We start from the raw sequence: 72089 nt of genomic DNA, 5'->3' as shown, positions 1-72089 counted from the left end.
TGATGGACCTGACAACCTCCAAGCTACAAGGACTCGCTTCAGACTCATCTTCATGTACATGCATTTAATGGCCAAAACTCTCTTTAGCTGTAATGGGTCTTAACCCTTTAAGACCTACCATAGAACCAAGTCTGCCAGAGCTTATCTTTATATTTTTACAGGCTGCAGTACCATTTTTGGGAGTATTCCAAGTTGCTATACATCAATACAACCATTATGGCCCAAATTTTAATAATATGTATGCATTAAGTGCATAGTAACTACTGTACATAAATTGCAAAAAAGTGCAATAAACTACAAAACAATTGAAAATCGTTTTTGTTTTTACATATATCTCTAGTTAGAGAAATATAAGAGGTTTCCCTCAAATCTGTAAATACAAAAATGTTGCATAAAATAGTTTCCCACCACAGGAAATTTATTATGAGTGTCTTCATAGTTTTATTTTTGAGATACACCAATTTTTATATACTGCAGGACAAACGAAAATCAATATTAAAATGCAAATTTGCAAAAAAAAACTGCATGTGCATTAAAACAAACTATTTCCAGCAGTGCAATATGAGTTCTAAGCATCCCAGAAACTATTCAGAAAAGCATAAAGTCAAACATGACTTTTAAAAACACCAGTATAGGCTTAGAAGGCCATGAAGGTAAAAAAAAACCCCAAAAAAACCCCCAAAAAACCCTACATTTTCCGTGAAAATGATGTCACTTCCTGTTTCGGGCAGGTAATGGCGGACATGTGATAGCTCGCGCTGACGTCTATTCCAACCTAGGAAGCGTGCCCGCTCCGACCAGTCTTAAATAGGGATGGGTACCGGTATCCGGTGCCATTATGGCACCAGTTATGACATAAATGGTAGTAACCAGACCGAAAAGCAGTGCACATTTCGGTGCTTTTTTTCTCCTGAGATATCATACGCTTTGGATTCTAGCCAATCACTTTACCTTTCCAAGGATAGTAGGCGAGCCCAGGTACGTATGTTCTTTTAAAGCAGAGCTACAGATTAAAAATGCCCAAGGCGAAGCGGACAATCTGGCTGTACTGCCTGCAACAAGTGCTTTAAGGTGATACTGTGCAAAGGAGGCAACTCCTCGAATCTGATGAAACACCTGAAACCACCACTTGCTGCGAGACCTCACACCAAGCACATCTACTGCGGGTGTGGTGCCTGTCATCGGTCCCGGAGTTAGCAACATCCCCCAAGAACCCGAGGAGTACAGTCCTGGCCCCTAGCCCTGCCAGTGCAGCAGAAATGATGACGGATGATGATGGCAGCAGCAGCCGTTCTTCTCTGGGTCAGTAGCTTAATGTTGTTAGTGTGTAATTTACGTTGAGTAGGCTAACCACATTATTACATTAATGCACGTAAGGTAAACTAGCAAACACTGTCATAGTTACATGCAGCTGTCTTCTTGTTTGATGGCAGATACTCCCTTCACCCTGGCCAAAAAGGCTAAAATGACCAAAGAAAAAGTGGAAAACAGCATGAGAGGTTTTTGGACAATATTTTTCATTGTTTAATCACTGCTTCCAGCCAAGAGTGATACCATAAATCCCCTATAGCTGCAGAAAAGGCTAACATTGTTATCTTTTCACAAAAAAAAAAAAAAGAAAAAAAAAACCCACACAGCTGAACAGGAGAGGTTTTTGGACAAATTGTGTTTTCTCCATTCTTTAAGCACCGGTTCGAGCACCATTTAAGCACCGGCACCATTTCAAAAGTACCGGTTTGGTACTGGTATCAGATAAAACCTAAACGATACCCATCCCTAGTCTTAAAGGGTTAAACTAGGGCAGTTAAGGTTGGCCTTCACTCCAACCCCCAATGAACATATTGTTTACCTCGATGGCTTGCCTTCTTCCAATAGTGCATCTTGGTGTCAGGTGGACCCCAGGCACATCAGAGAGCTTCTGCCGCCCATGACTCTGTCACTGGTTCGCCACTGCTCCTTCCTTTGACATATACTGACCCCTACAGACCAGGAACACCCCACAGTATGTGTTTGTGTGCGACTGGTGTCATTGTATTAACTTTAAGCAAGGCATGCACCTCACCGCTTTATTTAATCGCAATCTTAATATGATCCAATTAGCTTCTCTCTGCTAAAGCAACATCAGTGATAAAGTCATTCAGAATCAGTCAGCAAGAAGTGAAACAGAAAAGCACTGAAATGTTTGTTTAGCTTTATCTGGTGGTAATTACGTTACTAGCCAAGTCAAAAATGATATTAACAGCAGTATAGCAGAAGTTAGTTAGATAAACTACTAAGAAAAAACATCAGCCTTGTTTATTTATAATTTTCTTTCTTTATATGTTACTTCTAAGGTTTTACTTTGTTCCTGACTATTTCTAGTTTGTTTGTTTACTTTGTTAAGTCACTTAAACTCAGACCTTTGCATCATTCATTAAAAAGTCTAATTCATGGGACAAACCAGCAATGCACCTGTTTTAAACAAGGCACTTAATTACTAGCTGCCTGTGGTGTGATGGACAGTGTCTGAAAGTTCATCCTTAAGAAGTAGGAAAAAAAGAATCAGCAAAGACTTGACAGATGCATTGGAGCTATCAGTTGATCAATCTGCACCCAAATTACAAAAACACTGTACAACGTGGACTCACGTGCTGGACTCCGGGGATTGATGCACACAAGAGAATGTCCGGTGAATGTATATACAAAAGTTGCGCGGCAGTGCTATCTACAAAAAGTGAGAGGGGCAGGGCTCCGGGGGAAATCCAGGTGAACACTCTTGTCTCTCTCCAAACAATCCAAGCACGAATCCCCTCGAACACGCGTCACTCAGGGAACACCAGGGAAAACAGTCCAGAGGGTCTGCACACAAAGAAACGCTCGTTAGATTCCAAATACGCAACTACATGGAAAAACACTTGCTAGATGCTTGACTTTCACTGACGCGATTCTCACAACGATCCAGCGAAGAACAGCCATTGCTTCCTGGCTTAAATGCCATCCACACTGATGAGGCACAGGTGTTTCCTCCTCCGAGGGCGTGGGCCAAGGGCGTGAACCCATAATGAGTGAGAGAGGGCGAGAGAGAGAGCGAGAGAGAGCGAACTAGAGAGATAGAGAGAAACAGCTGATCAGCGACCAGCTGAACCTCCAGGCCGTGACAATTACATTTTTTTTGTCCAAATCCTCATCAGTGTGCCCAGAGGAGGTCATGAAAGAGAAAGAACAGTGAGTGTGTACAGCCATCTGTGAAACGCGATTGAGGCTGTGTCATGGTTTGGTAGTGTTGGAGATCCTGTTAAAACCGCTGAAATTATGAGAACAGAAGAAAAACACCGTGAGAATTTGATCCATCATGCAGTTTGTCAGAACAGTACAAACTCCATTTTATTTTCATTTATGTTTGCACATGTTTTATCGTCTTTACTTTACAGTATAAAGTGTCTTGAGGTGACAGTTGTTGGGATTTGGTGCTATATAAATAAAGCTCCATTAAATTTAATCACTCCACCATCATAGCAACTTCATAGCAAAAGATTCAAGGGATGTCGAAGTCTCCTCAACACTGCAAAGATATTCTCAAAACGGAAAAAGTTTAAGAAAACATGTGTGTTTGATGATTAGTGGCTGATCCTTGTTCCTTGTTTAATAATATGAAACTGCTGTATTAAAACGCCTTCTGACGCTCCACCTCCTTGTCTCTCATTAAAGCTTTAATGATTATAATCTATTAGGAGGAATGGCTCACACCGAGCTCTCTACCATTAGGGCTCTTAACCAACTAAATGTCTTGAATATTTTATATGCTGATATATCATCTTTAGTATTACGGTATTTCATATTAAACTGTTCATGTTTTATATCCCTGCAAATGAATTAAAAGTACCAGTGTTGATGGCTTTATGCAGATTCACCTCATGAGTGTCACAGAAGCATGCAGGGAGGGGACACAGAGGGAAATGCCATGTAGCAGACTGCAAGGCAATCTCTGTCCTACAAGAACATGAAATCTCAGGCCCCGGAGTGTGTGAAGTCTAATATGTGATTGGACGCCTCAGAGTGTTAATGTAACCTTGTACAGGGTGATAGTCGGCTGATGATTTGGCTCGTGTTGGAGGCCAGGCTCGGTGTGGCGCAGGCGCAGTGTTGCTTCAGCCCTGCAGGGGCATGAGCGGGAAGCTCGTATTAAGATGGTGCTTTTGGCTGCTGACCAGTTCCCCTTCACACAGACACACAAGCACACTCACTCACAAGGCGCCATAGGTGGCTCTTAATCATATTATCCCTGCGAATGAGGTGAGCAGCATGACGTCTTAAGTACACTTTGGCAAGGTGGGTCATAATTATACGCACAGCACATTAAGCCACACATACATAGACACACTTTTACGCAGCAACACACATAAATGTGTGGCTATTAATGCAGCAACACACACCTACACACACACACACTGTTGACTTTGATAAAGAGTAACATTCAAGGTCTCAGTTTGGAGGAGTTTTTGGGTTTTTTTTCAGTGAATGATGAAAAAAATATCAATGTTTTGCAGCATCTTCACATAAAGCTACCCCAAAATAAAGCTTTTTTTTAGATCAACTGTTACTTTTCTTTCAAAATGTAAATGTTTACCTGAACATCAGTGAAATACATTTCTGTTCATAATTTCCGCTCTGCTAATATAAATAGTTATCTCACTTGGCTCACGTGCTGGCAGGACTCACTGCATACCCAACAGACTGATCAGTAATCTAAGCCAGCGGTCCTCAACCTTTTTGCGCCCTGGACCGGTTTATAGTCAGACAATATTTTCGTCCCACTCCTTTTTCAGGCAATTTTTGTTTTTTGTTTTGTGCATTTTATGTTCAATATAGGTATTTGTTGTGCCTGAAAATGAACAAATAAATGAATGAATGAAATGAAATGAACTGGCAGGTGTCACTGATAAATACAACAAAATAAAATGATTCGACCAAGACAAAAACTGTGGTATTTTGTAAATATAATAATTCATTGTGTAATCGTGTAACTTTATTAGCAGCGTCCTCCTGAAATGCGCCAACAACATTGAGAGTAACATCCTCCTCTCTCCCACTAAATGCTCTTTGGTCGCTATGGTAACACGTAAACATTTATTTCAAAATAAGACACACAACTACAAAACAAATATAAAAGTACAAGAAAAAATATAACTCACCATAACGCTCAATCAGTGAGAGCCCTGTGCTTGTTTCTCTGCAACGAGACGGTCCCACCTGGGTATAATGGGGGACAATGACACCCGAAGTGTGTTGCTTATGTTCAGTCTGCTCCTCAATTTTGTTTTCATCGCTGTTACTGCAGAAAACTCCGCTTCACACAGATATGATGTCGGAAATGGCAACAGGGTTTTTAGTGCTGTTGTGGCAATCTCGGGGTATTCTGCCATGACTTTTATCCAGAATACCGGCAAAGCTGATGTCTCGAACATACTTTTAAGGCCGCCGTCATTTGTGATTTCCAACAGCTGATCTTCTTCTTGCAAAGACAAGCTGGACTCACCCGGTTTATTGACAAATGGGACGCGGATCCATTCCTTGTCAGTTCGTGGGTCTTTTGTGATTGGGGAGTAGCGCTCGAACTCTTTTAAAAGCAATGACAGGTGATCGTGCACTAGCTGGGAGAATGATTGCTCAGGCTGAGTCTCTTCCAAAAATCCAGCCAATGTTTGAAACATGTCAAATATGCCTCTGTTTACGTGTCATCTCCACAAGTCCAGTTTGGCTTTAAATGCAACTACCTTATCTGCCAACTTGAAGATAGTTGTCATTTTCCCCTGAAGGGACAGATTGAGTTCATTTAGTAGGCCAAACGTCGCATAACTAAGCGAGTTTTGCGACCCACTTCTTGTCACTGAAATGTACTGCCAGCGGTGACTTCTATTCTGAGAAAAATCTCTGCTCTCGTAATTCAAAAACTCTGGCCAGTGATCTCCCTTGGGTTAACCACCTTATTTCTGTGTGCAAGAGAAGGCGCCTGTGCTCCGCGTTCATCTCCTCACAAAGTTGCTCGAACAGGCATGAGTTGAGGGCGTGTGCTTTGATGTGGTTAATAACTCCAACAACATCATTCAATATGCTGTTAAGTTCTGGTGGCACTTTTCGGCTAGCCAGCATTTCTCTGAATGACACAGTGTGTAGATTCACATTCAGGTGCAACTTCCTTAATCCGAGTAGTCAAACCAGACAGCCGTCCGGTCATGGCAGCAGCTCCGTCTGTGCATATGCCGACACAGAAAGACCATTTAAGTTTTCCTGATACATAATCATCCAGTGACCTGAATAGTTCTGCAGCTATGGTTTTGGTTGTCAACGATAGTGCACACAACATATCCTCATGCACATCCTCCTGATAAAGGTATAGCACATAAACAAGTAGTATTGCCTTATTGTCCACATCTGTAGACTCGTCATCTACAAAGCGTACCACGGTGATGTATTAATTCTCTCCAACAACTGTGTCTCAATGTCCTCTGGTATTTCCTAAATGCGACGAGTAACGGTGCTAGCCGATAGAGACACCTGTGCTATCTTTTCACCCCCCGAAAAGTTCACAGCAAATGTCTTTAGCATGGCAGAAAGGGTCAATTCTTTTTAGCCTTAGCAATACGGTTAGCCACCAAGTATGATGCTCTCAGTGCACTTGCATTTGTGGTTGTGGAGGCCCTCAGTAATTGCTTCGGTCCCTGTTGTTGTTTTCTTTCAAAATACTCCAAAGGTTTGTTTTTAAATGTCGGGTGCTTGGTCTCCAAGTGACGAAGCAGTTTTGAAGGCTTCATTGCCTCATTGGAGAGCCGGTGGCCGCATATTATGCAGAGCGGGCTTGGTGCGTGGGAATCACCTGTTGCAATAAATCCATATTTCAAGTAGGTCTTTTGGTATTGTCTGTTAAATGCAGCTTTCTTTTTCTTAGTGGTTGTCATAGACTCTTCTTCTGTCTCCTCACTGGGCCTTTTTCCCTTTGCAAAGAAACCCTCCAAAGACATCTGTTTTTTACTCATTTTGCTAGCTTGTGGGTTTAATATTAGCTAATGTGTCTTGACATGCGTCAAGAGTCAGTCATAGACGGAAGTAACTGAGAGAATTCAGTCTTTTTCAAAATAAAACACTGCTCAGAGTCGGATAATAAATAAAACAGAAATAATGTAAGTTATTTATTTTTTCTGTGTGGTATGAGCCTCAACTCTCGCGGCCTGGTACCAAACAACTCACGACCCGGTACCGGTCCGCGGCCCGGGGGTTGGGGACCGCTGATCTAAGCTACTCAACCAAAATGTGGAGGACATGGAAACACCATGTTCATCTACAGCAAATCATCTGAGGAAAGGTTTATGTAGATCCATCCATGCATTCATTATTTAAGAATTAAATAATTGTGTTGTTTGAATGCCGTATTCTATTTAACGGAAAAAATTGACGGTTTTTTTTTTTGAGTTTTTTATTTTTAGTAAAAAGCAGCTTTATTTATAGGTATCACATGACATTGCCACTTCCTTTTTTAAAGAAAATGCATGGCAGCCATGTTGACCATGTGCTGAACACAAGTACCTCAGTGTTGTGGCATCATACAAGCAATCCCACAACTTAGTTCATTTTACAGAAAGCATAGATCAATAAGTATTTCACTTAGAAGTTAACTCATGACTGAACAAGCTAAGTGCAAACTTCTGATTCATTTGAGATACAGACAGGAGTGCAGATGCTGTTTGTTTCTGCATTTTTTATTTTCAATAATTGAAATTTGAATCTCTGAAGACTATTTTATGTTTCCGTGACGATTAAATCTTACTGCAACTCTTTGGTGTTCTCATGCAGGTCCAATGAAGACACCGAGGAAAACAAGCCCTGCATGAAATGACAACTAGTGTTATTCACGTAACATTTTGTGGAACCTCAACGAAAAGGCAAAACCGAGACTCACGATCTCACTAATAATGTTAAGATTTACAACCAACACCGAAGCAGTCTGAACCTCACACTGTAGTAGAGGCACCTCTGTCAGTTAGGCGTAGCTTATTCCGCAAATGTGTTTAAATGTGTTTCAGAGTCTAATGAAGAAAATACCAGTTTAATCATCAACACTGTAAAGTAGGCTGTACGGGGACAACACCAAGGTTTACATGTAGAATATTTTGGCTGTTTGTTTGGGGTTTTTTGCAGCAGAATCCAAAACAAGCACATACTCTACTTTAACTTTACTCTAAATGTATCTTCTGCCAGTGAATTACACTTTATTGAAAGAAATACTTCAGTGCTTCTCTTGAAAACTCGCAGAAATATTCCTGGATAGGTGGAGAAGAGCAGCAGGGATTCGATCATCTCTTTTTGCAGAAACTCAATAGTCAGTTCAGCTGCTTTTCTCCCTGTTTATTCCCCAGTCCCCCGTCCACACGGTCAGATCAATATGCCATTTATTGGTGGTAAAGCTGAGTATTGCCTTGGGCTGGTTAGTTTTCCTCTGTGTGTGTGTGTGTGTGTGTGTGTGTGTGTGTGTGTGTGTGTGTGTGTGTGTGTGTGTGTGTGTGTGTGTGTGTGTGTGTGCTGGTATGTCATAGCACAGACACAGGCAGGTACTGTGAATGAATGTGTTAGCAGTGTGATGTCCTGCGCTCCTAAATAATGGGGGTGTGCTGTGAGCTTGTAGCCTGATCCAGACGCATTTTAACTCTTTTTATGTTTGTTATCATTTAGTTTGACAGAAGTTTTATTTTTGGACCAGTCTTAGAAGTGTTCTACTGAAAAGGTCAAATTAGTTAAATCATTACATTTTTGTTTTACAAGATAAATGAGTCAAAATGGAAAAAGTACAACTCTAACAGCTACTTATTAAATAATTTCCCCCAGGGATCAATAAAGTATTCTGATTCTGATTCTGATTCTGATTATTGACCCACTTGTAAATGAGTTTGCTATTGCTGTGTAGTTATTGCTTAGCAAGCTATTCATCAGCCAAAGCTGATTTATTAGATCAGCTGATTTATTAGATCTCTATTAATTGGTTTGAATTACCAACTAACCATTCCACTGTTCAACTTCAGGAAATCCAAAGGAAAACATCACAACAGGGGCTTTTTTTGTCATACAAACACTCACGGAACCCCTTCACTTTCTGGCAACACCAGTTTACCTGCCTGTTCATGTAGGCACAAGTACAACCCAATGACTGTTTTCTATAGTCATAGGTACAACCATTTTGACATGGAGCAACATTTCAGTGTAATGAAGATCTCATTAATCCATCAAACCGAGATAATAATAAAATGAGGAAAATACTAAAAAATGCAACAAGTCAGAAATGTTCACACTGATGGATGCAGTCCCAATTATTATTATTGTTTTAATTCCAGAGTTTCTGTGTTGTGAACAGAAGTCACTAAAAGGTTACCATCATAAAGTATTACCATTGTCACTGTGCCCCAAGCTGATTCAGAATTTCTAATTCTGATTCATTTTCTGGTGTTCAGAAACAAACAGTGGACTAACATTTTTGTCAGGCTCTTGTAAGACCGACACTTTACATGCAAAACAGATGGATTCATGATAAACGATGTTTACCCCTTAGTCCTAAAAGGTTGATGTGACCCTGCCGGGCTGGTGTGTGGGCGGGCGGCATGGACACTTGGGTTTGTGAATACGACAGCTTGAGAATGAGGCAACATCAAAAATGATAATCTCAGACAAGTCCAATTTTCAGTGACCTTGACCTCAAGGTCATTTTCAGAATTGTGATAATTCAAGGAGGAAGTCAGCTAGGATTTTCACATTTAAACCATCTAAGCATCTACTAAGAGGTTGAGAGCCAACAGTATTTTTTCATCAAATATTAGATGTTTTTCCCTGTTGGTAATTTGTTCCTTAGTCATATAGCATTTGGCTGTATTCTGCTTTTTCAGGCAAGAAATACACTTTAGTTCTCAGCTGTTGCCAGTTTTTCCTCACTGTGCCTCCTCATCTTTCTTCTTTATGATTTCAGATATCAGACAGGTGTTATTTATTTATTTATTTATTTAGGACAGTGCATGTTAATGAACATAAGTGTAAAAAAAAAAAAAAGACATGAATGTAAACATGCCAGATTATAGCCAAAGGCTAATTTCCATCTGTTGTCCTTAAACATAAAAAAATAGACATAATAATTCATCATTCATTCATAATAAAAACTCCATCACCAAACTTACACATACACACCATTCTGTTCCCAAATAAAACATTAAAACTATACAACTCATACATGATCACACACTTGATTTGTCCATAACCAGTTTTTAACCTTTGCCTTAATCAAATTGAATGTCGAGCATTCTCTAATGGGTTGAGGAAGACTGTTCCACAGATGGCCACCCTTAACAGAGAGGACGTTCTGCCCAAATGCTGTCCGTCTGTGGGGTATAAACAAGTCTCCTCGGATTGTAGCTCGAGTGGTCCTGTCTGAGCTTTCTTTATGCCTAATGAACTGCTTTAGTGGTGGTGGAGCAAGGGAGTGTAAGACTTTATATATTAAACACACTCTTTTAAGTTTCACTAAGTTATTGAAGTTCAGTAATTTATATTTTTTTAACACATGACAGTGGTGGTGGGAAGTCGGTTTTTTGTCAAGTAGTTTTAAACTTCTTTTATAAATGTTTTCAATAGTTTTAAGTGTTGTTGGACAAGCAAGTGACCAGGACGTCAAACAATAGTCCATATGAGAGATGATCATTGAGTAAAAATAAGTTTTTGCAACATTCATATTTAAATTATTATGTATATGATTAAAATTTCGATTATTAAATTTATTCTAGCTCCTTCCATCTTGAGACACTTGTTTTCAACTTTTCCTTTTATACGTATGATGAAACAGAAACCAGCTAAAAATACAAATGTGGCTCTCTCTGATGCTGTTCCTACCAGGCAGCCACACTCTATCAAGCTGTTTGTTGTGACTGTATTATGGAAGGAACCCATCTCAGTTCAACATTCAGTTGGGCTGTGCGGCATGTGCCATGGCGACCCGCCGGGTGTTGCGTGATTGATCGCACCGTTGCGAGGAGGATTACTATGCCGTGATGCAGAGGCAAATTAATCATTCTGACACTGTGGCTGACATGTAATTTCTTCTCTGCACGTTAGCAGGGTGAAACCTCCGGCAGGTGGAAAGCTCAAATATGAGCAATGTTTACCCCGTGGAGGTGGAGTTGTATTCAGGCTTTACTTATTTACATGCAGTATTAACATTTAAATTAACTTATTTGTAAAAGAGCTGAGTGTTTTCAGGAGTATGCTCTCGTGTTTCACATCTGTAAGAAGCTGGATATGAGAAGCACCTGATATTTAGAAACCTCCTTCTCTGGCTTTAACATTGCTGTGAAGAATAAAAATAAAGTATCACCTGATGCCCCCCAAAAAACAGCAAGTTGTCTACATTATGGTGACATGACAAGACATGGTGGAATAACTAATATTTATAAGAAGCACCAACAAAAGAAGTGGAAATACTATCAAGCTGTTTAGTTCAGTGCAGGTGTGGAATTGAATGATGTGCTTTAAAACTCACATGTAATCTAGTGGATGTAAAGCGGTTAAGGTTACATTTGCATCCATCTATTTTCATGGATTTTTCGCCTTTTTAAGGGACCATTCATTCCAGTCCCTGGTAACATCCATGGGTTAAGGTGGGCTGGAATGATCCGTAACAATTTTTATTCTGTACTTAATCCAGCAGAAACCATTTTGTGGTATCAAAGCATTCCTCTTCTCCTATGCCAACAACACTGGGTGTGACTGTGCCTCAGGAGGTAGAGCATCTACTAATTGGTAGGTTGGTGGTTCGATCCCCAACTGCTCCAGTCTGCGTGCCAAAGCATCCCTGCTCCCAATGCAGAGTGTGAATATTATATCCAAACTCTTAGATTTAGAAAAAGGTGCCTGTGTGAATGAGACATGTTGTATAAAGCTCTTTGAATGCTCTATAAGCAACAACCCATTTACCACCATGCGTCAGAGTAATTGTGTAAATGACATATGATGGATGGGAAATCTGCTATAGGAGAATGGAAAGTGCCATAAACAATCAATCAGTAATGTCCTTCACTTCTAGGAGTCCATATCAGCATTTCAACTGAAAGTTGATACCCTCCAAACATACCCACTGCACATCACCAACAGTTATTTTACATGTAAAGGCTACAAGTGGTCAGTCGAAAAAACAATAGAGTCCCAGAAAAAATACAGACACGTGAATAGAGATTCCTTTTACTGCTGTTGACAATAATTAAAGGTTTTAAATCCAGTATTTACAGCACTTCACTTGTTCCATATTTATCATGTTACAGTCATATTCCAAATTAGATAAAAATCATTTTCACCTCAAAATTTTACACACACAATACCCCATAACGACAAAGTGAAAAAAGTTTGCTTGAAATAAAAAACTACAGGGTGGGCCATTTATATGGATACACCGTAATAACATGGGAACAGTTGGTGATATTAAAGTCCTGTTTGTGGCACATTAGTATATGTGAGGGGGCAAACTCCTCAAGATGGGTGGTGACCATGGTGGCCATTTAGAAGTCGGTCATCTTGGATACAACTTTTGTTTTTTCAATAGGTAGAGGGCCATGTGACACATCAAACTTATTGGTAATGTCACAAGAAAAATAATGGTGTGCTTGGTTTCAACGTAACTTTATTCTTATATTAGTTATTTACAAGTTTCTGACCACTCATAACATGTGTTCAATGTGCTGCCCATTGTGTTGGATTGTCAATGCAACCCTCTTCTCCCACTCTTCACACACTGATAGCAACACCGCAGGAGAAATGCCAGCACAGGCATCCAGTATCCGTAGTTTCAGGTGCTGCACATCTCGTATCTTCACACCATAGACAATTGCCTTCAGATGACCCCAAAGATAAAAACTCAGGGAACGTGCCAGCTTCAGTGCATAAAGAGGGAAACACATCATCATGTAGCAATTTCAAATATCCAGTGGCCTTGAGGTCCTGTTCCAATTTTTGTTTTGCCCATTCTGCAAATTCTGTGCGCCGATCTGGGTCATCCTCGTTGAGATGCTGCAGCAGCTGGAGTTTGTAAGGGTGCCATTTGTGAGTAGCTAATATAGGGATAGGGATGTTTGACTAATGCCACTCTCCAGTGACATGCGGCGAGTGCTACGCTGTGGGCTCTTGCTGAATGAAGCTAGGACAGCCACTGATGTTTCTTCATTAGTGACAGTTTTCTTGCGTCCACATTTTGGCAAATCCAACACTGGACCAGTTTCAGGAAACTTAGCAAGCAGTTTGCTAACTGTAGCATGGGAGATGGGTGGTCTCGTAGGGTGTCTTGCATTGAAATCTGCTGCAATGACCCGGTTACTGCGTTCACCAGATATCAACACAATTACGATCCGCTCCTCACGTGTTAACCTCTTCGACATGTCAATGGTTGTGAACAAAGAGAAAGTTGTAAATAACTAATGAAAGAATAAAGTTATCTTGAAACCAAGCACACTATTGTTTTTCTTGTGACATTACCAATAAGTTTGATGTGTCACATGGCCCTCTTCCTATTGAAAAAACAAAAGTTGTATCCAAGATGGCCGACTTCTAATTGGCCACCATGGTCACCACCCATCTTGAGGAGTTTGCCCCCTGACATATACTAATGTGCCACAAACAGGACTTTAATATCACCAACCATTCCCATTTTATCACGGTGTATCCATATAAATGGCCCACCCTGTATATCAAGCACATAAGTATTTACAGCCTTTACCACGAAACTCAAAATTGAGGTCGGATACATCCTGTTTCAACCAATTAGCTGTCAGATATTTCTACAACCTGATCGGAGTCCACCTGTGGTAATTTCAGTTGATTAGACATGATTTGGAAAGGCACACAGCTGTCTATATAAAGTCCCAGAGTTGACAATTTATATCAGAGCACAAACCGAGCCATGAAGTCCAGGAATTGTCTGTAGATCTCCGGGACAGGATTGTACCACAGATCTGAGGAAGGGTACAGAAACATTTCTGCAGTATTGAAGGTCCCAGCGAGCACAGTGACCTCCAACATTGATTGGGGTAGAAGGACCTCAGTCAGGGAGGTGACCAATAAGCTAATCATCACTCTGACCGAGCCCCAGTGTTGCTCTGCGCAGAGAGGAGAACCTTCTAGAAAGTTCTGCACAACTCTACCAACCAAACCTTATGACATAGTCACCAGATATAAGCCCCTCCTCAGTAAAAGGCAGATGACAGCCTGCCTGGAGTTTGTCAAAAGGCAGTGGAAGGACTTTCAGACCACGAGAACTCTGGACTGGGCAAAGGTTCATCTTTCAACAGGAGAATGACCCTAAGCAAACACCCAGGACAGCAAAGGAGTGGCTTTGGGACCACTCTGTGAATATCCTTGAGTGGCCCAGCCAGAGGCCAGGCCTGAACCCGAATGAACATCTCTGCAAAGAGCTGAAAATGGCTGTGCACAGATGCTCTCCATCCAACTGGATGGAGCATTGAGAGCATCTGGAAGGAAGAACGGGAGAAACTGTCCATAAATAGTAGGGGTGCAATGATACTCAAAATTCACGGTTCGGTTCGGTTTGATACTTTGGTGTCACGGTTCGATATTTTTTCGATACAAAAAAAATGTTCATGCCTTTTTAATTTGTCATTTATTAAAATTATAAATATATATTTTAACTCAAAAGTACAGTTTTTAAATTTAACCCTAACCCTTGTGCGTGTTTTTTATTTTGACAGCGAATGGGCACCTGCGGACCACTTATGTGCACCCTTGGTTATTTAGCTCGTCATATTGCAGCCACAGAAATTATTTTGTCCATGAAACCATAAAGCTGCACTTTCATTTTGCCTTATAGTCTGATTTGTCATAACTTTTCCGTTTTGTGGTAAGCTTTTCTTTGGCTGTCACTCCTTCACCCTGACCTGTCTTATTTGGCTCAGCAGAACTAAAATATATATCCTGCTGCTTTTACACACTCACTCACATAAGCTCAGCGATTCTCTGCGCGATCAACCTCTCACATGTTTAAGCTTGCTGCGGGAGATTTCACTCGTCATGTTTGCATAGTAAGCTAACGATTAATAAGACAATGTCAGAGGAATTGGTGCACAAATTATCATCACTCACCAATCAGTACTGTCGCTCTCTATACACAGTTCGCGCGATTGCAAAGTGAAAGCAAAAAAACAAGCGCAAATTCAAACGCGATTTCAATATGTCACATATTGACAGTGGCTCACCGATGCCAATGACATAATTACCCAGCTACATTTCCGAAAGAATGCAAAAGCATTGACATATATTTTTCCTTCCTACAATAGCCGGACGGGCAGGGCAGAGATAGATTTTGGTAGCCCGACTGGAAAAATCGCTAGCCCCAGGACGTCGGGCTAGTGATTTTGCGAGCCCTGTATCTGATTGAGGAATCACTCATCTTTGGAAAAGAGAATTTATTACAGAGAAATGGCTCTTTCCAAAATAAAAGCTATACTATCCGCTTCTTCTGGGCTACATTCTCAGCAGCATATTAAACATATCAGGTCCCCATAAGGAGACTCATGTGCTAACGGCTGTCTAAATGACTCGGGTAAAGTTTGTAGCATGCATGCTTGTTGTTTTTGTCTTTGCACTAGGATGATGTCGGCGTAAATGTGCAGTCATATTCGTTGTGTTCCCACTAGTGCTTTCAGGTTAACCTCGTTAAAATGACCTTAACGCCACAACATGGCAAATCTCCGTTAACGAGCTACCCCTGATAGCCCCGTGCATGGGGCTAGACGGCCAACACGTTAACGAGCTAATTGCGCTAACACACTAGCTCCCACCCATGTAATTGAGCATTGCGTGGCACATCCAACATACTGTTTTACTTTAGTCCATGACGCGCTTACCTTCAGGGTCATACGTCACATGAAAACCAAAATAATTCCAAGCGCCAGATCTGAATGAGGGTGGGGGAGGTTCAATTTGCCATGTTGCAAGGAGAGCTTAACTTCTGTCTCGCCAGCTTGCCCTGCGCTCTTCCTTCTGACTATGCTGTCTGTGTGGAGCGCTCAGTGGATCTGTGCTCGACAGTGCAGCCTAGGCGGAGTAGTCGAACGCAGACCTGAAGGAAAGTTGATAAAATAAATTACAAATGTTGTATTGTTCGATACATATGCGTACCGAACCGAAAGCACTGTATCGAACGGTTCAATATCGATACGAATATCGTTGGACCCTAATAAATAGATGTGCCAAGCTTGTTGTATCATACTCAGGCTGGAGGCTGCTGTTGCTGCCAAAGGTGCTTCAACAAAGTAATGAGCAAAGGCTGTGAATACAACCTTCTTCCATTAATGGATGATGGCGGCCACTGCTGCAGAAGTGTTTCTGTATCTGTGCCTCGATACAGTTCTATCTGTAACATGACAAAATGTCGAACAAGTGAAGGGCTGTGAATGCTTCCCAGATGCACTGTACTAGGTAAGGGTTTGGGACACAGCACTTTTTAAAGTAGAACTTCTGTTTGACTTTACTATAGTAGAGTTTCAGATGACTCCCAAAGTCATTTAAGAAACCAGTAGTAACTTTCTAAAATCCTTTGGTCTAGCTGTGTCACATTGTCCCTGGCAGTCAGCTACAGCATGATAAAATGTCCCTTTCTTTCAGCAGCCTGTCACAGAGTTCCTGATACAGAATAACAAGGCCAAAGGCCACATTCAGACAGATCAAAACCTATTTTGTTTCTTGTCTGTTAGATGGAAGACAGTTTGGTTGGTACTGTGTCTTGGTGTGGCCGGTCTGTTCTCGAGTTCAAAAAAACATTGTCTTTATTTTTCTGAAATTTGTTGCCTTCGGTAATGCTTGTGTGTGTGGGGTTTTTTTTGTGTGTGTATTCATGTGGATGAGGGCAGTACAGGAAGGCTTGATCCTGTGACACAACAGTAAGTCAAAGAGAACAGCGTGCTTCAGGACCCTGAACTCAGCTGAAACCTTCAGGTGAAAAGATACATGAGTTTTTACCTTTGTAGCTTCCACTTAACCTAATGAGTCTGAAGACTACAAACAAAGCAGTGATTTCACTCATCAGACAACAACAAGGGGTCAAATAGATCAGGATGAGCATCACACTGGGTTTAGACACCTAACCAACCATCAGCACTCGAGGAATCAGTGTAATCAAATTACCAATCTGGCGATAATTGCTGTCTCAGTCTTAAATGAGAGCATCAGCAGCATGCTATAAAAAAACATGAAACCTTTTAATGATTTCAATTTTATTTCATTTTGTGTTTTTTATTTTTATTTTAATTTACTTATCAATGGAATAAAAGAAAACTGCTATAATGCTTTGTTCAATCTAACTAAACTTTCTTCTGCCTTACTAACCCTTTCTGAGTTGAAATACAAAAAAAATGCATTAGTCAGCTTTACTGATTCCATTTTTATGATCATGGAAATCTTGGAAGATACATCAACCCCCTCAAAACCAATTTTGTGAGCCAAATGAGAAATAGGTGGCAAAATAGACCGCAGCAAAAACTTGTTCTCTTTACTGTCAACGCGACAGCATCAGAGTGAGAATCCCACGTCTGAAATGTGCTTACGAAATGAGAGTACAATAGGAATAAGAAATCTCTCACAAAGGAGAATGGCAGCTCCATCTCTAGTCTACCTGATGGCTACCTGGACCCCTGTGTCTCTTCCTTAGGCTTCCTCTCACATTCAAAGAAATGCATGCAAGAGCTGCTTTCCTTCTATTCTGCTCTTGTTTGTGTGCTGATACGCACTACAGTGTGCATGCAGAAATAAACAAAGACAAATTACAAAAAATGTGTGTGTGCTTCGATTTGTGTGACTTTTTTGTTTAATTTTGTGTGACTTCAAAATCCAACACTTCCCATCTAAAATGAGAAGCCACAGTTGAAAAATGAATTACACATCTTCAGTGTTTCACTCCGGTGTGATATCGACCCACATGATGACTTTACCCAATAAGCCACATGCAAACAGAACTATCAGACCACATTAAAGAGAACCTTTGAACAGGGTAGAAAAGGGCTGACAGTAACAGCCTGAACACAGCAGTCAGGAAGAAGCGGGTGGAACACTGGATACAGGTCTTAATTCAGACAGACTCAGGCCGATTAGGTTTATTAGGTGGAGGTAGAGGTTCAGATTTATTCAGAAATTTAACTCTCAGTTAAAAACAATATTGGATTTTGGTATTAAGAACTATTCAGCGAATAGCTAAGGTACTCTACTTTCTTGCCACAGTGGGAAGCTACACGTATCTGACTTGATTTTATGCCCAGCGTCCTTCATGAAACATTAATATTTTATTACATTAGTTTTAAATACAGTCATAATCATTCAATTCAATTCAATTTTATTTATACAACGCCAAATCACAAGAACAATCACTTCAAGGCGCTTTATATTGTAAGGTAGACCTACAATAATACATAAAGAGAAAAACCAAACAAACACATGACCCCCTATAAGCAAGCACTTTGGCGACAGTGGGAAGGAAAAACTCAGTTTTAACAGGAAGTAACCTATGGCAGAACCAGGAGCAGGTAGAGGCTGCCATCTGCTGCGACCAGTTTGGCTGAGAGAAGGAAGACAGGATAAAAGACATGATACAAAAGCATTCACAGTAATGGGCATGCATATTTATTTATATTATATATGTGGAGGATGCTTTTGTTTTGGACAAGATGGCACCTGTGTGTTTGGCAAGCTGTCTATCGCTCTCTTTTATTTGTTTTATTTTATTGTTCTTAGCTAACTTTATGCAACGTGTCAGCCCAACATTGTCTTATGATTGCCAGACATTACTGGAAATAGGTTTATCGACGCAGATCTTAGATCGGATTGGAAACAAGAACCAAGGCTTTCTGCCTCCCTGAAGTAACACCACCGCACTGGCGCTCCTTACCACGGCCACTGGATTCGCGGAAGCGATGCAGGAGATGGGGTAACCGTAGTGGCCACCTCGTCAAGCTGAGGATTTGGATTTCTTATTTTCTCCATTTGTCGATCTTATCTGCGACTCTTGGTGCCAATGCGTGCCTTGGACCCGGTGGACCCCTGGCTGCTTCCTGTTGTTGGAACTTTCGAGAGGAGTCCTGCAAAATCCCCTTCTTTTCAGCATCTGCGTTGGCGCGGAGTGGAGCAGACTAACCTTCGACTGGTGGATCTGGATGCCGCTGCTTCGGAAGTTTCCGACCCATTTCGCCTCAGGTTATGTTTAATTAATGGCCGATCTGTGGCAAATAAGACCTTCATTTTGAAAGAATTTTTCACTTCCCATGTGCTGGATTTTCTTTTTCTGACTGAAACTTGGATTCCAAACAGTGAGTTAAGTGCCTTCACTGAGCTATTGCAGGCTGGCTGTGACTTTTTTAATGTTTCGAGAGTCTCTGGTTGTGCCACCAGCATCCCCTGCCAGCGAGCGGTCGGTACGGTGAGAGCCTGTCCCGGTGCAACACCACCATGCGCCCCGGGCCCGGCATGCGAAGACACCACTTCTGTTAGCCGTTCCACAACCTCCGCCGGCCCTTGCCAGTGACTGCAGAGTTTGGGGGACACTCCTCTCTTGCGAACCGGGCAGTACACCCAAACCTTGTTGCCAGGCATGAAAACCCCCCCTCGGCACTTGGTGTTGTAGGTTCTTTTCTGTCGTACTCCGGCGCTGGCCTGGGCCTGGCGGATGTAGTCATGAACCACCTGCAGCCGCTCTCTCAGCCTCCTGTAGTAGTCCATCTCTGGCCCACCATCAATCTCCGGCTCGGGGGGGGACCCGAACACCAGATCCACAGGCGTCCGGAGCTCCCAAACATCAGAGCGGCAGGTGTTGTGACCAGGAGATATTTTATTTTGTATTCTTATGATCACAGTTATAATCAGAAGTATCAATCATTAATCATTTACCATTGTTGAACCAGTTGACAGAATAATCTTTGAACCATATCTATGTTAACATTAATCTACACAGATTATCAGTACTCTAATCAGTCTATTGTTGTTCTGTACTATTCATGTTATTTGCTTAAAGCGGTTTCACAGTTCTGTAATCACTCAGAAGCCTGTGGGGCCTGCTGGACCCTGCCTTGGTTCTATGTTCAGTTCTGCACGTACACAGGCCTTGAAAGTACATGCACGCTCTTATACAACACATAAATGTGTACACACACCCTTAGTAAGAATAGGAGGGTCATCTGAGGACAGTTTTCTGATAGATATACTTTCACAATAGACACGAATAGATATACACACCACACACTGGTTTTCTCTGAGTGCTGGGCTGAGTGGAAACATCTGGAGGCCTTATAAGGAGAACTTGTGGAGTGAGGGGAACTTCCTGAGTTCTGAGAACTGACTGATACTTATCATGTGACTTGACGTCATCATTGTAATAAAAGCTTTGTGAGATGCTTGCTCGGGGGAGATCGGCTCTAAAAGGCTTGTGATGCTCATCTTCCCCATATGTACATATGTATAATAAAAATCACTATTCTGACATCTACTGAGACCATGCAGTCGTTTGTCTCTTCCTCAAATTCGAACCCTGACAATCTGGTGCCGAAACACCGGTTTGAGGAGGGATATTTTAAGGAGCCTGGCTGACGGTCTAGTGGTGTCAGACGGACGGCCAGGAGCTACACTGAGTGATGGGCCCCGAAATATGAGAGGTAAGCACCGCCTGTTGACGGATCTCCAAAGGTGCCGAATTGGAAATGGAGCGCTAAATTAAAGGTTCACTCAGTGGGGCTTCTGTTCTGTCCGGGGTGATCTTGAGTAATTAGTTTTAAAATAGGGCATAGTAGTCTGAGTAAATTTATTGCTGTTCATTTTGGGGGTGAATTTTGAGTTAAGAAGTTATGTGTTTGAGTTAATACGGTTTAAGGTGTGTGGAAACAAATAAATACGGTTTAAGAGGTTAAATGTGGGTTGACTGGGAATGCCAGCCAGTCAATCGGTAGTGTAGGGATAATTTGGTTTTGATTGGGTAGCAAAAACGCGGTTTTGGGTCTCAGGTAATTAAACTGGAGGGCAGGGTACCCACAGTGAGGCTTCTAAAATAAGTAAATTTGATTAGGACTGGGGCGCGGCCCCTAGGAATGCAGTTGTTCAGCGTTTTGGCAGACGCCACATGCAACGGACGCGTTGTTATGTTTAAGCTCGGTTTTGGCCTACCGGGGGAATGTTGGGACGCCCTTAATGGCCAGGCATTCTAGGAGTGAGTGTCTTATACTGCATTAATTGGCAGGTAGAGTCGCGGACCGGCTGCCTCCTATTTAAACGTCAGGAGCTTGTGAACTTTAAGTAAAGCCAAAAGCGTGATCTGGGATATTTCACGCCGCTGGTGGAGATCCGGGTGTCCGGGCGGGGAAGCAGTTTTAAAGTACTAGAACTTAGTAATGAGGCCGTTTTCAAGGCGGCGTACTTGAAACGGGTAATTGATCAGCAAGAGCGAGGCTCTGGGCTGAAAGATGCTTTTAAATTAGTCAAAAATTTAGCAACACCAGCAGAGAAATAGAGAAGTGAGATAAAGTTGTTCTGGCATATGGTGTTTTCTTAGGAATTCGAGCGCTATCGGGAGGGCGTTCCCGAGGCGTGTATTGACCAGCAAGGCGAGGCCTGGGCTATAGGTGCTTTTAAATTAGTCAAAAAGTTAGGTGTAACCTCTTCTGGTATGACGTCTATGCGGGCCCGTGTGTATATAGATTATAAATTACCGGTGTGTGTAAATAAGTTGTATAAATCTGTTAGATCTGAAACTCCTGCTAAAAAACTTCCTCTCTACAACTCTTTTCTCTTCTCTCCCTCTTTCTCTCAGTTGGGATTCTGTGTGTGTATGTGTGCTGGAGAAATAAAAAAAGGAAAGGGGTCTCTCTCTCTGTCTCTGTGAGAGAAAAAAGGTGGGGGCAGAGTGAGCCCGCGGGGCCGAGCGGGTCCGCGGGAGCGAGCGTGTATGCTGTATGAGGAAGAAGGGAGTGGGAAGGAGCGAGTGAAAAGAGTAACCGAGTATTTGGTGAATTTTTATTATTTCAGAGGCTCTGGGTAAGAGTTTTGACTGTAGCTGTGAGAGTTGTGAAAAGAGCAGGTTTTTCTTTTGTTGTAGACTGTGAGTAATTGGTGTTTTTCTGCCTATTGTGCTGCGTGGAAGACACCGAAGTGTAGAAATGTTTGTGGTTTATCTTTGTTTGACCTTTTATATAGAGTTGGTTGATTTAGGGTGATTTCTCCCGTTTAAGGGAGGAGTTGCATTGTGGTTATGTTAAAGCTTTGCTGTAGGGGTATGTGTGTGATTTTGTGCTGGCTTCGCATGTTTGATTGGATGCATAGAAGTTTGTCAGTGAGAAATTGTTATGGTGGGGTTTAAAGTTAGTAAAGAGTCAAACAACGCCCACTGTTTTAAAAAGGCCCAAAACGTCATGAAAGACACCTCACATCCTGGCCACTCCCTGTTCGAACTGTTGCCCTAAGACAGACGGTACAGGGCAATCAGAGCAAGGACTAATAGACTCAAACACAGCTGTTACCCAACTGCAATAACACATCTGAATACTACAAAATGTCCACCATGCCACTCTTGTGTTAATCTATGCACGGTCTGGAGCATGACTGTGGGAATACTTAGTATGTTAAGTATTCTATCTATTTTATTTATTGAATTTTATTGTTTTGTTTATTTTTTTGATATTGCTAGGGATGATGCAATGATCGGGGACCATTCTTAATTTCGTTGGTCTCATGACAATGACAATAAAGTTTTTGATTTTGATTCTGATTCTGAAATCCACCCTCCTCAAGAGTTCAATGATTTAGGCAGTTATGTTTATACAAATACTAAATGTATGTTTAGTGTCTTCATACAGGTGTTTTTTCTTAACCTGGAAACCTGAGTACGGCAGCAGAAGACAGGCCAAGCTTTGGCTAAAATTCACGGCTGGACACCAGAGTTGTCCTCACCCCTCCCGGAAAAACAAAAAAGAGAGAATGTAGTTTGAGGCAGGTTTTTCTCGCTGAACTGCTCTGGGTGCTGTGTCCCTGAATCTCACCAGTGTTAACCTCTGGCGGAAGACATGGAGAAAAGGAAAAGATGTTCCTGGTAAATCACTGAAACAAATAAAACCACACACAACCAGAGAAAGGTATGAGAAGTGTGTGGAACAGACACATGTGCGTGTTAGAGAAATGCCTCGTTTGAGAAAAAGTTAAATTAACCCATATACAGACGCACCCATACATGCAATGAAGAAACAGCTTACATACATGTGCACGTACATGCAAGGTTAGAGTAGCGACACTTAACATACACCTGTTTTTGAATGATATAGTTTATACACTACTGACAAATAAACTCTTTGGGTTGCAGGACAACAACGTAACGTCAAAAGACAAAGACACTGGTCTGAGGATTAAGTGAGGACACGACAAATTTAGTGGTTAAAAGGGTCGACTTGGGACATGTTTTTGTTGATTGTTTAAGACAAATGACTACTGAATGGTAGAAAATTCCTTTTTAGGTTTCTAAACAGGATCTTAAGAATTTTAACACGTACCTGTGTTGTTCTGTCAACTTGAGGGGTTATGAGTTGATTATATGGTGAGAAAAAAAACAAAAAAGGGGGGAGACGAGATCTCGTTGTTTCTCCCCTCTCGGGATAACACAGCCAACACAGCACAGCCAACACAACATCATTTTCCTGTTCGCCTGTTTTGTTTTGTTTTTGTTTTTTCTGAAAGCCGAAGCTGACCTGGACTCCTACCCTCCCCTCTACCATCGTTGCCCTCTCCGCGACCATCTTTGACCCTTTGACCCCTGAAGGCCACAGCAGCTGGACTCACAACAACAACTTGAGGATGTCAACAGTGCTGCAAAAGAGCGATCTCATGCAGTAGAGACGGAGAGCACTAAACCTAAAGCCCGTTTCACTACACGGGGGAAATTCCCAGGCTGCGTCAGCTGACAGAGCTGTGACGAGATGCGCATTAAGCCCGGAGGAAAAGGGAGGGTGAGCAGAAGAATGCTGACCTCTGAGAAGAGCCGAACAGCAGAGCTGCAGAAGGCCGTGGAGCAGAGTAAGGACAACATAAACAGACTCCAATCTGACGTGGAAGGAAAGACTCTGAGGTTTTTTGCCCTCAGTAAGAGCTTAAGGCATCAGAGCAGAAACTGAGTATGGCTCCGGAGGAGCTGGCTGCTAATTGAACTCATCAGTCAGACTTGGAGTTTCACGTACAGGACTTGTAATCAGGCGGAAGCTTGCTGGAGCAGGAGGTCGTCAGACTTGACGCAAAGCTCCAACAGCAGGAGTAAACCCTGAAAGACCATACAGAAGCAAAAGGGTCAAGTTACAAGGAGAAGATGCAGGCAGCTGCAACAACGGATGAAAACAGACCCTAAGAGGAGGGGAGGACCCTAGGGCATGCGTCAGGCCGCTGGTTTACCTAAACTACAGAACAGGAAGGTGATGAACACAAACATACACCAACACACGAACACACACTTCTGCATGCGCCGACTTAGAATGAAGAGAAACACACACATGAACACTTATGCACTCGCTAAGGGAGTAAAAACTGATACATACCCATGCACTAAAATCAAAATGTTGATTTAATTTACTAAGAAGTGACACACAATGCCCCAGCTGCTGCAATGAAGAATGCTTTACTGACAAAGGCTCAATGCTGCACACGACAACGTCAAATACAGAATTTGCTATAATAATAAGCCCAGAGGGCATTTGTGTGGTCTGGGGAGCAGAGTCCGGAGCGGTTTGGTTATGAAAACGATGCCTGTGCGAGATATCTGGGGCTTAAGGCCTCGACTCAATTGTTTACTGTACACTAAAAAGAAAAGAAAACACTCTGAGCAGTGGTGCAGAGTGAAAACGAGGAATTAACAGTGTGAGTTTTATTTCAGAGCGCCACGTCATTGTGATGGAGATTTAATAAAGGAGGAACACACGGACAAAGAAGAAGAGAAGGGGGGACAGCCCTTGAGCACGATTGCCTGAGGCATTAAAGTTCTGTACTAAATTCTGGTTTCCAGTGTGAGAAAAGTCACGCAGTGCCAGTAGTAGAGCTAGGTTGAGTGATGATTCTAAATTACTGTAAGTAAATCATCGTACACCGTTCAAGTTTCATGATAACGGGGATCTAGACTTTGTTGAACCCTAGGCAATTTGAACAGGTAAAATTCGAGTGACCAAGTAGCAGTTGAATAAAAGTCATTGAATAAGTGTTGAAATAAACTGGCAGAATTAAGAGAATTAAAACATTTCAAGAGCTCAAATTACTTAATGGTTCAATTTTGTTTCACGAACGCAAAACATATAGGTTTATGAATATGAAAAGGTTGAGGTGGTGTTGATTTGACTCTGTGTAGGTTTAGGTGTAGGTTTAGGTTTGGTATTTTTAGTGATGGGAGGAATATTCAGTGACAAGTCCTAAGACCCGGGCGTCTGCATTTTGTTTTTGTTATTTTTCATTTTATTTTGTTTTATATTTTGAACAGTGCACTGATTTTTGTTTGTGAATCTTTTCTTTAAGCAGATCTGCACATCGGAAATTACAAGCATTACACGTCGGCGAGAAAATTGTTGTAAGTGAGTTTCTCCGCATTGAAATGGGTTCTGGAGGAAACACTTGTGGGGACAATTAGAAACGAGAGTCCCTGTTTAAAAAAGGATTCAGCGAGGTAATCCAAATTCAAGTTCTTGTTTTCTTTTTGAGATGACGTCATTTTGCTGAGGGCGGAAATCTAAATGCGGCGATGGTTTCCACAATCAGCAAAGAAAGAAAGAATGGATGAAAGACTGGAAATAAAAACAAACGGACTGACTGGTAAAAGATGACAAGACTAGACCATGACTCAAGGTTAACCACCTCCACCTAGATAGGATAAAAGGGTGGATGAATTTATGTGTGTTTCTTTTTACAGGAGTAGAAGGATGACAAAATATTCGAGGATGAGTGAACCTGTAAATGCCATTTTTGTGTCTTGTGTTGCTTACAGAGGTAACTGCGCAGTGTTACCATTTACATTTTCTTCCCTACAGGGTTACAGTTTTAATGTTTTTCTATTACAGGATTTCTGGGCGGATGTGTGAAGAAACGGTGTTTATGGGTTAGGAGTTGGGGATGCTATTACACTGTATTCTGGTGAGAGTGTTGGGGGAGACACACCCTGTCTTGAAAACTGTGATTCTTTTACAGGAAATGTTTTTATAGCACCTATGGAATGAGGATGGCTGACTACGGTCAATGTGCTGCTGATGTTTGCTTTGCTTTGGTGAGAAGGGTGCAGTAGAAAACAGACAAGTGACATGAAAACAAGTAATAATAACAAATAACAAATTTGGGGACAGTTTGACCTAGAGCCCACTAACTGGCCATTAGGGGCTCTCTCTCTCTCTCTCTCTCTCTCTCTCTCTCTCTCTCTCTCTCTTGGAATAACATTGCCCAAAGGGTGAATAAAGCAAATTGTGGCAATAATAGTGATTTAATGATTGGAGAAACCTGAACATGATACTTGTCTGTTGTGCTGAACCGTTTATTACTCTTATGATTTGCAGGTGGTTGTAAATAAGCTGTTTACTTTAACAGGTTTGCTTTTTAGCTGAATTGCAAAATACAACTAGAACGATTAATTGAGACTAATCGCTACTAACCTGAAACTGAGGAGGTTCTATATAAGGAGGAATTAAAACAGGTATAAAATGCATCTGATCTTTAATTGCAGGTGGGACCATGAAGATTTTTTGGTACAGATTGCAGGTTGTTGCTCATTATTGAAGTGTGCTCATAAAGGCAAAAAGCTATATAGGGGGTCTATCATTTGGTCTGTGTTTTAATAATTTAGGTATGGCAAAATTAAAGGTTTCTAGACAATTTAGGGAACGAGTGAGAAGCATAATTAGATGATCAGAAACTGAGTACTACACTCAAGTTAGAATTAAGAATGCCCAATTTGTTTGAGGTCTGTTGTTCATTTTTATACACACATTGCAAATGTGCTTATAAGGAGCTGGCACTTAGTCTGTGAAGGTCAAAAGCTTCATCCGACAACGGATCGGATTGATATATTGGTGCTATTGACTTCACGTGCAGAGGGTTAAATGCATGCACGCTTACACACATAAGCATGGCATAGGATTGGAATAAACAAAGTCAACGACATTAGGTTAGGAGAGCCAGCGCAGGAGAGGTGTTGGCTTTCTGTCTCTTGCAGAGAAGGGAACAGACACCAGACGGGGACACGGAGATATGGGGACCCTCCACAGCAACTGGGGTCAAGTGTCATGGCCTTGGGGCTCCTTGATAAGATGGATCCCATAACCACAGCGATAACCAGGAAGGGGTTGGCGAAAACTAGGAACACCAGAGACCAACGTGGTTCGAGAGGCTTTTGGCAAAAAGGGGGACACGGCGGTGACAACGGACAACAAACACACAGATTTGTGTAGCGACTGAAGGGTGGTATAACCCCGGAAGTCGAAGAAAGAAGAATCCGAGGGCGTTTCTTCACTCCAAGAGGAGGTGGTAAAGGGGCCTGAAGCGTGTCAGGCTGAAACTCGAGTCCGAAGCTAAAAGAACAGCTGGGTTGTGGGAAATTTGGAAAACAACGGAGGTGTTGGGATTGATAAGTGTCATAACGTGTTTGTTTGGTTTGGAAATAAATCCTGGTGTGAGTTGGGCTGGCAAGCCAGCCCAAAGAGGAGGAATGTGACCAGGAGATATTTTATTTTGTATTCTTATGATCACAGTTATAATCAGAAGTATCAATCATTAATCATTTACCATTGTTGAACCAGTTGACAGAATAATCTTTGAACCATATCTATGTTAACATTAATCTACACAGATTATCAGTACTCTAATCAGTCTATTGTTGTTCTGTACTATTCATGTTATTTGCTTAAAGCGGTTTCACAGTTCTGTAATCACTCAGAAGCCTGTGGGGCCTGCTGGACCCTGCCTTGGTTCTATGTTCAGTTCTGCACGTACACAGGCCTTGAAAGTACATGCACGCTCTTATACAACACATAAATGTGTACACACACCCTTAGTAAGAATAGGAGGGTCATCTGAGGACAGTTTTCTGATAGATATACTTTCACAATAGACACGAATAGATATACACACCACACACTGGTTTTCTCTGAGTGCTGGGCTGAGTGGAAACATCTGGAGGCCTTATAAGGAGAACTTGTGGAGTGAGGGGAACTTCCTGAGTTCTGAGAACTGACTGATACTTATCATGTGACTTGACGTCATCATTGTAATAAAAGCTTTGTGAGATGCTTGCTCGGGGGAGATCGGCTCTAAAAGGCTTGTGATGCTCATCTTCCCCATATGTACATATGTATAATAAAAATCACTATTCTGACATCTACTGAGACCATGCAGTCGTTTGTCTCTTCCTCAAATTCGAACCCTGACAGTGTGCACTGGCTGGACTCCTGAACCGCAGTCCGATACGACCAAAGGCCCAGGGGCAGATGTCGGTCCCAATCCCGCTGGTGGCGGCTGGTGAGAATGGCGAGCTGGGTGGCCAGCGTGCGGTTGAAGCGCTCAACCAAGCCATCGCTTTGTGGGTGTAGCGGTGTGGTTCTCGTCTTCTCCACCCCCAGTCGCCGGCAGATCTCCCCGTAGACCTTCGATTCGAAGTTACGCCCCTGGTCACTGTGGAGCTCAGCCGGGACCCCAAAACGGGTGAACATCTCCTCCACCAGCTTCTCGGCCGTAGTCGTTGCGCTCTGGTCCGGCACCGCGTAGGCCTCTGGCTACTTCGTGAAATAGTCCATAGCCACCAACACATACCGGTTCCCTGACTCTGTGATGGGGAAAGGCCCTAGGACATCCACTCCCACTCTTTCCATTGGGGCCCCCACCAGGTACTGCTGAAGGGGGGCAGTGGAGCGTTGAGTTGGGCCCTTCTGTGCCGTGCAGGTGTCACAGCAGTGCGCATGAAGTTCCACATCCCGTTGACAGCCAGCCCAGTAGAGCCGTCCCGAGGCGGCGGAGAGTTTTGGCGTTCCCACAGTGTCCTGCCCCCACCGAGCCGTGGAACAGCTCAAGCACCTGCGACTGCAGCGACCGAGGCACCAACAGCTGCAGGAGATCTCTGCCCTGACCGGGGGCCCGCCATCTCCGGTACAGGAGGCCGTCGTGGGTCTCCAGATTGTTGTGCTGGGAGTAGTAGGCCTTCACCTCGGGCTCCTGTCCCGACACCCCCGTCCAGGCGGGGCGTTGCGCCGCCTCCAGCCAGGCCCCCACCTAAACCAACGTCGCGCCCTGACTCCTACATTGCTAGCATCAGTGTCCACAATGAAAGGTTGCCGGGCGTCGGGGTAGGCCAGGACTGGGGCTCTGCTGAGGGCCTCCTTCAGCTGTGCAAAAGCCGCAGCACAGGCCTCCCCCCAGCCAAACAGCTGTCCCTTGTCAGTCAGGCGGTGGAGGGGGCTGGCCATCGTCGCGAACCCCTTGATGAACCGACAGTAGTAGGAGGCTAGGCCCAGGAAGCTCTGCAGTTCTTGGACGTTCGAGGGAGTCGGCCAGTCCCGGACCGCAGCCACTTTTGCGGGGTCAGTGGCGACACCTCGAGCGCTGATCACATGGCCCAAGAACGTGGTCTCTCTCGCCAACAGCCGGCATTTCGCGGGGTTGAGCTGCAGCCCAGCTCGTCGGATGGCACTCAAGACCTCGCTCAGGTGAGACAGTGCACTGTCGAAGTCGCCACCGTGCACCAACAGGTCATCCAGGTACACAACGCAGCGGCTACGAGGGATATCCACGAGCACCCTCTCCATCAGCCTCTCAAACGTCGCTGGCGCATTGCAGAGCCCAACTGGCATGACCCTGAACTGCCACAGCCCCTGTCCAATGGTGAATGCAGTCTTAGGCCTTGCATCGGGGGCTAGCTCCACCTGCCAGTAACCGCTACGTAGGTCGAGGGAGCTGAACCAACTGGAGCCGGTAACGTAATCTAGGGCCTCGTCGATCCGCGGCAGCGGGTACAAGTCCTTCTTGGTGACTGCATTGAGTTGGCGAAAATCCACACAGAACCTTGGGCTGCCATCCTTCTTCCCCACCAGAACCACGGGTGCCGCCCATGGGCTATTGGACCGCTCGATCACCCCAGCCGCAGCCCTCTCACAGATCTTCTCTTCCGCTACCTGCCGTTTTGAGACGGGCAGCCGGTGTGGGTGCAGACGGATGGGCTGAGCAGAGCCGGTGTCGATGGTGTGCTGGACCAGACTCGTCTGCCTACAGTCTTTGTCACTGGCAGCAAAGATGTCCACATTCTCGTCCAGGAGGAGGCACCTCAACCGCTGGCGCTGGTCGACGTTGAGGTTTGTCAGGCTGAGAGGCTGAGGCTGAGGCGAGTGGAGATGAACCGGAGCCACCGGCATCCGAAATCTGCTGAGCGGCAGCTGCCCGACGCCTGTCTCGTCTGGTCCCCGCTCCCTGCTTTTGGCCGCGCTGGAGATCAAAAGTCTCTGCGCCAAGAGTGATAGCCAGCTTCGCGGTGTCGACGCAGGCCCCCCAGCGGCTCAGCAGATCCAGGCCAATGATGCACTGGTCTTGAATGTCGGCGAGCCAGAAGTCGTGCACCAGCTCTAGATCCTTCAGTCGGATCCGCAACAGTTTCTTCCCCCGCATAACAGTTTTCTCCCCCGTCACTGTCATCAGCTGGGTGTCTGTGGGCAACCAACCCTTCACCAGTGGCCTGGATGTTTCAGGGAGCACGCCAGGTCGTATCAGGGAAATGGTAGACCCCGTGTCCACCAGGGCCTGGCATGGCTGGTCCTCAACACAGCAGCTCAGGTAAAGTCCCTTGAGGTGCCCAACTCGGCCCACCACTGTGCATCATCCTTGGAGGGGGGCAGGAAGCTGGAGCGGTGGTCCCCTCGCTACACCGCTCCCTCCCCGTTTCCCTGAGACTGTGTAGTTCTGGTCTTCGGGGCTGGTGCTGGGCAGTCACGCGCCACGTGACCAGGCTCATCGCACCGGTAGCAGCGGTCGGTCGGTCGACGAGGACGCCTCCGGGGCACCGAGGGTTGCAGCTGGGACATCTCGGCGACCCCCCCCCCCCCTCCCCGTCGCAGTCTGCGGCTCTGATTTGGGGGTAGTTTGGGGGGGGGGTGCCTGCTTGTTAGGTCGCGAGGTGAGCACTGGCTCGGCCCTTTCAGCCTCAAGAATAGAATAGAATAGAATAGCCTTTATTGTCATTGTACAGAGTACAACGAAATTGGAGTGCCACTCCCTTGGTGCAAGTTTCAATAATAAATATAAATGTAAAATATAAAAAGTACAAAAAAAACAATCGTAAGTACTCAAACAATAGTATGTACAATATATACAGGATAGCAGCATTAATATAATGACAGTGACGGTATGGAATAGGTTCAATTGTTTTTGTGCTTATTTACTACGGTGATAGCTCTGGGAAAGAAGCTATCCCTGAATCTGTTTGTCCTGGTTTTATGTGACCTGTACCGTCGGCCTGACGGTAATAGTTCAAACAGTTGGTTGCTGGGGTGAGAGTGGTCCTTGATGATATTGCCAGCTCTGCTGAGGTACCGAGAGTTTGCAGTGACCTCCAGGCTGGGCAGAGAGCAGCCAGTGATCTTCTGGGCTGTGTTGATGACCCTCTGCAGTACTTTCCTGTCTGCAGCTGAGCACCCTGCATACCATGTTGTTATGCCGTACGTTAGGATGCTCTCTATGGTGGCTCTGTAAAATGTCACCAGCAGCCTCTCCTCCAGGTTGTTCCTCCTGAGCACTCTCAGAAAGTGGAGACGCTGCTGGGCCTTTTTAACCACCGCTGTAGTATTTGCAGTCCAGGAGAGGTCATCAGATATCTGCACGCCCAGAAACCTCATGGAGTGTACCCTCTCCACACAGCTCCCGTGAATGTAAAGTGGGGCCGGGTCTGCTCTGCCCTTCCTGAAGTCCAAGATAAGTTCTTTAGTTTTCGTGGTGTTCAGTTGGAGGTTGTTAACTGAACACCACTCAGTCAGTCTGTTGACCTCATCTCTGTAGTCCGACTCATCCCCCCTTGAGATGAGTCCAACCACTGTGGTGTCATCCGCGAACTTTATGATGGTGTTTGAGAGATGGGTAGGGGAGCAGTCGGATGTGTAGAGCGTAAACAGGAGGGGACTCAAAACACATCCTTGTGGAGACCCGGTGCTGAGTGTGATGGTGCTGGACCGGTGGGGGCCGAGTCTGACAGACTGTGGTCTATTTGTCAGGAAGTCCTTGATCCAGAGGCAGATGGGGGTGGAGAGTCCCAGGTGAGACAGTTTCTGGACCAGGATCTCCGGGATGATATGATTGAATGCTGAGCTGAAGTCCAGAAAGAGCATTCTCACATAGCTTCCTCGGTGCTCCAGGTGACTCAGCGCAGTGTGGAGCGCTATGGTGATAGCGTCCTCGGTGGAACGATTTGTCCTGTAGGCAAATTGGTGGGGGTCCAGAGTGGGAGGCAGACCGGCCCTGATGTGCTGACAGACCAGTCTCTCAAAGCACTTCATCACTACAGGCGTAAGTGCAACAGGCCTGTAGTCATTTGGGCTGGCCACGGCTGTCTTCTTGGCGATGGGGATGATGGTGGAGGTTTTGAGGCAGGGCGGGACGGTGTTTGATGACAAGGAAAGGTTGAAGATTTTAGTGAAGACTCCGGTCAGTTCGTCAGCACATGCTCTGAGAACCTTTCCATGTATTCCATCAGGACCTGCCGCCTTCCTGGGATTCACTGACCTTAGAACACACCTCACTTGGTGCTCCCTAAGTGTTAGTGTGCCAGTGCTGGGGGCGGGTGGAAGTGGTGTGGCAGCTGAGGGCTTGGTCATCTCAAAGCGGGCGAAGAAACGGTTTAGATCCTCAGCCAGTGAGGCATCAGTCCTAGATGTTGCCTGGTTATTGCTTCTGTAGTTGGTAATGTGATTGATCCCCTGCCACATTTTTCTGGGGTCGTTGTCAGCAAAGTGATCTTCAATCCTCCTCCTATAGGCAGCCTTAGCTTTCCTGATGCCTCTACTCAGGTCTGCCCTGGCCGCCCTATACGCAGCCCTGTCCCCTGACTTGAAGGCAGTGTTGCGACTTTTTAGGAGGGATTGCACTTCGCTATTCATCCAGGGTTTTTGATTTGGAAACACCCTGACCCTTTTGTTGACGGTGACATTGTCAACACAGTTCCTGATGTACAAGAGTACAGTGTCCGTGTACTCCTGGAGGTTGTGGCTGGAGAATAAATCCCATACAGTTGTTGAGAAGCAGTCCTGCAGTTGAGAAAGGGCTCCTTCAGGCCAGGTTTTTATTGTCTTTGTCTGGGGCTTTGTTTTTCTCAGCAGGGGGGTGTAGGTGGGGGTGAGGGACATGCAGAGGTGGTCAGATCCAGCCAGGTGGGGGAGGGGTGTCGCTCTGAAAGCATGCCTGATGTTTGAATAGACATGGTCCAAAGTGTGTTCTCCTCTCGTAGCAAAGTCCACGAACTGGACAAATTTAGGAAGCACAGTCTTTAGGCACGCTTTGTTAAAGTCGCCGGCGACAATAAAAACCCCATCGGGGTGGGCAAGCTGTTGTTTGTTTATGGTGTTGAGCAAGAGGCTGAGAGCCGTGCTAACGTTAGCATCCGGCGGTATATAAACAGCTATCACAATAACTACTGTAAACTCCCTCGGGATGTAAAATGGTCTGCACGAGACTGCCAGAACCTCCAAATCAGGAGAACAGTGTGTGTGAATGATCCTGCTGTTACAACACCACTCGTTATGCACGTAAACACATAGCCCCCCTCCTCTGCTTTTACCTGAGTTGCTGTTTCTGTCATGCCGGTGTAGCGTGCGGCCTGCTAACTCGACTGCAGCGTCGGGAATCAGCGGGTGAAGCCACGTCTCCGTAATAAGAATAATGCTGCAGTTACGTGCAAAGCTTGTGTTGGCTATCTGTAGCTCCAATTCGTCAAGTTTGTGGGTGATGGATCTGGCGTTCGATAGGAAAAGGCTCGGAAGTGCTGGCCAGTGTGGATGTTTGCGTAGCCTAGCGTCTGAGCCCGACCGGCATCCCCTCTTCTGCTTTCTTTCCCTCCGTCGCCTTCTACGCTTGCTGGGCGGGCAGACCATCCACGGTGACCCTGGCGGTCTCGCTATCTCCACCAGGATGTTGTGTGTTCGCTGATAGTCGCCAGAAACAGACAAACTATATTTAAAACCTAGATCAATTAGGTTCTGGCGACTGTAAGAGATGGCGGCGTTGCAAACATTAAAAAATATCCACATTAAAAGTAAAAACGAGCACCAAACTGGAGAGCTAAGAGCCGCTGCACCCGTGCGCGCCGCCATCTTGTTTTTGACAAGGAGCGCCTCACGGAGGGTCTGAGGCATGGCCAGGCGGACGTGTTGGCGTAGTCGCTCTGGGAAAAGTCCTTGCAGAAAAGCATGCAGGCTAAGCTCCTCACGGGCTGCTGCTGGAAACTCCGGGTAGCCACGACGAGCATACAGCAACACATCTGCTGCAAAGGTGCCCAGGTTCTCCCCCCAGTCGACGGCTCCGGTTGGTCAGCTGCTCTCTGCTCTGATCAGTGGAGTGCCGCTGCCCGAATCGCCTCTCGAGTGCCGCGGTGAGGGCCTGGAGCTCATGCTGCTCTGCCGGGGCTAGGTCAAGGAGTATCTGCAGTGCATCTCCCTCTAATGCTAGCGCTAGGTGTGTAGCAGTCTCCTCTTCGCTCCAGCCACTATGTCTGGCGGCCAGCCGCACTTGTGAGAGGTAGGGCTCTAGCGGGGTTAGCCCGTTGTATTTCGGTACCTTAACTGGCGTGGTAGGCATGACTGCTCGAGGTTGGGGGCTCGGCGTGTGGGTCGACAGAGGTAGCCTATGAAGCATTGTCCTAGCATCTGTCGCGACGGGCCGCCGCCGCGGTGTACTCGCGCTATCGGGACCCGTTGGGGGACTTACATGGCCGCTCACATCCTCTCTCTTCAATCGCCAGTTTCCCAAGTGGGGAATGTTCTCCTCTACAGCTTGCTCCAGCCTCTGAATGTCTCTCTCCATTACGGCGAGGGTGAGCTATCCCACTTCTGACACCAATGTGGCGAGCTCAGACAAGGAGGAAACAGGGGTATCGTTTGGTCTTGCTTCCCGTGAGCTAGCCAGGGAGCACAGCCGTTTATTAACATTTGCAGAAGAACACTGCCGCTAGCTAAGTGCTCAGCGCAGCAACAACGACAACAACACACAGGGCGCCCTCTGACCCTGGAATGACACACCGTCGCAGCCAGAGGGCGTCACCCGTCACTATGGTAACATAAACAAAACATCACAAACAGAACCCCAAACAGCCCTGACCCGCTACAATATATTTCTAGTTAGAGAAATTTAAGAGGCTTATCCCTCAAAACTGTAAATATAAAAAAGTTGCACAAAATAGTTTCCCACCACAGAAAATTTATTTTGAGTGTCTTCATGGTTTTATTTTTGAAATACACCAATTTCTATACACTGCAGGAAAAACGAAAATAAATATTATAATGCAAATTTGAAAAAAAGCAGCATATGCATCAAAATAAACTATTTCCAGCAGTGCAATATTAGTCCTAAGCATCCCAGAAACGACACAGAAAGTCATAAAGTCAAACATAACTTTTAAAAACACCAGTATAAGCTCATGAGGCCTTGATGGTAAAAAACTACATGACCTAGGACAAGCTGATGGCATAAGATGTAAGTACAACTCCTCCGGTTTCATATGCAAAAAAAATTATTGCGCTAGCTCACGTGGTTGCAGTGCTACCGGGATTTAAAAATAGTTACGCAAAATGGAGCGTGCCCGCTCTGACCGGTTTTAAAGGGTTAAAGAGGCCAAACACATAAAAAGGTGACTCAGACCAGGAGCACTGCAGGACTGTGACAACATATTATATATTAGATAGACAAATAGAAATATATAGACAAAGAGGAAAAAAATAGACCAAATGTGGAAAATTCTAATGCTCTAAAATCAACACAGCATCTCTCTGAGAGGTAGAGAAAGTTACTGACTTGGGCCAGAGTCGGGGACGGGCTTTAGTACAGCGACTCAGGACAGTATCTGCTCAGAGAAACACAAATCCAGCTGTGTCTGAAACTGTATACAATATATAGCATTAGTACAGTATTCAGTAATCACTGCAATACAGGGAGTGCAGAATTATTAGGCAAATGAGTATTTTGTCCACATCATCCTCTTCACGCATGTTGTCTTACTCCAAGCTGTATAGGCTCGAAAGCCTACTACCAATTAAGCATATTAGGTGATGTGCATCTCTGTAATGAGAAGGGGTGTGGTCTAATGACATCAACACCCTATATCAGGTGTGCATAATTATTAGGCAACGTCCTTTCCTTTGGCAAAATGGGTCAAAAGAAGGACTTGACAGGCTCAGAAAAGTCAAAAACAGTGAGATATCTTGCAGAGGGATGCAGCAGTCTCAAAAAATTGCAAAGCTTCTGAAGCGTGATCATCGAACAATCAAGCGTTTCATTCAAAGTAGTCAACAGGGTCGCAAGAAGCGTGTGGAAAAACCAAGGCGCAAAATAACTGCCCATGAACTGAGAAAAGTCAAGCATGCAGCTGCCAAGATGCCACTTGCCACCAGTTTGGCCATATTTCACAGCTGCAACATCACTGGAGTGCCCAAAAGCACAAGGTGTGCAATACTCAGAGACATGGCCAAGGTAAGAAAGGCTGAAAGACGACCACCACTTAACAAGACACACAAGCTGAAACGTCAAGACTGGGCCAAGAAACATCTCAAGACTGATTTTTCTAAGGTTTTATGGACTGATGAAATGAGAGTGAGTCTTGATGGGCCAGATGGATGGGCCCGTGGCTGGATTGGTAAAGGGCAGAGAGCTCCAGTCCGACTCAGACGCCAGCAAGGTGGAGGTGGAGTACTGGTTTGGGCTGGTATCATCAAAGATGAGCTTGTGGGGCCTTTTTGGGTTGAGGATGGAGTCAAGCTCAACTCCCAGTCCTACTGCCAGTTTCTGGAAGACACCTTCTTCAAGCAGTGGTACAGGAAGAAGTCTGCATCCTTCAAGAAAAACATGATTTTCAATTCAATTCAATTCAATTCAATTCAATTCAATTTAATTTATATAGCGCCAAATCAGAACATAAGTCGCCTCAAGGTGCTTCATAGATACAGAGAAAAACCCAACAATCATATGACCCCCTATGAGCAAGCACTTTGGCAACAGTGGGAAGGAAAAACTCCCTTTTAACAGGAAGAAACCTCCGGCAGAACCAGGCTCAGGGAGGGGCGGCCATCTGCTGCGACCGGTTGGGGTGAGAGAAGGAAGACAGGATAAAAGACATGCTGTGGAAGAGAGACAGAGGTTAATAACAGATATGATTCAGTGCAGAGAGGTCTGTTAATACATAGTGAGCGAGAAAGGTGACTGGAAAGGAAAAACTCAATGCATCATGGGAATCCCCCGGCAGCCTATGTCTATTGCAGCATAACTAAGGGAGGATTCAGGGTCACCTGGTCCAGCCCTAACTATATGCTTTAGCAAAAAGAAAAGTTTTAAGCCTAATCTTGAAAGTAGAGATAGTGTCTGTCTCCTGAATCCAAACTGGAAGCTGGTTCCACAGAAGAGGGGCCTGAAAACTGAAGGCTCTCCCTCCCATTCTACTTTTAAATACTCTAGGAACAACAAGTAGGCCTGCAGAGCGAGAACGAAGTGCTCTAATAGGGTGATATGGTACTACAAGGTCATTAAGATAAGATGGGGCCTGATTATTTAAGACCTTGTATGTGAGGAGCAGGATTTTGAATTCAATTCTGGATTTAACAGAAAGCCAATGAAGGGAAGCCAAAACAGGAGAAATATGCTCTCTCTTTCTAGTCCCTGTCAGTACTCTTGCTGCAGCATTTTGGATTAGCTGAAGGCTTTTCAGTGAGTTTTTTGGACATCCTGATAATAATGAATTACAGTAGTCCAGCCTGGAAGTAATAAATGCATGAACTAGTTTTTCAGCGTCACTCTGAGACAGGATATTTCTAATTTTAGAGATGTTGCGCAAATGGAAGAACGCAGTCTTACATATTTGTTTAATATGTGCATTGAAGGACATGTCCTGGTCAAAAATGACTCCAAGGTTCCTCACAGCGTTACTGGAGGCCAAGGTAATGCCATCCAGAGTAAGAATCTGGTTAGATACCATATTTCTAGGCTTTTCAGGGCCGAGTACAATAACCTCAGTTTTATCTGAATTAAGAAGCAGAAAGTTAGCGGCCATCCAGGTCTTTATGTCTTTAAGACATCCCTGCAGTTTAACTAGTTGGTGTGTGTTATCTGGCTTCATGGACAGATAGAGCTGGGTGTCATCAGTGAAAATGTATGCTATGTCTTCTAATGATACTGCCTAAGGGAAGCATGTATAATGTAAACAGAATTGGTCCTAGCACTGAACCCTGTGGAACTCCATAATTAACCTCAGTGTGTGAAGAGGACTCTCCATTTACATGAACAAATTGGAGTCTATTAGATAGATATGATACAAACCACTGCAGTGCAGTACCTATAATACCTACAGCATGTTCTAATCGCTCTAATAGGATATTATGGTCGACAGTATCGAATGCTGCACTGAGGTCTAGCAGGACAAGCACAGAGATGAGTCCACTGTCAGAGGCCATAAGAAGATCATTTGTAACCTTCACTAAAGCTGTTTCTGTGCTGTGATGAGCTCTGAAACCTGACTGAAACTCTTCAAATAAACCATTCCTCTGCAGATGATCAGTTAGCTGTTTGACAACTACTCTTTCAAGGATTTTTGATATGAAAGGAAGGTTGGAGATTGGCCTATAATTAGCTAAGACTGCTGGGTCTAGAGATGGCTTTTTGAGTAATGGTTTGACTTCAACTAGCTTGAAGGCCTGTGGTACATAGCCGATCATTAGAGATAGGTTGATCATATTTAAGATCGAAGAATTAATTAATGGCAGGACTTCTTTGAGCAGTTTTGTAGGAATGGGGTCTAAAAGACACATTGATGGTTTGGAGGAAGTAATTATTAAAGTTAACTCAGAAAGATCAATTAGAGAAAAAGAGTCTAACTTAACATCAATGGTACTAAGAGTAGCTGTAGATAATATTACATCTGTGGGATGATTATTGGTAATTTTTTCTCTATTGATAAAAATTTTATTTGTGAAGAAGTTCATGAAGTCATTACTAGTTAACGTTAAAGGGATTGTTGGCTCAAAAGAGCTCTGACTTTTTGTCAGCCTGGCTACAGTGCTGAAGAGAAACCTGGGGTTGTTCTTATTTTCTTCAATCAGTGATGAATAGTAAGATGTTCTGGCTTTGCGGAGGGCTTTCTTATAAAGCAGCAAACTATTTCTCCAGGCTAAATGATGATCCTCTAAATTTGTGACACGCCATTTCCTCTCCAGATTACGAGTCATCTGCTTTAGGGTACGTGTTTGAGAATTATACCACAGAGTCAGGTACTTCTGATTAGAGACCTTAGTTTTCACAGGAGCTACAGTATCCAGATTCGTACGTAGTGAGGAGGTGAAATTATTAACAAGATAATCGACCTCTGTTGGGGTAGCGTTCAGATAGCTGCTCTGCTCTGTGTTGGTACAGGGCATCGAAGATGATAACAGTGGGTGGATTATATTCTTAAACTTAGTTACAGCGCTTTCAGAAAGACATCTACTTTGATAAAGTCTACTCTCCACTGCTGTGTAATCAATTATTGTAAATGTAAATGTTATCAGGAAATGATCAGACAGGAGAGGGTTTTCAGGAAACACTGTTAAATGTTCAGTTTCTATGCCATATGTTAAAACAAGATCTAGAGTGTGATTAAAGTGGTGGGTGGGTTCTTTTAAATTTTGAGAGAAACCAATTGAGTCTAATAACAGACTAAATGCCATGTTGAGGCTGTCATTTTTAGCATCTACATGGATGTTAAAATCACCCACAACAATTATTTTATCTGAGCTCAGAACTAAATTAGATATAAAGTCTGAGAAATCAGACAGAAACTCTGTGTAAGGTCCAGGTGGACGATAGATGATAACAAGTAAGACTGGTTTCTGAGTTTTACAGCTGGGGTGGACGAGGCTAAGCATCAGGCTTTCAAATGAATTAAAAGTCTGTCTTGGTCTTTCATTAATTAATAGGCTGGTGTGAAAAATTGCTGCCACACTGCCCCCTCGGCCTGTGCTTCGAGATTTCTGGTAGTTAGAATGACTTGGGGGTGTTGATTCATTTAAACTAACATAATCATCCTGCTGCAACCAGGTTTCTGTAAGGCAGAGTAAATCAATTTGTTGATCAATTATTAAGTCATGTACTAACAGAGACTTGGAGGAAAGAGACCTAATATTTAATAATCCACATTTCACTGTTTTACTCTTTGGTTCAGATGTGGATACTTTATTGTTCTTTCTTTGTAATTGTTTATGTTTAAGTTGTTTGTTGCTGTTTTTAGTTTGTTTTTTGTCTGTTTGGGAGCTGACACAGTCTCTATGGAGATGGGTTTTTGGGGGGGTAGCAGGAGGAGAGAAGCTGCAGAGAGGCGTGTAAGACTGCAACTCTGCTTCCTGGTCCCAACTCTGGATAGTCATATTTTGGGGGGTTTAATAAATTTGTCCATATTTCTAGAAATGAGAGCTGCTCCATCCAAAGTGGGATGGATGCCGTCTCTCCTAACAAGACCAGGTTTCCTCCAGAAGGTTTGCCAATTATCTATGAAGCCCACATCGTTTCTGGGACACCACTCAGACAGCCAGCAATTTAAGGAGAACATGCAGCTAAACATGTCACTCCTGGTCTGATTGGGGAGGGGACCAGAGAAAACTACAGGACATGCAGGACAATGCTCCATCACACGCATTCAAGAACTCCACAGCGTGGCTGGCAAGAAAGGGTATAAAAGAAGAAAAACTAATGACATGGCCACCTTGTTCACCTGATCTGAACCCCATTGAGAACCTGTGGTCCATCATCAAATGTGAGATTTACAAGGAGGGAAAACAGTACACCTCTCTGAACAGTGTCTGGGAGGCTGTGGTTGCTGCTGCACGCAATGTTGATGGTGAACAGATCAAAACACTGACAGAATCCATGGATGGCAGGCTTTTGAGTGTCCTTGCAAAGAAAGGTGGCTATATTGGTCCCTGATTTGTTTTTGTTTTGTTTTTGAATGTCAGAAATGTATATTTGTGAATGTGGAGATGTTATATTGGTTTCAATGGTAAAAAATAAATAATTGAAATGGGTATATATTTGTTTTTTATTGAGTTGCCTAATAATTATGCACAGTAATAGTCACCTGCACACACAGATATCCCCCTAAAATAGCTAAAACTAAAACACAAACTAAAAACTACTTCCAAAAACATTCAGCTTTGATATTAATGAGTTTTTTGGGTTCATTGAGAACATGGTTGTTGTTCAATAATAAAATTATTCTTCAAAAATACAACTTGCCTAATAATTCTGCACTCCCTGTATTATTAGCTCACATTCCTACTGAAGAATGTAACATCATGGCCTACATGTGGGTGGGAAACAGCTGTAATAAATGAGTTGATAGCCAGCTGTTGCACATCCACTCTGCCACATTATTCCTGGAGTCGGCTGGAGCTCAAACACCACCAGCTTTTTTAAAAGTGAAAGTAAGACTGTTCTTATCCGTCCTTGTGAGGCTGAAACATCTGCTGACGCGTCAGTGTGATTGAGCGGCCACATGACTCGGTCATCTGGAGCTCCAGAGGAGTGAACAGCACAGCAGGTAAAGCAGGACAAGGTGTTGGAAATTGTGAATGTGGAAAAGTGTGAAGAAGACTTTATGGATACGGTGCGCAGAGCACCACAGTTTGAAACCAAAATAGAAAGTTGAGAAGGTAAAACTTTGATCAAGAAGTGTGAATTTTTTTGGCTTGGATCATTTTTATTACTTCATTAGTGAGTGCTAAATGTTCTTAGGCAACAAGAGAACACCATTCTCTCACGTTCATGTCTGTTCCTGGTTAACCCAACCATCCACCCCGACCTCCTCCTTTGTACACAAGCCGGTTTCCTCCTCTGCTCCCTGCTGACGTGAGTTACAACAACGTTTTACTTCAGTGTGTTGTTTTGAGGCGTTTGTTTAAAACAATATTTTAATTGCACAGACAGTATTATAAAAGACAATATATAAAATATATTGTCAAAAACAGTTAAAAACAGATTAGCTATATAGAAGTTTCTTTTCTCGTTGGCTGCCTTGTTTTCTCAATTTATCTATCATTTTCTCTGCATAAAGCCTCTCTCCCCATCTCTGTCTGATGTATCAGCATCCCTGAGAGAGGCTGCTGAGCCCCCAAAGTAATTTATAGATGCAAAGAGTCTTTTCTGCTTTCGCTGAATACATATTTCCTTCATAAACAAACGATCCCATTAGCATACTCTACAGTATTTCTTACTTTCTTTTTATTCATATCCTACTTTGTGTGCAGCCTTAGACTTATTCAAACAGACCTGTATAGTGAAAATGCACATTTTTTTAAAAACTATATAAATATTCAAGTGTACATGCATGAAAGGTCAGTTTAATCGTGAATACTCACATAAACAGAAAGCCACACAAACACTCATCGATAAGTTATTGTTCTGCAAAATATTTTTTCCTGGGGTTTTAATTCATCCCATCCTTCCTAGCATGCCTAGCTGCTTTGTATACAAAGCATAAAAGCTGATCACTCGTGGTGGGATTTGAAGAGGTGATGGGAAAATGAGTTGAACTTTATCACAGGTTGCTGGTCTTAATCGGATTCATAAGTAAGATCCAATTACATCTTTTCTTCCAATGGGCTCTTTTGTCCTTTGAAGGTTTTGAAGGTCTCCAGACCATTTGAGATTCCACCATCATTCCAGGCCTGATAAACAATCAGTGGCTGTGGCGGATGTCCCGAATGACAAACAACAAAGGGTTTGTAGAAGCATTGTTTGCTTCAGCACATGCTAGCTGTTTCTTTAATCACCGTCAGTCTGGGCAGTGGACAGTTTTTCAAAAACTACAGACATTTTAGAACATTTGGTTAAAAGAGAGAAATCTCTGGCAGACAGTATCTGATAGACTTTTGCCAATCTTTGATAAAGCGCCTTGAGACAACTGTCGTTGTCCTCTTTCCACCCACTTCCATGTCACCAAATTCTGCACAAACACTCCCTTGCCTTGAATTTCCATGGATTTATATACAAAATCAGGTTTTTTAGAGACAAAGTTATAGAAGGTCAATTATGTTTGTTTATGGGCTTTATTGATTGTTGGTGGTTAGACTGCCACTGGGGCAATATGCTAACCACACTTACTGCACCCCAGCCTTCTCCTTCCATGGTGTTCCCAAGCTAGCCAAGAGATATAATCTCTCCATTGTATCCTGGATCTGCCTCGGGGCCTGATAGAGAACCATCTCAGCTGGCGCCTTGTGGTGGGATGACAGTTAGAGTCTGAGTGCCTCCTAAATCACCACTGGATATATGTCACTGCCACAGAAGGTGGATGCCTGCTGTAGGCAGATTCATGAGAATTAAAATGAAAGCAAAATCAAAACCTAACAGAAGATCCAGGTTTAGATGGGATTTCTCTTTAGCAGTGGACTTAACAGACCACCATCCAGAGTGATGTGCAGCTTTTTCAAAGATTTAAAGTGAACCTAAGATAAATTTAGAATGAAATGAAACTTGAAAGTTGTGCTTACAGAGATGGAAAGTATGGAGATTGAGGTGAGGATGGTTTCTTTTTAAATTGCTCTTTCCAGTCCTCTGCATATATTTGAAGTGAAGAGAATAGAAATTGAAAGTGAAATGTGACAGCAGTCTGAGTCGTGGGTCCGACTGAATGGCAACCTAATTGGCCATCTGCTGAGTGTCCTGTGTGTCGCATAGTTCCCGGTTCTCTTTTAGTCAGAGATTATAAACAGTGACTTGTAACAATATTCTGCACCAAAGAGCAGAACCAAAAAAGCTTTTGGATCTGCAGATGTTGTATCTTGGTTTTGATATTGATGAAGATTCCAGAGTGTGGGTTCTTTGGATATATTTGGATATTGGATATTCAAATGTCAGAGTATGTCAAGACATACTGAAAAGACCAAAAGTCTAATGATCACATACAGACTAAAGACTTTCTGCATTCATAATTCCATCAATTTTGACATGATCTCCAACACCACGGGCTGAAATCAGCCCATACCATGACAGAGCTCCAACGTGTTTTACAGATGTAGACTCTAACTATTGGACCTCCTCTATACATGCTGACCATGACTTGGATTCATCACTCTATCAGTCCAGTTTGTGTGTAATTTTTATACCTCAGCCTTTTCTCCCTGTTTCCCTTAATTAAGAATGGCTTCTTGACAGTCACTGGGACCATGTATGATAAAGCTTCAGTGAACAGTAGATAACAACAGATAATTAGGGCTATATAAAGAAAATGAAAATAGAAGGATTTTTTTCATTATTATTGTAAATTTAAAGAATAAAGTCAAAATGTAGAGATTAAAGTTGGCATTTCAGTCTAAACAACAGCCAGGCCTGCTATATCTCAGTAATGCCTCGTGTAGTGAAATTAAACTTTAGAATTGTTTTTAGTATCGAGGAAATGATTTCCCTTTTAGCGCATGAACACAGTATGATGATAAAGACAGAAGGAAAAACAACAGAAAGTTTGAGGAGTTGGCCACATTTGTACAAAATAAAACAGCTGGCAATGGACAGATGCAAGGATATCCATATCAGAGGAGGTATGATGTTGTATAAAGACACAATAAGACAGCTCAACATCAAGTTGTTTCACTAACTCATTTACTCAAGCCATCGTGGAGTATGTAGCAGCCACAGCAGTTGTTTGACTTGAAAGAACAGCTTTAATGTCCACATTATGGCTTTATAGTCTTAATGTGGCTCTAATACTCCATCACAGTAGATGGATCAGCTTAAGGAATGTGATGCAGTGGCGTGTCCAGCGGGGTGGCCTGGGGGGGCACAGGCCACCCCCCCAACCAGACTGGCCACCCCAGGTGCCACTCCAAAGGCAAAACAATAAAATTCAATCAAATATCAAATGTACGATTATGTTTTCACGGTGAAGCTCAGATATCCGAGTGTAAGTGAATGCAGCATCGGCTTCTGCGCTGTGTGCATCACGTTAGCAAAGGTAGGAGAGCCAAGCACGAAAGACAGCACTGCAGGAAACAATTTTTCGGTGAAAGAAAATGAGGACAGAATAAATGTCCCGGTAAGTAATATTAAGTTTGTTGAGTTTAGTAAACTTCGGTTAAATTAGAATACCAAGGAAAAAAATAACACTTGCAGCCGTTGAATATTTCAGACAGTATGCTACTGAGGGGAGCTAACATAAGAGTTATGAGTTATAAGATGTAATCTAAGTCGTAACATTGCTGTATGGAGCTGCAGATTTGGTTGCAGGTTAACATAGCTGGACTGGCCATCGGGCATACCGGGCATATACCTGGTGACTTATTTTTTATTTTTTTGTAATGGCATGAACAATGAGAGGTGGTGGATTGGCCAGATGCAGGTCGATGTGTAAAAATAACTCAGTTGTTTGGTGGTGGCTATGGCAGGGCTGCCACAGAGGCCAGCAGGTGGATGAGGGAAGGGGAGGCAGGAGGAGAGCCCCGAGGCAGCCACCAGTCCGAGTGTCAGGTGAACTGAACTTCAGGTAAGAAGTTATGACCTGCAGTCTATCTGGGTCAGATATAAACCAAGTTTAGGTGGAGTTTATTTTCATGTTGCTGACTTTTTACTGTCAGTTGCAATAACTCGTACTGCGTTCTAGCCAGCTTGACGGAGTTTTTATACAGTACAGCTGGGTGGGTGCTATGATGTTACTGATAGTGAACTTTATTTTATTCATAAGGTTAGTTAGTAGAGTTGCCAACGGCTCCTTAAAAAAATGGAATGGTCCCTCATTCATAGAAAATATTACGCGTTTCGTATTGAGCTGAGAAGAGACGCAGTTTGTCCCGTACTTTCGCTATAATGAAGAAAAGACACAAAGCTGGAGTTATTCTGTCTTTACAGCTGCCTCTTCTTCTCTCATTCTCTCCCCTCCCTCTCCTGTTGCTACTTCAATCATGAAACTGATCAATGATCAGCTGATCGGCTTTTCTCTCTTGTTTGTTTATCGCCCACTTTGCGCCAGAAAGAGGAAACCAGCAGATGTCGCGCTAAACAACAGCAGCACATTTAAGCTTGATCAGCTGTTGTTAGAATTTATTTAATATTATATTAATTTCTAATATCAGCTGATGTTTGCTGGAGCCACAGCTGTAAAGCTGCTGGTCATGATGTCGGTTTGGATATGTGGTGAGAGGGAAACATGAGGATGAAACCGGGAGATGTCCTTACTGAATCATCAGAGCTGAACAGGTGATGGAGAAACAGGTTTACCTTTTAGTTCACATGAATGAGTTGAAGGGAAGTTATGAACTGTTTCTGAGAGACAAATAACACCAGGATCCTTTTCTAAACAGCTGACAGCTGGGAAATGTACAGGGGCGGGTCTAGCAAAGTTTTGCCAGGGGGGCAGGTAGGGCATTAACAGGGAGAGGGGGGCACAAAGAAATACTTTTCTTTCTTATTCTCATTTAAAATATCTCGCTTTTATTAAATAATTATCTAAATCTTACAACCAAAGTTTTTATCTGACGTAAAATGTATAGAAATCATACATATACCAACAAGACTGTACATCACTGTCACAACAGGGTTTGTTTTCAGTCAAAGTCTTTATGGCTTTAATACCTGGTGGGCCGGTCTCTAGTCAAACTGCCCGATTTTCTGTCCCAGTCCATTCCTGCAGGTTAATACTGGCAGTGTCACCATGCCAGCTGACTGTATTTCATCATCAGCCAGTGTTGTTCTTTATACATCAATATTACCAAAGTTTACCATAAGGCAGCATAGAAAGTATTTACTTGCTTTCAGGTTTTATTCAAATGTTAGTCTTTTCAGTTGTTTCCCCACTTTTTTCCTGTTTCAAAATCAAACACCAGTTTGTGAGAAGATTATCTTCTTTTTTTAATAGGCAGATAAAGTTTTACATTGGCATTGGCTAATTTGTCAATTGTTTGTTACAAATGTTTGTATTTTAATATTCAAAAATGTTTTTGCCCAAGACATATGTGCACTACATGTCAGTAAAAATACTATGCAAATATTGATGTCCTTGACTGCTGAATAAACACTGATTGTATCTCTTGTACTTTATCAACGCAGTATCTAAAAACTTTGCACCGTAGTGGTTAAAATCTCATTCTGATAAGAGTTAAAAGTGCATTCGGTTGTTAGGTTTATAGGGTTATTGAATTATGGTTAACGGTTGGTAGAATTTTTTTTAAACATTATCTGCCAATTACATCTGCCACCCTTCTCCAAATCTGTGCCCCTACCTGGCCCCCCCAACAAAAATTTTCTAGACACGCCACTGATGTGATGAAGAAATGAGGTGGCTGAAGACTTTTGCACAGTATTGCAGCTCAAAAAGCTTAAAACAGCTGTGTAATCTCCACCAGTTTTCTGTTAAAAAGATGGTTGATGTATTTTTTTATATTACTGCAGTATGATGCTAAAAGAGAAAACACAAAAAGATTGTAGATGAGGAGGTCGTCCCACCTCCGCCAGAGCTCCGAAAGCATTCCGAGGGAGACTGGGGACATTGAGTCCGAATGGACCATGTCCAGTGTAACAGAGTTAGAAAGTAGCTTAATGAATTTCCTCAAAATTGATGTGCTTTGTGAATAGTTGGAGCCACCTGGTGGACAAACACAGCAACTGCAACTGTTAAGGTTCTAAATTGTTTCACAGCGCATGCCTCAGCAAAGGAAAAAAACTCCCAAGCTGGTGGTAGGTGCTAGTGAGCGATACTGTTGTCAATTTTGTAATTGTACTAATGAAAACATTCTTATAGTGGTAATTGTCAACATGTATTCTGATTGTAAGCAGTACTAGCATGTATCCTGAAAGTTACAGGCATTTTGATGCATGGGTAGTAACTTTATTCACGAGTAGCATTTTTAATTAGCATGCTAAGCTAATACTCGTTAGCTAGTCAGGTGCTTTTTGACTTGCACTCAGCTCTAATGCTTCTCTATGAGATTGTAATTGTTCTAATTCTTTTTAACAGAACTGAATGTTGCAGTTGCTTTGCACGCTGTTAATGAAGACTGTGTGCTGTTTTCTTTGTACCAGTTGCCAGAATAAAGAGGGAGCCCAGAGTAAGGGCAAGTCCATCGTTGCAGTGCCGTCCTTTCTACATGGGCATATCACACCACTTGCACAATAGACTCACAGAACAGCAACAGCTACACCAGCACTTCCATTGCTGAAGCTGTTGAACCACCGCAAGGTGTTTGTGTGATGGTAACCCCCAAGATGATGGACACCAGAGGTGAAGAGAACCAAAAACACAGGTGTGGCAGGTGTTTGGCGAGGCCATGGAAAAAGACTTTTGGACTGCCTCAAGAAGATTCTGGAAAACTGTGAGGCGACTAAGGAGGGGAAAGTGGTGCTCTGAGGATATTGTTGGGCGGTGGAAGGAATACTTCGAGGACCTCCTTAATCCTACTGACACGTCAGGATGCTGGAAAGGAGAGTTGAACTTTGGATGAACTGTCCAGATAAACAGAATCAACTTCTTGGGGGTCCAGCACTAATAAATTTATCCACATGAACTCTAAAAGACAAATTTAGAGTTTATTTGTATGTGAAACAGGGCATCTTAGTTCACACTTACCCAGGAATATTAAGCACAGTAACCTCAGTAACATCATTTCCACATGATTCAACCTCGTGGATCCACAGCAGATTAGGTATGTATGCGGGTCACATCCATTTGGGGACACAGAGAGTGCTGACATATATACATGTCAGGGTGCGATAGCACCTCAGGTTGGCTGCAGATGAGACCTCCGCCCCTGCCTAGGTGGAGAAGAGTTAACAGGAGGTTAAAAGAATCATTTTTCATCCATCTTGAATCACCTTTCCCTGCAGACCTGCCTGATACAGCAAAGCATCATCTGGCCCTGCTGACAGCGGGCACACAGACCTCTGCTCCACTTCCAATTTCACTAAGCTCCAGCTGAACTCAGCTTCCACCTTACATTCAAATAAAGACTTTTAGTGATGCAGCTCGAGCATCAGTCATACATCAGTCCTCCGATCGCTCGGTTTATTGATTTAAATCATCGTTCTAACCACTTACAAGACTCGTAATTCTCTTGCTTTTGAACAGCAGCTACCTGTTACAGCAGTTTATTTGCATCCCCATTCATTTCTTTTTTCATTAATTTATATCTCAGCTTATTCATCAGTTCACTAACACATGAACTGATTTGTTTGCTCGAACACAAACATGAAGTACCTCACTCTGTAGGTCAGCTGATGTCCAACACACACCTCTAATCATTCAATCCATCAGACCTCAGTTCCTTCATTTACACACGCTCCATCCTCCCCTACAGCAATCATTAAGCTTTTTTTCTAAATCATTAATGTAATTTCATTGACTCAAGCAGTCTCTTGTTAATCCTTTCATGCTTGTAATATGAAGCTGCTGTCATATCTGTGATGCAGGGCTATATTTTCTGCTGTTTACACACTCAGACAGCTAAACAGACCGCAGTGCAAAGCCCCATCAGTTACCATGTATCCATGCGTGCTAAATAAACCGTGTGTGTGTGTTCACTCAGTGAACAGCAGTGAATGAAAAACAGCTTTCTTCCTCTTTTGTTCACATTGAGCTAATGAAGAAAATGGAGCAAACCATTGAGCCAATCAAAAACCTTTAAAAAGACAGACGCTAAGCTGAATGAAGATGCCAGTTTAAACCACAAACGTAAATAGTGCTTTTAAGCTTTAAGCTTTTTATTTTTATTATTAATATTAAAATTAGGGTAATGGGGCATACATTATACTGCCAAAAGTATTCACTCACTCATCCAAATCATTGAATTCAGGTGTTCCAGTCACCTCCATGTCCACAGGTTTATGAAATCAAGCAGCTAGACATGCAGACTGCTTCTATTTCAATTCAATTTCATTTGAATTCAATTTTATTTATACAGCACTAAATCACAAGTCGCCTTAAATTTCAGAAGCTCAGTGAATTCCAGTGTGGTACCGTGATAGGATGCCACCTGTGCAACACTTCAAGTTGTGAAATTTACCCACTACTGAATATTCCACTGTCAGCTGTTAGTGGTATTACAATAGTTGATGCTGAGACGCGTAGTGTGAAGACATCACCAACTTTCTGCAAAGGCAGTAGCTACAGACCTCCACATTTCATGTGGTCTTCAGATTAGCTCAAGAACAGTGCATAAACCGCGTCATGGAATGGACCAACTGCATCAAAGCCTTACATCATCAAGCTCAATGCAATGCATCAGAGTGATGAGTCACACGTACACCAGTATACACGTACAAATACAGCAGACAGTGTGTATTTGTCTACACAGATTTGTATTTATATTCTGTGTGTGTGTGTGTGTGTGTGTGTGTGTGTGTGTGTGTGTGTGTGTGTGTGTGTGTGTGTCTTTTCCAACATCAGTGTCTGGCTTCACAATGTACTTTTGGAAGAATGGTCAAAAATTTCCATAAACACTAGGGGTGCAACGATATTCGTATCGATATTGAACCGTTCGATACAGTGCTTTCGGTTCGGTACGCATATGTATCGAACAATACAACATTTGTAATTTATTTTATCAATTTTCCTTCTGACGATGCTGTCTGTGTTGAGCGCTCAGTGAATCTGTGTTCGACTACTCCGCCTAGGCTGCACTGTCGAGCGCAGATCCACTGAGCGCTCAACACAGACAGCATAGTCAGAGGGAAGAGCGCAGGGCAAGCTAGCGAGACAGAAGTTAAGCTCTCCTTGCAACAGGCAAATTGAACGTCATTCAGATCTGGCGTTTGGAATTATTTTGGTTTTCATGTGACGTATGACCCTGAAGGTAAGCGAGTCATGGACTAAAGTAAAACAGTATGTTGAATGTGCCATGCAATGCTCAATTACATTGGTGTGAACTAGTGTGTTAGCGCAGTTAGCTCGTTAACGTGTTGGCCGTCTAGCCCCATGCACGGAGTGATCGGCGGTAGCTCGTTAACGGAGATTTGCCGTGTTGTGGCGTTAAGGTAATTTCAACGAGATTAACCTGAAAGCACTAGCGGGAACACAACGAATATGACTGCACATTTACGCCGACATCATCGTAGTGCAAAGTGGAAGCAGACAAAAAAAAGCAAGCATGCTACTAACTTTAGCCGAGTCATTTAGACAGCTGTTAGCACATGATTCTCCTTATGCTGCTGAGAATATAGCCCAGAAGAAGCGGATAGTATAGCTTTTATTTTGGAAAGAGACATTTCTCTGTAATAAACTCTCTTTTCCAAAGATGAGTGATTCCTCAATCAGATACAGGGCTCGCAAAATCGCTAGCCCGACGTCCTGGGGCTAGCGATTTTTCCAGTCGGGCTACCAAAATCTATCTCTGCCCTGCCCGTCCGGCTATTGTAGGAAGGAAAAATATATGTCAATGCTTTTGCATTCTTTCGGAAATGTAGCTGGGTAATTATGTCATTGGCATCGGTGAGCCACTGTCAATATGTGACATATTGAAATCGCATTTGAATTTGCGCTTGTTTTTTTGCTTTCACTTTGCAATCGCGTGAACTGTGTATAGAGAGCGACAGTACTGATTGGTGAGTGATGATAATTTGTGCACCAATTCCTCTGACATCGTCTTATTAATCGTTAGCTTACTATGCAAACATGACAAGTGAAATCTCCCGCAGCAAGCTTAAACATGTGAGAGGTTGATCGTGCAGAGAATCGCTGAGCTTATGTGAGTGAGTGTGTAAAAGCATTTCAGTTCTGCTGAGCCAAATAAGACAGGTCAGGGTGAAGAAGTGACAGCCAAAGAAAAGCTTACCACAAAACGGAGAAGTTATGACAAATCAGACTATAAGGCAAAAAGAAAGTGCAGCTTTATGGTTTCATGGACAAAAGAATTTCTGTGGCTGCAATATGATGAGCTAAATAACCAGGGCTGCACATAAGTGGTCCGCAGGTGCGCATTCGCTGTCAAAATAAAAAACACGCACAAGGGTTAGGGTTAAATTCAAAAACTGTACTTTTGAGTTAAAATATATATTTATAATTTTAATAAATGACAAATTAAAAATGCATGAACATTTTTTTGTATCGAAAAAATATCGAACCGTGACACCAAAGTATCGAACCGAACCGAACCGTGAATTTTGTGTATCGTTGCACCCCTAATAAACACGCCAAAACATTTTGAAAAGCCTTCCAAGAAGAGACGTACTGTAGCTGTTAAAGCTGCAAAGGGTGGGACGACATCATGTTAAACCCTGTGGATTAAGAATTGGATGTCACTCAAGTTCAAATACGTGTGAAGGCAGACAAGCAAATACTTTTGGCAGTATAGTGCAGTGTTTCCCAACCTGTGTGCTGTGGAAGGTTATCTGGTTTTCACCTGATTAGTACTCTGTACTGCCCGTTACTCATGCCGGTCGCTTAGAGGGCAGTACAACTACCTGCTCTAATTAAATGGGTTGCCAACTGCCAGTAAAACAGAAGAAGACAAAGAAGAAATTACATAATAGTGATGCTGTAAGACAACTGCATAATAGCAATAGATACATATTTGAAAAGAATAAGTAGCCAGTCTGACCTGGGTCCTGGAGAAAACTCAGACCCAAATGAAGGCCATAGCATGAGTAGTGGTCAGAAGAAAGCAAAAATGTATACTGGAGACAAACCGAGCCAATTTCACAATGGCTTCTGCATGGGGAAAATGATCAATATGCTTTTTGTGACATTTTTGTTTGGAGGTGTGCCGCGTGATTTACACTGGTGTAGTGTATTTTTTGATGACTGTGGGTTCTCCTCAGTGCAGGAGACAGCCAGTTTAAAATTCTCTATCCCACAATGGTTTGCTAAACAGTTGCTCATGTTTTCTTTGTGATATTTAACAGTGATTGCATTTTTTCCTGCTTTTCTGAGCATATTTCATTATTATACCAATAAACTTTACAAAGAAATGCAGGTGGAGCAATTTTCTTTGGTAATTTTCTTATTTAGTCACCGATGTACAGTTTGTCTTCTTTTATGAAAAACTGAAGAAATATATCTAGTACAAAACTAACAAATGTTGATTAATAGCCAGTTTACTAAACTACATGCTACTGGTTTTCCTCTACATACACATTTTTCATCTTGGAACTTTTCTCCCTCTTTCTTCCATTTTACTCTTTTTGTTTCCTCTTCTTCCCCCTTCCCACGCTCTGCAATTCAGTTTCTCTTTTTCCTTACATTTCCATCTCCAGCTGTTTTTCCCAATCTCATATACAACTTCTATACTTCCGTCTATACTAAATGTCCTTATTTTCTTTTTTCCTCTTCATCCCCCATTGTTGACATCCCTCTTCAAACATGACCCCCATTTGTTTCCCCTTTATTCCTTCTTTTTTCATTCCCCCTCTCCCTCCTTCCATTTCTCCCAGCTGAGATTTCGTCCTTCCACACCTTCCTTCCATCCTCCTCTGTCTCTCTCAACAATGACAGACCATCTGGCCTCAGCCAGGCATTTTAATGGCTTCATCACAGACTATGGGACTATGGGAAACCAAGAGCAGTGATTGGTTGACTAGGCTGTGCTCCTCCTACAGTATAACTACAACGCTGGAGTGGCTTTTCCCTGAGAGACGCCATCTACAGTGGGGCAAAAGAGTATTTAGTCAGCCACCGATTGTGCAAGTTCCCCCACCTAAAATGATGACAGAGGTCAGTAATTTGCACCAGAGGTACACTTCAACTGTGAGAGACAGAATGTGAAAAAAAAAATCCATGAATCCACATGGTAGGATTTGTAAAGAATTTATTGGTAAATCAGGGTGGAAAATAAGTATTTGGTCAATAACAAAAATACAACTCAATACTTTGTAACATAACCTTTGTTGGCAATAACAGAGGTCAAACGTTTACTATAGGTCTTTACCAGGTTTGCACACACAGTAGCTGGTATTTTGGCCCATTCCTCCATGCAGATCTTCTCGAGAGCAGTGATGTTTTGGGGCTGTCGCCGAGCAACACGGACTTTCAACTCCCGCCACAGATTTTCTATGGGGTTGAGGTCTGGAGACTGGCTAGGCCACTCCAGGACTTTCAAATGCTTCTTACGGAGCCACTCCTTTGTTGCCCGGGCGGTGTGTTTTGGATCATTGTCATGTTGGAAGACCCAACCTCGTTTCATCTTCAAAGTTCTCACTGATGGAAGGAGGTTTTGGCTCAAAATCTCACCATACATGGCCCCATTCATTCTGTCCTTAACACGGATCAGTCATCCTGTCCCCTTGGCAGAAAAACAGCCCCATAGCATGATGTTTCCACCCCCATGCTTCACAGTAGGTATGGTGTTCTTGGGATGCAACTCAGTATTCTTCGTCCTCCAAACACGACGAGTTGAGTTTATACCAAAAAGTTCTACTTTGGTTTCATCTGACCACATGACATTCTCCCAATCCTCTGCTGTATCATCCATGTGCTCTCTGGCAAACTTCAGACGGGCCTGGACATGCACTGGCTTCAGCAGCGGAACACGTCTGGCACTGCGGGATTTGATTCCCTGCCGTTGTAGTGTGTTACTGATGGTGACCTTTGTTACTGTGGTCCCAGCTCTCTGCAGGTCATTCACCAGGTCCCCCCGTGTGGTTCTGGGATCTTTGCTCACCGTTCTCATGATCATTTTGACCCCACGGGATGAGATCTTGCGTGGAGCCCCAGATCGAGGGAGATTATCAGTGGTCTTGTATGTCTTCCATTTTCTGATGATTGCTCCCACAGTTGATTTTTTCACACCAAGCTGCTTGCCTATTGTAGATTCACTCTTCCCAGTCTGGTGCAGGTCTACAATACTTTTCCTGGTGTCCTTCGAAAGCTCTTTGGTCTTGGCCACGGCAGAGTTTGGAGTCTGATTGTTTGAGGCTGTGGACAGGTGTCTTTTACACAGATGATGCGTTCAAACAGGTGCCATTCATACAGGTAACGAGTGGGGGACAGAAAAGCTTCTTACAGAAGACGTTACAGGTCTGTGAGAGCCAGAGATTTTCCATGTTTTGAGGTGACCAAATACTTATTTTCCACCCTGATTTACCAATAAATTCTTTACAAATCCTACCATGTGAATTCATGGATTTTTTTTTTTTCACATTCTGTCTCTCACAGTTGAAGTGTACCTCTGGTGCAAATTACTGACCTCTGTCATCATTTTAAGTGGGGGAACTTGCACAATCGGTGGCTGACTAAATACTTTTTTGCCCCACTGTATTGTTGATGAGTTATTCGTCTCAGCTGGGTACGAACAGAGTATCTATCTCAGCTCATGTACTCCCTTTCAGCTCAGTTTACTGTTTACATTTGAGAAAAACAGTAGTTTCCAGAAATGGTATCTGATTCTAAAGAAGTATATTTGGTTTAAATGTGTATGGTCTGACATTTAAATAAACTTATAGGCTGTATAAGCTTAAAATATAATGCTCCCTAATGATAGCTTGCATGTCAGGGAGAAGGTGCTAGTTAACTGTAGTTTCAGTTCCCCATGTATAACAGGTCAGGATAGTTTTGCCCCTGAACTGCCACACACACTAACAGAGCAGGCAGTACAGTGGCCACTAATATTTGTGGTACATTTTAAAGAGGAGAGTTCTGCCAGCATTGCTCTATACTGTAAAGATGTTTTCAAAGTGACAGCAGCACAAATTTGTGTATTCAGGTTCACAAAGTCCAAACCTGAACTTCACGTCACACGGTCCTCCACAGTCGAACTGTGGTGCTGCCCACACTGTGTCTTCTGGTCCGACTAGCATGAAACAAAATGCTTGTTCATCCAGTTCCCATCACAGCTTAAGTCAACATCACCCTCAGGAGGGGTTTAATTAGCCAGCGTAACAGGAAACACCTGTGAGCCTGTGCAGGTATGTTAGGGTCACAGGTCTGGTACAGCGTTTGGACGCTGGCTGTGCAGCTCATGGTAGGAGCCTCAGAGAGACATCTGCAGACACTTGGCTCAATCAGCACATAAAGTCACAGTGTGGTGTGTAATGATGAGATTAATGGTGTGTCCTGGTCCTGTTTGAATAGTCCAGTATATTCTCACGTCTCTGTGTTTATGAATATTTATTTGACAGCAAGTAGGCCTCACGCTGCTTTTCCGTTACAAAACACTGCAGGTACACAGCAGTTTGCTAACACTTCTTATGAGCTACCCGGGGTTTTGCTACCACCAACAAATCAGCAGCTGAACTAAAGGAGATTTTTTTTTTTTGCATCTTCAACTGAATGGACTGAACTGAAAGTGAACCATAGCCTCTGTGTGAAGCAGAGGAGCTGCTAAGGATGAAGGGCAGAACGAAGGAGATAACCACACTTCTAATTAAGGACAATGGCCCTCCAGAGATGGGCACTGATATCTCATACTGTACTTTGTGCAGAAGCATGTACTGAATCAGGGACAGGAATTAGCAGGGTCTCCGGGCAAAAATCTCCTTGAAAGTTCATAATATGTCTGCTAAATTAAAAACAAGGGAGAACAAATCATTCATATTATTTTCAAGGGTGGCAGGTATGGCATAGCTCTTACAGAAAGCTTGCTGTTAATTTTCAGCACTGGAGGAGAGTTTAAAGTGTGTGACAAAAATGTAGAGTGGTTATCCTACATGTTCTACCTCATAAATCATTTGAAAAACCTATTGTTTAAAGTGATGACAACTCCAATGTTTCTGTAAGCCTCTGGTATCACAATCATTTGTCTCTTTTACTTGCTAGCTTCTGCAGTGAACAATAAAACAAAAAAAATATCCCCAAAACCAAACTGAGTGTCCCTCCTACACGATTCAAACAGATATGTGATGTTAGACATGTCAAAGAGAAAGTCTTTCCTTCTTGTAAACATGGAAAATATTCAGAATGTGTTTCGTATGAAGAATGTCTAGGTTCATCCTTAGAGATAGGATGACTGGCTGAGAGTAAAGCTCCACACAGAGACTGGTGAGGTGGTATCTCCAAATAAACCCTGAAAATGTAAATAAATTTAAAAAAAATCTATTAAATGTTATTAAAGGTAAATACTCTACAATAATAATGAGAAAAACCCAACAATCAGATGACACCCTATCAGCAAGCGCTTTGGCGACAGTGGGGAGGAAAAACTCCCTTTTAACAGGAAGAAACCTCCAGCAGAACCAGGCTCAGGGAGGGGCGACTGGTTGGGGTGAGAGAAGGAAGACAGGATAAAAGACATGCTGTGGAAGAGAGCCAGATATTAATAACAAGTATGATTCAGTGTAGAGAGGTCTATTAACACATAGTGACCGAAGAAGAAACACCCAGTGCATCATGGGAATCCCCCAGCAGCCTACACTTATTGCAGCATGACTGAGGGAGGATTCAGGGTCACCTGGTCCAGCCCTAACTATATGCTTTAGCAAAAAGGAAAGTTTAAAGAGTAATCTTAAAAGTAGAGATAGTGTCTGTCTCCCGAATCCAAACTGGAAGCTGTTCCACAGAAGAGGTGCCTGAAAACTGAAGGCTCTCCTTCACATTCTCATTTTAAATACTCTAGGAACAACGAGTAGGCCTGCAGTGTGAGAGTGAAGTGCTCTAATGGGGTGATATGGTACTATAAGGTCATTAAGATAAGATGGGGCCTGATTATTTAAGACCTTGTATGTGAGGAAATACATGAACTAGTTTTTCAGCGTCACTCTGAGACAGGATGTTTTTAATTTTAGAGATATTGCGCAAATGGAAGAAAGCAGTCCTACATATTTGTTTAATATGTGCATTGAAGGGCATCCTGATCAAAAATGACTCCAAGGTTCCTCACAGTGTTACTGGAGGCCAAGGTAATGCCATCCAGAGTAAGAATCTGGTTAGATACCATATTTCTAAGATTACAAAAAGACAATCTCATGCAGTGATTTACAAATCTCATTAACCCATTTTTTTCACAATGAAGCAGCGAAAACATCAGTTCATTTAAACTGAGATAATTTAGTGACTGAATCCAAACAGTCAATGTTTTTTACCATTGCTGCACCGCCTCATACATGACACCATCTGCATTACATCAACCAGGTTTCTCTGACCTCGCAACAAAGACCAGCCTCCGTGTAAGGCTGGGAGGTGCAGAGTGACTTCCAGAGAGGAGAAAGCAGGTAACAGTGTATTTATCTGTATTACTACATTAGACCAGATGTGCTCTGTTAAAAAGAAAGCCCTCTGCCTCTTTTGTTCTTTCACCTCATAAATCACAGCACATGATCAACCCCAAAATGTAGGTGTAAATGTAAACTTTGCAGCCACCCCTACTGGCATCGAAATCTGAAGTGTCTCTATTGCTTTAGCTTCTCTATCTACATTTACTATGCTGAGCTCATTTACCAGACGTCCAAGGTGTGTGCTTTCTCTCTATTGGAACAATCAAGAAAGGGAAGGGGTTGGGGAACAGGAAAGCAATGGTAGGAGAGAGAGAGGAGGGGGGGGGGAAGAAAAGTGGAGCAGAGAGAGAGAGAGAGAGGGAAAGAAAAGTGGAGCAGAGAGAGGGGGGGGGGGGGGGGTGATAAATCATCCTCCACCATCCCAGTTTGGGTTTTGTTGTTGCTCTCCTCCATCATGATGAATCGTACTCCTCTGAGAAAAGAACGCATAAAAACAAGAAAATGAAAGTAATAGAATAAAAGAGTGAAACGAAGGCCATCTCACTTCTTTTATCCAAAAAAAATTAAAGGAAAAAAACGGCGGTGGGCACAGACAGTGGGCATGTCTGAGGGACGACGGGATGGCCTGAGTGAGAACACAGACATGGTTTCTGCTCTTCCTGCGAGTTTATGAGCCGTTAAGAGTCTCGAGCTGAAAATAGGCTGCAGTTGTTCATCAAACACTTTCAAGGATCCTCCTCTTCATTTTCACCTCTTCTTTAGCCTCTCTCTTATTTTTCTCTTACATAATTGTTAATAAATACGATAATGGGTTTGCATTTATTAAGGTATAGCTGTTACAACCAAACTCATTTCATCATTAAAAAGACAATTTTCTGTATTTTTTTGTACTTTTAATGTAATCATCGACAGAAATTCATGAAAGACATTTTCTAATTCTCCCCTCTGTCTTCCTCCACTCACGACCAGCTGGAGGCGGCAGATGGCCGTCCCTCCCTGAGCCTGGTTCTGCTGGGGGTTTCTTCCTGTTAAAAGGGAGTTTTTCCTTCCCACTGTTGCCAAAGAGCTTGCTAGGGTGTCATCTGACTGTTGAGCCTTTCTCTGTATTATTGTAGGGCTTTACCTTTACAATCAAAGCACCCATAGGCAACTTTTGTGATTTGGTGCAACATAAATAAAATTATGTTGAAAACTTGAATTGATTTTGTGAAGTTTAAGATGTTCCCAGTTTTTTGTTTTATTTTGAAACTGTTTCATGCGTTCCTGTTGCCTTGTTTCCTGCGTTGGCCTTATGTGCCCTATCTGTTTCTGTGATGTGTGACCGTTCAGCCCTGTGCGTTAGTTTCTGTTCACTCATCATGTGCTGCACAGTCCCGTCTCAGTTTTTATAAAGTTGCCTTTTGTGTGTTCGACTTCCTGTTTTCTGTGTTTGGGTCCAAATTATGTGCTGCACTCAACAATTTTATGGCAAACTACCCAATAAATGCTGAGATTTATCAGTCTGTAGACAGAGGATGGGAGTTCAAGAGCTTGGTAATTTGCTTTGTTTTTACTGGAGATTTACTTTGGCTTTTACAACCCTCTTCATTAAGTACAGGCACAAAGCACTTGGTTGGGTTTTGGAAAAGCTCATAGTTTTAATTCAGAGTTGCTAATTCACAACATTAGCCCTCTGTATTAAATAAAAAAATAATCAAACACATCTACCTGCACCTGTTTGTTATATCGATGCACTTCAATCAGATGAACCCATGTGAGCAAGAGCTTGGCAACAGTGGGAAAACCCCCAGCAGAGCCAATCTCAGCACCAATACCTGCAACTTTGCACATGTTAAATGATTCTTTTTTTCTTTTTTTTAAACAATGCCTTTTTTTTCCAGAGTAAGAAGTGTCTCATCCATTTATTGGATTTATATTGGATAAAATAACCTGGTGGCTGATGCTACCATGCTTGAGCGTAGTTGTCTCCAGATCCTCGGCTGGCCTGTGTTTACACGTAACACCTCTCTCTCTTTCACACACACACACACACACACACACACACACACACACACACACACACACACACACACACACACACACACACACACACACACACACACACACACACACAGGCTGTACAAGCAGGAAGAGAGTAGCAACCATGTGATGACAGGTGAAATAACCGTTAGCAAAACAAACTGTGTGGATCCGGAGTCCATATCTTCAATATGCAGCGGCTGCTTTCTGTAAGCAGAGCACAGAGACAAATTTATGCATTTTATGGATTAATTGTGAAATTAATTGTGACTTTGGCTGTGGTAACAGACTTTTCTCTCACATGTCGTATAAATGTATCTGTTACGCAGCACAGTGATCTTCATGGTGGCAGCTACTATCAAGTGTTACTAACTCTACAAGCAGGCCAGGGCACAGCATGTGCCAGATGTCAGAAGAACTGGACTGTGGAGGTCAAATGAGCTCAAGCTTACTCAAACTTGAGTTTATCCTCAAACTAGAGATGAACTGACTTTTTGCAGTCGTTTGAAGATATTGTTGTGACCCAGACTTACACTCCTGGTTTAAACCATTTATGACCCATCCAGTTATTCCCAAACAGGGTGAGATCATGATTAGATTAGACCAGCGGGGTTTCTCGGTTTGCTAAGTTTTAAATTAAAGTTGAGATTAGATTGGCAGCAATTCCAAGTGCCATGCTCACTAATAGGATAACAGAGATGATAGTACACAGCAAATTCAAAAGTGTTAAATGTTTTGGTGTTAATAGTCTTCTTGCAAAAGTAGAGTTAATTTTACTCTAAGCAGAGTCACATTCTTTTAATGTAACTCTGAGGTGTAAAATGATAGTAGTTAAAATCGAGTGTTAAAAATGAGTGTTTCTCTGTCAAATCTGGAGGTGTTACAATGGAAACATTAACTCTTGACCTCTTAACTCTGAACTCCTAGAAGGGCTATGACACCAACAGAGTAAATTCACAGACTCCGCCCCCAGCACGGCTCCAATCGAAGCTGAAGTGAAGCTGTTTCAGAACATTTTGCTCTACATATTTGAGTTGTTTGCCATGCTTGGTAAGTCATTTTTTCAAAGATTGTTTCAATTATTATTATGAGCTTTTACTTCTGTGGCTCTTTGGAGCTGAGACAAAGCTGTGTGGAAGGCATTAGCCATGTTGCTCGGTGATAGCATAATATTCTGTTTTAGCTAGCTGAAAGGTATTGTTTGCGGGCAAATACCACAGCACTGAAAAAAAGCTTGCATGTGAATTTTCAGTCAAACCTTTGGTCAAATACACCTAAAACAATGTGTAGAATGTGAAATGTTGGTATAATGGTGCTACTTGAAGCCTGAAAACGATCGCCCATTAAAAAAAAACAAAAAACGAGCAAACAGCAGTAGCAGACGTCCTGACTGGATTCTACGTTAGCATAGATCCCTCCAGAGTTTTGTGCACACGGTTTAGGTAAAAATGAAAAAGGTTGAGGTTTTACATTTAGTTCAGTATTACCTGTTGCCTGTGTCTTTGTCTTTTGGGAAAATACTTTACACAAGTAATGGCTCAAAGAGGATTCCTTTTTTTTTTTTTTTTTACTGTGCTGCAATTGTTTACTGGATTATTTGTGCCATTAATTAGTGTCAACTAATTTTTATTCAATCTCCGCACAGGATATGCTTGTGAAGATGGAATATGGGGGAGAGCAGAAGTGCGTTGAAGTTCCACAAAGGGATGAATGAAGGACATGCATATTGTATTGAAGAAATAAGTGATGAGAATGCTGTTATTTGCATTTACCAGCTCACCTATGTCAGACCTTTTGATAAACAAAACTCTAATGAAAGTGAGAACATGTATACTGTTACGTCTTTCAGAAAATGTTTTGAAATTGTGGTGCACAGTTCAGAATAAATGTTTTTCAAAAACCATTGCATCTTTTTAGTAAATGTTTATTTCCAAAAGAAATTTCTAGAAGTTCAGAACAGTAAAATTCCTACTTTTTAGAATGAATTAGAAGATAACTCTTACGTAGTTAAACTAAAATACTCTTTGAGAGTTAATATATAAACTCTTAACACCAAGTGTTAAATTATCAACTCCAGACAGATTTGGTGTTTAACACTAAATCAGAGTTAACGTACCAACTCTCCAAAAAGAGTTAAATTAACACTCTCTGGTGTGGACCCATATAGACACTTTAATAGTGTTGAAATCAAATCCGACGGTGTTAATTTGGACATGCTGGATTTGCTGTGTAGGCCGAATGTTAATGTAAGTCTGGGATTAAAAAGAACTTTAGGCGTAAATGTGTCCCCAACATCAAACTGCAGCTAACGTGACGAAACCTCCATATTGTAACTTATAATCTTTGTTTCTTTGACATTTTTTTCTTCTTAAAGTAAAACTTCACTTCAGTCCAACCTTTAGGACAGGATTTAAAGCCTGGTTTGGCAAACTGATGCTGAAAATAGATTTTATGGTGCAGACTTGGAACGTTCTCATTTGTGCCTGAGTCGAGCGGTTCCTGAGAAATAACAAACTGCACATAAATAGAACTGGTTGCACCAACTTACAGGACTTCAATGTAAACTGTCATCAGGTTTGTATGTTTTCTTTTTTTTTTTAAGAGAAATTATGTTTCAACCAATTCCACCGTTAAATAAGCGTCATAACTTTGTAGTTTCATATTTTTAAAAATCAAAGTATATAGATAATGTGACAGAGGGCGCTGTAACTATTAATGTGCACCTCAAATACAGGGATGGGTGAGGAGACTATTTTCAGTGGTCACCTTTGAGTACAAGTACTACTGTGTGTGTGTTTATGGTACTTAAGGACAAAAATTTAGAATAGCTTCAGACAAACTTTAAAAATCCAGTCTTTAAGTGATGGCGTATGAACTTTGCTTCCGGGTCCAAACTACTCTGTGTTTAAGATGTTTTAATGCTTTGTATCTCATTTAATCTGAACAAGTCTCTAAAAAGAGTCAGTGATCACTGCTGGCCTCTCTAAGTTTTTATTACCACTGTTTATTTTACAGCTCAGTTTTTAAAACCTTACGATGTAACTACAGCCCAGCCCATGTGTCACAGTCTGGCAGAGATGGATGGATTGACGAAAAGGACCCAAAACGCAGACACCAAGGAACGTGGATTATACTTGAATGTTAACAGTAGTGATGTGACGTTCTGTATCAAGGCGGGGGCGTTTCCGCGATGCGCGTATCGAGGCTTGCTTCATTTATGGGAGGAGCTGAAAATGATGACGTCCGAAGCCTCGCTGCCCAGCTGTACCACGTGACTGGTTCATGAAGTGGTTCGAACTTTGCCGCGAGCTATGACAGCGATATAAACCCCCTCAGACTTCATTCAAAATGTGGGTGTTTGATGGAGAGTTGCGTTTAGTGAGAGTTTGGAGACAGTTTGGAGGTTTATGAGAGTGAGGAGAGAAAGCCAGGAGAGAATGGAGCCAGCTAAGAAGAGGAGGATGTCCTCCCCTGTGTGGGAACATTTTGATTTTATTCCTCCCAACAAGGTATGTAAATTTCTACAGAAGATGTATTTTCATAATACTGATGGTGCAATACAATTTATGTTAAGCTGTCTTTACTTTTGTACAAGGTGAAGTGTTTGCTATGTGCCAGGGAGCTGGGATATAACAACAACACCTCATCCATGCTTAGGCACTACAGAGCTTTGCATGAGAATAAGGGGAACAGCGATTGTGGAGCAAGACCAGGTGAGCCATCAAATGCCATGATAATATAGCATGCAGTAATGTTACTAAATGATATAACAATATTATACAACTGTTATAAGTTACGTGTGTGATATTTATATTTGTGCTTTGTCTTTATTGTCTTTCCTCAGGAGAAGAATCTCAAATAGATGAAGACCTGGTTAGCATGGTGATTGAGGACTACCAGCCATTTAGCATTGTGGAGGACAAAGGATTCAAAAGATTTGTTAAATCATTAAATCCTAGCTATGTTCTCCCCACTAAAGGTTATAAAAGCAGTGAAAATTTAGTTTTTACAGAATAAAATATGCGCAGGACTGACGCCTCAGTGTGTAGCTGTCCATACCTCAACGTTACAAAAGCACAACCACTGTCCACACCCCAACCACACCTCACCTCACAGTAAATGATAATTTCCATTTTAAGCATTTCCAAATGATCATTTTCCATACTGCCAGTATAAATATACAAAGTATAATGCCATCAATACAACATAGATGTTTTACACACTCCTTTTGTTGTTGACATTTACAGGCTGTGTGCAAAAGGCCAAACTCTTCAAATTCATGCCAACTAATATTTTTACGTCCAGTAGGTGTCCTACTAGAGCAAATGAAGCTTCAAGAAGCTTTGCGCTGGGGTGAACCAATTGGATGAAAAGCTTCATGAAGCTTCATCTGCCCATCACTAGTTAACAGAAAGCGAGCCGTTTATTAAGGCTGGTAAACACTACACAAAACAAAAGGCAGAGATGGATTATATCAGTTGTTCTCCTGACTGAAGTTTGGTCTGTTTATAGCATCCTGCCATGCCATTGCATTTGTCCCTAACCATCGGGAACCCTCACATTAACTTTTATCGAGTGGAGAAAAGTTAGCGTTCATCCTCCAGCTTTACTTTGTTTATGTTATGCTAACATAGCTGTGTAGCGAGCCACCACTTAGCACATCATTCAATACAAGCTAGCCCAACTTCAGTAACCCTAAACCTGAAAATATATATATATATATTTGCATGTTGTGGCACTCGTTAAATTGTGTTTCATATTTATATACAGTACTGTGCAAAAGTTTTAGGCAGGTGTGAAAAAAATGCTGTAAACAAAGAATGCGTTCAGAGATATAAATGATTATTTATTGGCCCCAAATGTGTGTTTGTCTGCAGCAGGACAAACACACAGCCAATGTCATCAAGAACTATCTTCAGTGTAAAGAAGAACAAGAAGTACTGGAAGTGATGGTACAACCCCCGCAGGTCTCAACATCATCAAGTGTGTCTGGGATTACAAGAAGAGAGAGAAGGATGTGAGGAAGCCTACATCCACAGAAAATCTGTGGTTAGTTCTCCAAGATGTTTGGAACAACCTACCAGCACAGTTTCTTCAAAAACGGTGTGCAAGTGTACCCAGAAGAAAGCAAAGGGTGGTCCCAGCAAATACTGATTTGATTTAGATTTCTCTTTTGTTCATTCACTGCATTTTGTTGATTGATTAAAATAAATGATTAACACTTACATTTTTTGAAAGCATTCTTTGTTTACAGCATTTTCCTCACCTGCCTAAAACCTTTGCACAGTACTGTATATAAATATGAAACACAATTTAACAAGTGCCACAACATGCAAAATGGATCAAATTTCGATTTGTTCACCTCTTTTTTTTTTTATCCTGCCAGTAAATTCTTGTTTTCAGCTGCATGTGCTGCCAAAGCATGAAAAATAGCTCAAACAAAACATTTATAAAAATGCTTAAAAGCATCTAAAGAGGAAAGAGTAAGCTGCATTTGTGGAAAGCTCAGGAAGAAGGAGGTGGTTAGCACCATTCTTGCTTTAATGCAATGAGGCAGGAGAAGAGCAGCCGTTCATGGGCTCAGGTGAGTGCTCGCCTTGAGGGAAATAACACTTGGATCACAGAAAAGAGAGGGATGACTGGTCAAGGTAGATGATGAGGAACGGAGGAAAAGACGGGGACAAAGAAGACATCGGGAGGTAAAGTGTGATTAGACAGAAATCAGTGAATAAATGAGAGGGGAAAAAAACAAAATGGAGAAATACACAGACGTGTAAAAAAACAAGACAAAAACAGAGAATAATGCAGAGGGGGGTGCGAGAGCCGAGAATAACAAGGAAAAGTGCAACAAGCAAGATAAAAAACTGCAGAGACGAGATGAAGAAGAAGAACGAACAATCAGTGAATTCACAAAGGAGATATAAACACAAGCCGAGTGGACAGAATACATGAGAAGAAAATCAAGAAAAATCACTGAAATGATTCTTAGAAACGAGGAAAAGTGAACTCTGTGGTGTTATGAACTCTAAACGGCTGGCAGAAACAGAGATGGACGGAGAAAATCAGATAAATGTGAAAGTGAACGACAGAAAATAAAGTGCTGGACGGAGAAATGAAAGCTGCCATGAGTCAAACGAAGACAGAGATCCTGAAATATGAATGGCATGATTCAAAGAGGACAGTCGAGGGAGCAGCAACAAAGATCGCAACACAATCTCCAGCAGATAAAAGCAAATGAAAAAGGGAGGAGGAAGAGAGAACATGAGGCAAAGTGAGCGTATCATCCCACAGGTGAACGGCACAGACACGAGCCTTTGTTAATTATGCTGCGAGGGTGACGCGTTTGTCATGGCGCTTCATCTTCTCCTCGTCCTCCTGGTGCTGCTTACATTTTGCCTCTTCTGCTGCGTGTCGTACATCGCTGAGTCGATGATTTTCAGTTCAATCATTCAACTCAGAAGTCAGGCAGAGAAATGTTGCATACGAGCCACTGATTCTGGATCATCGCCCACCAATAATTAGGATGACAAATGTAGAACGCAGTAAATCAGTGTGTTCTCCAGAGAAGGTTACAAACAGCAGCTTGCATGTTTGCAGTGAAGCAACAAGGATGTCAGGTGATGTGCTCTGATGATGCTTTTCCTTATTTTCTGCCATATAAATGAGGAGGTCATCTTACGACCAGGTAATCCTTCCTTAAGAAAAACTCCAAGACAGTTTTTCCGACCCTTGGATCTCTGTGATGTCAGAGAGAGAGGATATCCCTGATGTGGTCATTCTAGGCTCAACGGCTTTGGCTGTTTAAACCTTGTGATTTAAGGACCAGAGAAAGGTTGCCTTAAAGGCAGAGGAGTTCAAACAAAGTGTGCTGTAGAGATGAACAGCAGTAAGGTCTAAGAACAAACGTATGAAGCTTGAATCCAAACATGCTTATCTCTAACTGTCTGCTAACTGCAGCACTGAAAAGACTGAAGTCTTTTTACCTGGGAAGATCTCCATGGTAAGTTGTGCTAAACAACCTCTGGAGGAGTTATTTTACTTTTTATTATCGGCTGTAAGAACCAAATGATGGTTCTCACAGCCTGTTGAGCTGCACGTTGGAAACACCTCCTCCTGTTAAGTTAGTGCAGTGCGAACACTGAGCGCTGATTCGCATGGCCTCAGCTGATGATGCTGAAAATGCATGAATTTGATTTTATGCAAAGTCGGGTTCTGGAAAGACGGGTGTGAGACACCCACAGTTGTTCATCAAGCCAATGAACACAAAGCCTGGCTGTGTCGTGGCTTGAGCATCTGGAGGATTTGAGGTTTGTAGAGTCTGAGCCATCAATAGAGGATGATTCTTTTTTTTTCTCTCTCTCTCTCTCTTTTTCCTGTAATATGGCCTCTGGTCATCACTATACTCCTCCTCCTCCTCTTTTGTGTGATCTGGAAGAATCTGGAAGGGAGAGGCCAGAGGTCGACTGAATGCACTGAGTGGCCGACTGACAAAGAGCCGAGGGCTTTGCGATTAATGTGGTCAGAAGGACACGTGTGAACATTCATGTGTGCTCCTGAGCTGCACTCAGCTCTTTTATTCAAGCTTTACACTGTCCTTGGTTTAAACGTCTTCCTAGCAGTGATGTAACGGCTTGCAAGCTTTGTTATTTTCTTTGTTTCATCCATGGTTGACATCAAATTTAAAAATATCAGCTGAAATATTGACAGAAAAATGAAAAGTGGTTACGGTACAACTATAAAGTCGTGCGTCTGTACCGAGCAGGTCATTATTTGTCTGTTATTATTGGAGAATGTGAGGTAATCCATAACAAAAAAATAAAATAAAATCCCGGCTGGTCCATTCAGATAAAAGCGTATCAAGGACAAACAGCAAACAGAGGGAAATGAAGGTAATTGTGTGCTGTCTTGTATTAAACATGCGTCTTCTTGACCGAGAGAAAACGGTGACACCTTTTAAATCACTTCCTGAAATATGACTTTATGTTCTGATTGTTTTTCTGTTTTTATTTCCCCGATTTTTCTGTCGCTGTTTGTGTCTCTGTAATATTCTGGCTTCTTTAAATGCTGAAGTGAAATGACTGAAAATGAAATATAACAAATACAGTTTGTGCTGAAAGAACTTGAACATGTAAAAACTCCCCGTGTAGTCTCCATCTACTTTGAATTGTCAAGAAGTGCTGGGAAGGTTACTTTTAAAATGTATTCCACTACAGATTACAGAATACATGCCCCAAAATGTATTTTGTAATGTATTCCATTACGTTACTCAATATTCTGAATCCAAAGTATTCTGAATACTCTTGGATTACTTAACATATTATCATGCGTTTTACAACTACTTTTATTACTATTACTGGAGGTCCGTGGCTCCTAACCATAGTAAAGGGACCGCTGGCTAATATGTCGGGTTCGTAGCCGAAAAATAGCTTTACTTTGTTGTCTGGGTCAACTTTGCTAGCGAGAGACAGAGAGAGGCGTTGAAAGGCTGCTCCAACGGAACTTATTGTTTCGGAGGAAAACACAAACACAGTGTACAGTCCAGTCTTAATAGCTTACTTACAACTGGGCTCATCAGGCTCTCTTCTTGGCTGCAGTGGTTATTATTATATTTACATACTTCCAGCTCCCGTTTCTGCTCGATGACAGCTCGTTCTTTCTCACTCTCCTTTTTCTCCCTCCTGGCGCTCACAGACACATAACGGGTATGGCAGTCTGTTCTCCCTGCAGCACGGACTACACTGCCCATGAGGCTACATTCTTTAGGGCTATGCCTGTAGCATTCTGCCTATTAGCTTAGCACAACAACAACAACAACAAAAAGGCGCTCTCTCACCCAGGAAACACAAAGTCACAGAGAGAGTGTCACCCTGTAACCATGGCAACCGTAACGCTACCGCCTGGAACAACAGAACATAGCTGTCAAACAAAACCCAAACAGTCCTGACCCACCACAATATGAAACAGGAAAATACTGCCGTGTAATCCATTTATTTCAACAAAGTAACTGTATTCTAAATACCACCTTTTTAAATGGTAACTGTAAGGGAATACAGTTACTCATATTTTGTATTTTAAATACGTAACGGCGGTACATGTATTCCCCAACACTGCAGTACAATTATCAGGTCACTGGTAAAAACTAATAACTGATATCGAAGCTGCAGTCATATCAGATAGAGCTGCTCTGAGGTCTGCTGCTGCATTGCTGTCCTGCTGCCTGTTTCTTCAACTTGAGCCAGAAAGCGCTGCCAGGTAGACGGCTGTCTGCAGGAGATAATTATTAAGAGGTGTCTCATGTAAGCGCTGGCTCCACAAACATTGCAGGATGACATTCAAAGTCTGATTCCAGCTCTGCGGGTGACAAAAGTTCTGCACTTTCAGCGTCTGTAAGTTCACAATTGAGAGGGTAATATGCATACTGCTTTTTTTTTTTAAATTATGAAACTACACTAACCAACCAGCAAATAAGACAAGTGGGAATAAAACATCTTCTTTTCTTAGATTTTTGCTCATGTTTGATCACAACCAAACAAAAAGTGCAAATTACAGCTGTGTTGCTCTACACTTCATTCTCAGTTTTTATTATTGGCCAGAGACAAAGGCAACACTTACTTCATATAAGACAGCATTCTGAAAATTCTCATTAATTTCAATGATTCAGTCAAGAGCTTATTAATGACTTCTATAGCCAAGCGTAAAGAAAAACGAGTAGAAAGCTGTGCTCTTGTACTGAGGAAGTTTCAGTTTAAAGTTAAACCTTTGGTCATGCCCAAGCACCTTTTGAGATGCGCTTGAGCTGAGGTGGTTCTTGTCAGTGGACACGTTAATTTGAGGATTGTAATTGGCTGTGACTGGACATGAACTTAATACTTACCACTTCCTATTCACCAACTACAGCTCATGCTGATGTAGACCCACAATTACAATTGTTTCTATACTCGATAATATTGACCAAAAAATATTTACTTTGTTGCCACTAGGTGGCACCACGAGTGGCTGAATATTGGCACGTAAATGTCTCGAGATTCAGATTCTGATCAAAAATATGATGAAGTTTGTGATGAATGAACAAATTGACAATCTCTCAGGTTAAAATTGATCACGATGGCAAAAACTGAGCCAAAGACAAACATTTATTTTTTTCTTTAAAACAAACAAACAAATATAAACATAAAAAACAATTTAAAATATTGTTATATGCAACGGTGAACAGACTTCCACAGAATGATTTCAGGTGCTACTGAAGCTTTTTTATGAGACGAGCATTGTCATCATAGACTCTTTGTTTGATCTTAATTCAATTAGTGACATATAAATCATCTATCTTTTTGTTTATTTTTTTAATTTTAAATTAACGTGGAAACAGTAGAAAATTATTCTTCAACAGAACCTTTCTCATACTTGAAAGTGTTTTTTTTTCACCAAGACTTAACATCAAGAAAAGACCTGCAGCCGACAGTAATTCACGAATAAATGTTAAATGTTTGCTTGGACTTTTATCTTCTTGGGTGAATGATCAGAATTTGATGTGCCCAAACCTGGGTTTAAATAAAGAGTCAAAATCTCAGCTTTGTTTTTGTGGGCATGATTATTTTTATAGTTAAAGGAGCAGCAGAGGTCACTGTATGCAGCTTCTCTAACTTTCCGTCGTGGCCTCATTAGTCTGTGTGACCTGTGTGGCCCAGCACGAATAAGCCTTATGCAGATGCAGTGCAGGTCATGCTTTCTGCAGCTGCTGCAAAACTCCTGGTATCAATCTCCATAAAGGAGGCGTATCGGTCGGAGAGGCCGACACTCTACATCTGTTCATATGAGCTGCCGGAAAAGTCAAACAGATGTCCACCCAGGACAGTGGCCACCACACAGAGTCACAGGTTGTTCGCTCAGTTACATTCCGAATCACAATGTCTGCAGTAGATTTAAGCCTCTGTTGTCTTTTAAAACCTCTGTTCCTGCTTTTTTGGGGCCCACGTTCACAAAAACGCAGATATTAAAAAATAAAACATTTTTGATATGTGGGGGTGGGCTGATATAAATATTTGAGTGAACAAGTCCTTAATCCACACGTTACTTTCAATTTATTAGGTAACTGTAACTGAATAGCAATTTTGAGGGACGGAGCTGAAAGGAGACCATTTGGCATCAAAAGTCTTCTAAAACATCGTAATATAGAAATGGATTCATATGCTGATGTAACAGTTATGATAGATTACGACAGAGTTAATAACAGAGCACACGTGCACTGAAAGACACATAAAAATGGTTTGCACTGAGGTGGTTTGGCTTATGAATAATTCAAGATGGATAAATTCAATTAAGATGTGCATGTGGAGCCATGTTGTGCTGAGGTCGGGTCAGTGGGTTTAGCTACTTATTCAGCCTGACCTTTCAGACAGAGAGCGGGATAATGAGTCAGCTGGAGCAAGACTTACACCAAACGCTGTACTCTGTCATTACACCAGGTTTATTTCACATTCGAAAAACATACGCAGTTTAAATTTGGCTGGTCTCCGTCTACAGTTAGACTTCCCAGGCAAAGCTTGCCATTCTGTACATTTGCGCTCATGTGTTTGCAATGCAGATTGGCCTCGTCCTGTCAACAAGCAGCTTTCCACCTTGAATTTCATTTTGGTGAAAGTGGAAGAAGTGGCAGGGAGCAAAATCTGGTGAGTTAAACTGTTGTGCTCAAAAACACAATAAAACACAAACTGGTGGGTTTT

General features: G+C 42.5%; 1 long non-coding RNA gene across 1 annotated transcript; it reads left to right on the top strand.

Moving 5' to 3' along the window:
* The first annotated feature begins 19867 nt into the window (after positions 1 to 19867).
* Positions 19868 to 28417, top strand: LOC146677056 (uncharacterized). The gene is made up of 2 exons (XR_014913225.1): positions 19868 to 24128; positions 24428 to 28417. It is a non-coding gene; the product is annotated as an uncharacterized LOC146677056 (long non-coding RNA).
* Positions 28418 to 72089: the final 43672 nt, after the last annotated feature.

This window comes from Rhamphochromis longiceps, linkage group LG2, assembly GCF_057381845.1.
Source record: "Rhamphochromis longiceps isolate RC_006_pf linkage group LG2, R_longiceps_female_GT1.1, whole genome shotgun sequence".
NCBI lineage: Eukaryota > Metazoa > Chordata > Actinopteri > Cichliformes > Cichlidae > Rhamphochromis > Rhamphochromis longiceps.
The sequence above is the reverse complement of the archived record's forward strand: the minus strand, read 5'-3'. Positions and strand labels throughout refer to the sequence as shown.